Below are 72,089 nucleotides of genomic sequence, written 5' to 3'. Positions count from 1 at the left end.
TATACTTTTTCATGTTATTATTAGTATCTTTTGATAAAAAGTTCATAATTGTCAAAAAAGTCCAATTTGTTAAGCTTCTCTATGATCATGCTTCTTTTAAAATTTAATTTAAGAAATCTTTGCCGATTAATCTCCTTCACCTATTTTGCCCATCCCTCCATCCTTCTCCCCCTTGACAATCACCAGTGTGTTCTCTGTATTTATGAGTCAGTTTCTGTTTGTTTGTTCATTTGTTTTTTTTTTCAGTTATAAAATAAATAAGTCATGGGGGTTAAAAGTCTTATACAGGTAATACAGTCAATAACATTGTAATAAATTGGTATGGAGACAGATGGTAACTACACTTACTGTGATGAGCATTGCATAATGTATAGAATAGTCAAATCACTAAGCTGTATACTTGAAACGAATATAACATTGTATGTCAACTTCAATACAATAGGAAAGAAAAAGAATTTTTCCAATCCCAAAGTCATAAAGATACATGAAGATGTGGTTATTCTATCTTATATTCTAGGAATTATATTATTTTTACTTTTTATGTTTTGGTATGCAGTTTACCTGGTGTGAGGTAAGGGTCAAAATTCATTTTCCACACTGAGAATATCCAATTGATTCAGTATTATTTATTTACTTAAAGATCATCCTTATCTCACTGCACTGCAGTAGAACTTTGGGCATAAACCAAGTGATTGCTTGTGTGTCTGATTTTAGAGTTTCTATTCTGTTTCTTCTGTCTATATATCTGCCCTTGCACCAATTCCACATTGTCTTGATTGCTGCAGCTTCAGTAAATATAGGTATCTGTTCATACAAGTACTCCATATGAAATTTAGAATTACCTTGCCAATTTTCCAACACAAATTACTGATAAGAAGAACTGACTTTTTTTTTTAGAGGATTATTATCTTTGGTACACTGAGTCTTTCAATCTGTTAACATTAATTTAACATTAATTAATTAATATGTTATCTTTAATTTGTTTAATTTTGGCAAAAGTGAGTTTTTTAGGTTTTTCTGAAGTAGATTTTAGTTATTAATTTCTGGATATTTGATATTTCTCTGATTTTATAAGTGATATAATTTCAAAAAATTTTTTTAATTTCAATATTTTATGTTATAATTGTCTGTTTCTTACATATAGAAATCCATTGGATTTTTGGTGGTTGATCTTAAATACAGCCAATTTGCTAAACTTATCAATGATAGTAGTTTACAATGGGTTCTCTTTTTTTTCCCCCTGCAAGAATGCATAGGCAGGGACTGCTAATAAAATGTTAATTCTAATGATTTGCTTGAGATTGCAACTTCAGTATTCAACTTTTCTCATCTTTCTTAACCAGTGGTAAAATGATTGTTTCAATTCTTCTCTCTGTTTCAACTTTCCTCATTTTCCAAACCTCTACTTCATTTGCTAAATTATATGTAAAATTTTTCGGGGGGGGCCTTTTCTGTATTTTCTAACTACTTTATTATTGTTTGTTACTTGCTTTGCTGTATCATAAAGATAATATTTATGGTTTTCATGCAAAGTGTATATGTAACTGCCAACAAAGCAACTACATTTTTAAACAATAGTATGAATTATTTGGTGATCAGGAAGCAATGCTGTAAGAAGTTTTGTCCTAACATTATAATTTGTTGTTTATAGAAAATGTTTTACTGTGTTTCCATTTTGTTTTAGGAAGTTGGTTAGGAGTATTGGTTAAGGTTGGGGTACTGTAACACATTGCAATTTTTCCTGTTTGAGATAATGAAGAAATTTCCTAATTAGTGTTTTTCAAAGAAGTGTCTGATTTTCAGAAATGGATTAATGACACAAAGTAGGAGATGCCAACATTATAAAGTAGCCCTTTATTATGCTGAAATGAAAAATCATAGATAACAAAATGAATCCACATCTTAATTTCAAAAGATCAATAAAATACTCCAATCATAATATATTGAGGAAAGAGGATGAAAGTAATTTATGATATAATAATGTCAGTACAGTATATAGGTGCTTAAGTATAATTATACTAGAAGATATAATATGGTAGTGAATCCCACATCTATGCATATAATCAAGCTAGTAGGAAAGTTGCCAACATCCCAACACCACGAATGTTGCTACTCTAAGTGACATGACTTTCCAAACCAATAAATACCTTTTTAAAAGTTCTGATTAAAACCAAATAGAAATTTTTCTTTAATTTATACTGTATTACATTCCTGGAAAATTCAGGGTAAAATAAAAACATGCAGATTTTTTATGATTTTAATTTTAAAAAAGTAGATTGCAGCTCATGTAATATGCTTTTACCTACATGAATTTTCTTTTGGGACATTTTAAAATTCTGCAAGGTGCAGAATAACCCTTCACTTTCTGGGACTGTTCTGCATTTTACAGGAAAGGTAACATAACTAAATCTCCATCATTGACTTTTAGTGGTGTCTCTCAAGCATCATGCTTGCCAAAATACCTAGTTACAAATTTTCAAAATGCCTAATTAAAAATCACAAGCAGTATAGATTATCAAACAGATAATTCTGGATTATTTAATTTATTGGTATAGTATCAAAGTTTAACCAGAGACCCAAATATCAAATGAGCTCAAGTTTGCAGCCATAAATGACAAAGGGCTAGATGTGGCAATGATTGTTAGGGGTTTAAAACAACATCAGAATCCCACCTTAACTTCCAGGGTTTCTAGGACTAAAGAAGAAAGTACTGAATTCACAGTCCAGATTAGAGATCTATTGGGAGCTGTCCTCTCAGAGGCTAGGCAGCTAAAGAATTAAAAGTGAGCTGTTTCACTGGTTTCTTTTTTACTTTTTTTTTTTTTTTAAGATTATTTATTTATTTATTCTTGAGAGGCACACACACACACACACACAGAGAGAGAGAGAGAGAGAGAGAGAGAGAGAAACAGGCAGAGGGAGAAGCAGGCTCCATTCAGGGAGCCCTATGTGGGACTCAGTCCGGGGACTCCAGGATCATGCCCTGAGTTGAAGGCAGATGCTAAACCGCTGAGCCACCCAGGCATCCCTTTCCACTGGTTTCAAGTGAATTTTCTAAGTGGTCAACACAGAAATAATTTGTGAGCTTATAAACTATATGTCTGATATATTTTATGTTTTTCATTGTTTTTATTATTGGGATAAGACTGCTTAAGACTGCATAGAAGTGTAGGTCTTAAAATAGTTTTTATATTGGCCTCCCCTCTGCAACCCACATTCAATGTGTTGTTAGCCAGGAGACCTGGCCTCACTGACCACTGAGAATTGTCAGCAGTATCCTTCCAGCCTGGCCACTTCTCTGTGACCTGCCTTGCTGAGCAGGTATTCCCCAGGAGGAGGGGGGTGTCTGGCTGAAGTGTATTTGCATTTGGTTTCTGCAAAGCTTTTGTGTCTCCTCTTGCAAGCATTAGCCGTCATCTGAATTTTAATGATGAATTATCTAAATGTGATTTCTACTCTGTGTTTCTGCAGTTCCATGAATTTTAATCTGCTGCAGCTGTCACTTGCAGTCGCGCCATTTTAAACAGACTGTTTCATCTGTGACTCCACATTTTCACCATCGCCAGCAAGAAGCTCTGAGCAGCCTGTGGTCATCATGGATGGTAACAGTCACACATATCAGAGTTTGAAAGGATGAAGCATCTTTAAAGTGAAGGTCTGACTTGTCCGTCCTTGGATAGAAGTAATGCAAGTGTTCATCTCTGGGCCTCACATAGTTGAGGGAAATGAGCATAAAAATTGGTATCACAGGTTGCTTCATCATCAGGAAAAAAACAGGTATAGGAGGGGGAGCCCACTACCATGGGAAGGCAAGAATCAGAAACATCTTATGGACATTTTTTAGAAGCCCTATGTTTCCTTCAAAACTTCCAAAAATTCAAAGACTGAATGGCAGAACTCAGGAGAAAGTCACCACAAAGTCTTTTCAGTGGAAGAATATGTGATAGAAAATGCTATTCAAATATTATCATCATCTTGAATTATGAGTTGTGATTGCCTTAGATGTTCATTTTCTTTATCAAACCATGATGCTGAAGCAACTAAGGGGGGTGTGGAACTGTAGATAGGTAGGCAGAAATTTGTAAGAGTACAGATTGTGGCATATTGTAGCCATTGATTATGCTAAGAAAGTATTGATTACATTGGGAGTGGTCATAATTGTGCAACATTAAAAACATGTTAGAAAAATGTTTCATTGTACCCCATCAATATGTTCAAAGGAAATGCAGGTTCAGGAATACTAAAAAGACTCCATTCTTCACATTTGCTTTGTAATTGAAATGTTTGTTGTATGCCTTCATTTTCCATTTCACTTATTATATGTGTATGTTCCTATATGTTAACTTTTATTGTAGCAAAGCTTATGGGAATAAATGCTCTAGTTGAAAGGAAAGGTAACTCCACAGATCCTAGTATGTCTTGATAATTTTTAGCACTTTAGATACTTTAAAATATTATGAACAGTCTTTGTGTACTGTACTTACTGCTTTTGTAAGGAACATATTTGAGATATTTCATCCTAATCATGCTCTAAATTTTGTTACATGCTTGTTATTCAAAGTTCAATAAAGTTTTGTACAACAGGAAAAAAAAAGCTCTTTCTTTCTTTCTTTCTTTCTTTCTTTCTTTCTTTCTTTCTTTCTTCTTCCTTTCTTTCTTTATAAAGATTTTATTTATTTTCTCATGAGAGACACACTGAGAGAGGCAGAGACACAGGAAGAGGGAGAAGCAGGCTCTCTGTGGGGAGCTCAATGTGGGACTCGATCCCAGGGCCCTGAGATCACGCCCTGAGCTGAAGACAGATGCTCAACTACTGAGGTACCCAGGTGCCCTTCTTTTTTCTTTATATATACATATATACACATATATTAATTTACCAACATCTATTTTGTTGCTACTATGTTATTTAGCAAATGATTTATTCTACTAATTTATTCAATGAGTACTTAGCAAACAGCCACCACATGAGAGCATAATACAGATGGATATATAGATCCTGGGAACAATAATATATAAAGAAATATAAGCAATACGTAGGAATTAATAATGTGCACTTTTACCTGATTTTTTTCACAATGCTGAGAGATAGAGCAGGAAACATCATAGCTACTCACCAGTTAAATGTTGGACTAACAGGTTGGTTTTTGTAGTGAGAGATATGATTGAATGTGCCTAGTGAAAATATTAATTACTAGCCTCATGTTACAAATAAAGAAACTCTAGTTTTTAGGGTATAGATCCTTTGCCTCTTTGGTTAGGTTTATTCCTCCATATCTTATGCTTTTGGCTGCAATTATAAATGGGATTGAGTCCTTAATTTCTCTTTCTTCAGTTTCATGTTAGTGTATAGAAATGCCACTGATTTCTGGGCATTCATTTTGTATCCTGCCACACTGTCGAATTGCTGTATGAGTTCTAGCAATCTTGGGGTGGAGTCTTCTGGGTTTTCTATGTACAATATCATGCCATCTGTGAAGAGGGAGAGTTTGACTTCTTCTTTGCCAATTTGAATGCCTTTTATTTCTTTTTGTTGCCTGATTGCTGAGGTGAGGACTTCTAGGACTATGTTGAACAGCAGTAGTGAGAGTGGAAATCCCTGTCTTGTTCCTGATCTTAGGGGAAAGACTCCCAGTGTTTCCCCATTGAGAATGATATTTGCTGTGGATTTTTCATAGATGGCTTTTAAGATGCTGAGGAATGTTCCCTCTATCCCTACACTCTGAAGAGTTTTGATCAGGAATGGATTCTGTATTTTGTCAAATGCTTTCTCTGCATCTATTGAGAGGATCATATGGTTCTTGTTTTTTCTCTTGTTGATATGACCTATCACATTGATTGCTTTATGAGTGTTGAACCAGCCTTGCATTCCGGGGATAAATCCCACTTGGACATGGTGAATAATCTTCTTAATGTACTATTGGATCCTATTGGCTAGTATCTTGTTGAGAATTTCTGCATCTGTGTTCATCTACAGAACACTTCTGAAAGAAATTGAGGAAGACACAAAGAGATGGAAAAATATTCCATGTTCACAGATTGGAAGAATTAATATTGTGAAAATGTCAATGCTACCCAGGGCAATTTACACATTTAATGCAATCCCTATCAAAATACCATGGACTTTCTTCTGAGAGTTGGAACAAATAATCTTAAGAGTTGCCTGGAATCAGAAAAGACTCTGAATAGCCAGGGGAAAATTGGAAAAGAAAACCAGAGCCAGGGGCATCACAATGCCGGATTTCAGGTTGTACTACAAAACTATGATCAAGACAGTATGGTACTGGCACAAAAACAGACACACAGATCAATGGAACAGAATAGAGAACCCAAAAATGGGCCCTCAACTCTATGGTCAACTAATATTCAACAAAGCAGGAAAGAACATCCACTGGAAAAAGGGAAGTCTCTTCAAGAAATGGTGCTGGGAAAATTGGACAGGCACATGCAGAAGAATGAAACTAGACCACTCTCTTACACCATACACAAAGATAAACTCAAAATGGTTGAAAGATCTAAATGTGAGACCAGAATCCATCAAAATCCTAGAGGAGAACACAGGCAACACCCTTTTTGAACTTGGCCACAGCAACTTCTTGCAAGATACATCTATGAAGGCAAGGGAAACAAAAGCAAAAATGAACTATTGGGACTTCATCAAGATACAAAGCTTCTGCACAGCAAAAGAAACAGTCAACAAAACTAAAAGACAACCTACAGACTGGGAGAAGATATTTGCAAATGACATTTCAGAGAAAGGGCTGGTATCCAAGATCTATAAAGAACTTCTTAAACTCAACACCAAAGAAACAAACAATCCAATCATGAAATGGGCAAAAGACATGAACAGAAATTTCACAGAGGAAGACATAAATATGGCCAACAAGGACATGAGAAAATGCTCTGCATCCCTTGCCATCAGGGAAATACAAATCAAACCACAATGAGGTACCACCTCACACCAATGAGAATGGCTTAAATAAACAAGATGGGAAACAATAAATGTTGGAGAGGATGTGGAGAAAGGGGAACCCTGTTGTACTGTTGGTGGGAATGTGAACTGGTACAGCTTCTCTGGAAAACTGTGTGATGGTTCCTCAAAGAGTTGAAAATAGAGCTACCCTATGACCCAGCAATTGCACTGCTGGGGATTTACCCCAAAGATACAGATGCAGTGAAAAACTGAGACACCTGCACCCCAATGTTTATAGCAGCAATGTCCACAATAGCCAAACTGTGGAAGGAGTCTTGGTGGCCATCGAAAGATGAATGGATAAAGAAGCTGTGGTCTATGTATACAAAGGAATATTACTCAGCCATTAGAAATGACGAATACCCACCCTTTGCTTCAGCATGGTTGCAACTGGAGGGTATTATGCTGAGTGAAGTAAATCAATCAGAGAAGGACAAACATTATATGGTGTCATTCATTCGGGGAATATAAAAAAAATAGTAAAAGGGAATAAATGGGAAAGGAGAGAAAATGAGTGAAAATATCAGTGAGGGTGACAGAACATGAGAGACTCTTAACTCTGGGTAATGAACAAGGGGTAGTGGAAAGGGAGGTGGGCGGGGGGTTGGGGTGACTGGGTGATGGGCACTGAGGGGGGCACTTGACAGGATGAGCACTGGGTGTTATGCTATATGCTGGCAAATTGAACTCCAATAAAAAATATACAAAAAAAAAAAAAAAAGAAACTCAGGGTGAGGGAGTGGTTTATCAAAAGTCATAGCGACTATATGGCAGAGGGAAATATTGAACGCAGATCTTCTAATTCCAAATTCCAAACACTGCTTCATATTTGCCATAAGAGAACTTCAGTCAAAGTGATTTACAAAAACAAGAAATGGGAAATTATCTGCATGCTCCATAAAAGGGAAAACGAGTGTGTGAGTTATGCTATTGGTTGGTGGTGGAAAATGACATAGCCATTAAATATTATGCTACAAAGTAATCCTTTGAGACAGTTCTTATGCCACTAAGTTTTTCTTGTTTTTTTTTATATGTTTCCAAATTTTTGATAATATGCAAGTATTACAGTTATAAGGAGGAAAAAAGAAATTCTAAGGGAAGAAACTTGCTTCCAACTGACATGATCAGGATGTGGAAAAACTCCATGTGAGCAAAAAAACCTCCACATTTGAACGATTGATAAGGAGATTTAGAACAAGATGTACAGGGAAAATGAAAAATATTCTAGGACAGGGGATCTCAGGAGCCTGGAGTTAGCTATGCATGGACTTTACAGGGACCCCAGGATAGTTCCACTTGTTGAAACAAAGGATGTAAGAGTGGAACAGTGCAAAATAAGGCTGATGAGGTAGGTTGGGGCCCATCCCAGAGTTTGGCAGGGGTGTGATCTTCAGTGTTCTGTGCTGTGACTTGGTTTTTATGTAATTAAAAAGGAGGGTCATATTGATAGCACAATTCTTAGGAACTAATTTGCTACGTCTGTTCTGATGATGGTAGAGAAGACAGAAACCTAGTTTTCTTGGAAACTAATAAAATAGTGAGAAATAGTTATGTTCACAAGTAGATGTTAAATCTAGGGCACATAACTTGCCAAAAAACATAGGGCACTTGGCAAGCTCAAGCTAGAGCTATTAAATATTAGGGCCTATTACTGAGTATTTATGGTCTGCGCCATTCTTGAAATGGTGTAATTTGAGTGTCCTCCAACGGTTTATGGCAGGTATTTCTATCCCAATCATGAACACACTAGCAAGTATCAGCAGTATAGAAGTCAGCACTATTTTTGCACTGATGCATTTTCATGCTCCAGTAACATATGTATGCGTGTCAAATGAGCATAGTATAGTATAGATATTATAAATAGATTATTTTTTCAACTTAGTTTTATCTGGAATCTTTTTTCTCTTTTGAAGAATGTTCTACTTCTGTTTTTATTAGTGAAGAAGATAAAACAATTTATTCTAAATATTGCCAGGTTGAATTCCCATTATGGAGTCTGAGCAACCTTTTCTTTGTCCTGTATGTGTCCCATTACTTAATTTTGCCTCTGTTCATTGACGCCTTAACCACCATCCAGTAATATCAGGGTGTATTTTGGACTTCCTTAACTCTAACCTCCTGACATATCCTGCGGTTTAGGTAAGCCCATTGTTATCTCCTCGTGCCAACTGCTTATTGTTCTGGTCCTCTTCCCAGCCCTAGTTTTGCTCAACAACTGGAATCATTCCAGCAGCAAAAAGGGTTTTAGCTTTCCTGATAGACTTAAATCCTCACAATTTACTAACTACTGGACCTTGGGTGAGTTAATTAAATGTTTATGCCTCAGTATCCTCATGTAAGAATTAGAGGAATGATGCTTTACTATAGGATTCATGGGGTATTACATGAAATAACAGGAATCTCCTGCTGAGCATGATGCCCAGTCCAAGCTGATGGCCTAGCCTGACCACTGTTTGACATCTAGTCAGTGCTGTCCTCTATTGCTATGAACTAGTCCTTTAGGTGCTTATGGGGGAACGGGGGAGGGCAAAACGAAATTTCATAAGCATTTTTGAACTTTCAATTCTGCTAAGGTAGTCTAAATACCAGTCTAAAAATGACCTTTTGGGATTATTTATTTTAATTATACCAGTCATTTTTCCCAAGGATGATCAACAGCAGATGCCATGTTGGACAACATCCTCTCAGTGTAGAGTGGGGGAAACTGGGAATGACTTAAAAAAATCCACCATACAGAGAGGTGCCTTCTCTCCTCTCTAATGGCAGGAACCACCCAGCTACAAAACCTATCAGAATTCAAGGGTGGCACATCCCGGCCAGGACATCACCACCTTCCTTCTCAGCTTGTTCTCTAGACTTAGTTTGATGCTAGGAAATTCTTCCATTCACCAGACTCTGGCTCCAATAGCTCATTAAACCTGAAAATTAGATATGAAGCAAAAAATATTTCTATTTCTTTGCCAAAACTTACCTCCAAATTGCCCATATCTTGGTGCAGATTCAGCAGTGGTTAACCTGTAACCACTTCGTATGGCTTCTTATGGATCTTGTATCTTGAAAATAAACGGTACAGTATCATATAATCTGGCAGGATTTATTGCAAAGCATAGTGAGTAAACTATGCTTCTGAACCAGGGAGTTGGTTTATGGTGGGATGAGTTTTCTTCTCTCTTTGATGGTTAGCTGTCATATGGCTGAAGTAGTGGAGCTTCCAATTCTTCAATCATTCCTAACCCCTTTCAGAGTGGGTCAGATGGGGCACCCAAATGGAAGAGGATGTGAGAGCTGAGTTTTAATGGCACAATTATAAGGGCTGACAGGGAGGCAGACACGGCCTCTCAGCAAATTGCAGAGTATTGAAAAGTAGATAGAGGGTGACTACACCCTCACCCCTGACCCACCCCAAATTCATTTCCTTACTTCTTGCTTGACTTCATTTCACACCTCCATCTCCTCTATACACACACACACACACACACACACACACACACACACACACACACATCCAGCTGCCCGTAAAGTGCAGTACAATTTACAAGGGCTTGTTAAGAAATACTGGGATCCCAGAATCCTAGATGTGAAGAAAAGAAGAGCTAACTAACAGATCTAACGGTTCTCAATCTCCTTTTCTACTGGAGGCTGGGAGTGGGGAATAAATCCCTAAATATAGAAACTTTAGTTTCAATTGTCAGATGTAAACATTCAATAGGGTCATACCTGAAGATTGGAACAGAGCCGTAGAGTACTTTAAAAAGCCATGATCCTGGGTGGTCTATTCTATTGGAAGCAGGATTTCTGCCAAACCTTGGATCATCAGAGGACAAGGTTCAGCTCCAAAGACTTGGCATAAACCCAATAACTTAGTTATTCCAATATATTTTAACTGTGTACCCCTACCTTAAAAAGTAGCACTTGTGTGTATTTATTTTTAAATAAATATTTGTATAAATATTTTACCTCACCTCTTAAAATAAAACACCATATATGTGCATCATAAAAGAAAAGCACAAAGGATCAAACTTTTATATTAAAAGTAAATATAAATAGAGGTTGTTGTGCTTCCTTTCTGTGCTTCAAAGGATCACTTTGGAAAATCTGCTCCAGACAAGTGTCCACGGTTCATGGGAGAGTTTGGTCGCCATGGGAATATGAGACTGTTGTTTGGAAGATGAAGTTTAAGCCAAGCATAAAGACTGGGAAAGTACAGCCGGGTGAGAGGACACTCCCGTTTGGGGGGAGGGAGTGGCAAAGGAGCCCCGGGATCACTCCCACAGAATAGATGCTACATTTATGACAGCAAAACTGATTCTGTTTGCTGTGGATTATCATAACTGGAATCTGAATATATTATTCTTCTCAGAAAAGTCTGCTGTAAATACTTTGTCAAGCTAAATATGTAGGCAGAAGACAACCAGAATGCAAGGTGAACAATATTTATATTTATAACATAAACCAATAGGATATACTCACCTTTTCATGGTTGACTCAGATTGAAAAGGTCTCTTAGAGGAAACACTAACCCTATCCTTTTATTTCACCAATTTAGGCTAAGGAGGCAAATACAAACTTGGGAAGTCATAGGAAAGGAATGATCCATCCCTAAATTTAGGAGTTCTTTGGAATTCCAAATCAACTGGACTGAAACTTAACAGAAAGGTTGTCCCAAAGGGAGACCAGGTACTGTGCATATATTTTGTTTTCTCTCATCCAGGGAAGCAACATGGATTTCTAAGAAAATATATTTTATGCACAATACACAAAAAAGATAGTCCTGTTGGAGAGATATATTAGTTAGGGTTTTCCTGAGAATCAAAACTAGTAGGAGATTGATTATGGAGAATTGGCTTGTGTGATTATGGAGGCTAAGAAGTCCCATGTGGCTATCTGTGAGCTGGGAACCTAGGAAAGCCAGTGGTATAATTCAGTCCGAATATGAAGGCCTGAGAGTCAGGGGAACTGATGGTGTAAATCCTGGTCCAAAAGCCCAAGAAGATGAGATGAGATGTCCTACTCAAACATGGAGGCAGGGAAAAAGGGGCAAAATCTTCTTTCTTCCTTCTTTTGTTCTATTGAGAGCTTCAATGGATTGGATGATACCTACCCACACTGGGGAGGGCAACCTACAGATGCCACTGATTCAAATATTAATATCATGAAGCGCACACATATATCTAGAAATGATGTTTAATCCAAGCATCTCGTAGTCAGTCAAGTTGACACAGAAACTTAACTGTGAGGCAGAGCTGGCTCTATGGTAACCTATGCAATCCTACAGAGCTCTGAGCTGGGAAGGGCACTGTGTTTGGCTTAATGCTCTATCATATTGAAATTCTTAATAATTTTTTTGTACACATTTAGTGTTATTGTAACAAAGCAACTTGTACACTTTTAACGTTTAAAACTGACCATCTTTCCTTTCCAGTGAAACAAAAAGAAAATTTAAAAATAAACAGGAACAAAATTTCAATAGAGAATGTCAATTCCAAATAAGATCCTACAGGTTCTGCTGATTCTCCCATCGAGTGGCAGGGCTCAAGTCATCATTAGGAGAGATTTATCTTAAAAGTGTCATCTTAAACTGCAAGGATGCCCGTTAAACCTCACAATTAAACATGCCAAAGGAGAAGCCATGTTGTCAGAATGCCCACTTAACCCACCCAAACATCTCAAACCCACCCTTTACTGACCTTCTATAACCCTATTTTTTAATGTTTTTTTTTCCTTTTTCTTCCTTAAACAAGAGAAAGTAGACAGGTACATGTTGGTAAATGCTAACTTGTCCATATTCACATAGAGACACAGTGTAATCTCTGAGCCCAATATACAGAGAAAGGAGGAAAAAAGCTAGAATTCTATGCACTACTACACAGGGGCCTAGCACCCTCCAGCTTCCAGCAGAGCTAAGGGAGCAGAAGGTTTTTCTTTTTTCCCCACAGAGCACGGTGGTGTTGATTCCATAAGGTTTTTGTTGAGACAGGAAGGAATAAAAATGAATTTGGAACAGAAAGGGGTAGGGATTCTTTTCCCGCTGTATTCTGCCTAAGGTACTTCCCCCCAAAATAAGTTGAGAACAATGGTATAAAGGGAGAGAAAAGAGACTTCAAAAAACAGGGCAAAAGAGCACAAGAGGAGGGGAAAAAAAAGAGATGCAACTTGCTCCCAGGGACTGGAGAAAATTAAAAAAGGAAGGTTGGGATCAGTGTTCCATTAGTCATCTTCTCCTTCATCCTCCTCTCCTTCCTCTCCCTCAACATCTTCATCTTCTTCACCTTCATCCTCATCTCATTCTTCATCAATATCTTCCAATCCTCCTCTCCTTCTCTTCTCCTTCTTCTTTCTTCTCCTCCTCCTCCTCCTTCTTCTTCTTCTTCTTCTTCTTCTTCTTCTTCTTCTTCTTCTTCTTCTTCTTCATCATCATCTTCTTCTCCTTCTCCTTCTTCATCATCCATATCAGGAACCAAGTAGTACTGTAATGGATTTGGCAAAATATCATCTTTGATGACCTCTCCTAACTCATCTGCACCTGCAACAGAATGGTCAGTAAACCAGGTGATTTCAGTGGACTTTGACCATGGATCAGCACTTTCATTCAGATGAAATTCTTTGGAGAGAACTTTATTTTCGAAGTAAGGGTTTTCATCAAAATAAAAATCTATTCTGTAACCTGATTTAATATCTTCAAATTCTGTCACTTCGACTCTTGTCAAATAATGCAGCGCCTCTTCATCCTCCTCCCCAAGCAGTGCAGACACTTGTGGATGGTTGACATATGTTGTTGCCCCAAAATTGGGGATTTTGGCGATCAATTCCGACCTCTTCTGAAAAAATGGTTGGCAGAGTTTGTTATATTTCTGTTCTACTTTCAAAATCTCCTCACTGGCTTGTTCATTAAGTCTGTCTGTTTCATTTTGTACTTCATCAATATGCTCAATTGCTTCTTTGCTGTTCTTTTTGTCCCTTCGGCAAGTGCTGAGAGGTCAGATGTCTCCTCTGGCTTGGGGGCCGGAGGCAGCCTCGGTTTCTTCGTTTGAGGTGCGAGCGAGGACTGGCACTTGGGGGCCAGGCTGTGAGGAAACTTCACGAAGCGGGAGAGGGGCACGTTAGGAAGAAGCTCCGATTACTCCTTAATAATTTTTGAACACGGGGTCCTGCGTCTTCATTTTGCATTGGGCTTCACAAGTTATGTGGCCAGTCCTGCTTCCTAGTCATCTTGCCTCCATATACTGCCTTCTGACCATTCTTTATTGCTCTTTACAGTTCATTTATTTTTTTTTAAATCTTCACTCTCCCCCTTATTATCTGCAAATCCTACACTTATTTTTTGTTTTACATTCAGACAAAGCAGTATCATATGTGGGGTCAATGTGAGCACAGTAATCAAATCAGTAAAAAAAAGTAGTCATATCAGTTTGACTTAATTTTGAACTGACGTGGCCAAAATTGTGAGAATAACAATATGGATAGTAAAAAATTCAGACTTTACCATAATAAACCAAGATGTTGTGGAAACTGACAGGCTATCTGTAACATTTGGTTGTATTTTAGTTGACTTATACTCAGTTTTGAGAGCATGTATTATCTTGAGTCTTAAAAAAAATTAAGTACAGCAGCTTATCAATCCTCTAAGACTGCCTTGATATAGCTTGCTACCAAATTAAGTGTCAAGAGTTTTGTTAGAAAATTAGGTCCTTTGTTTCTAGAACACAGGTAAGGTGAATGAGGAGAGAGCAAGTGGGATTGCCAAAAGCAAGAAGAAAACCAGATTTTTTGTACTGCTTGCCTTTAACACAGTAATTTTCTCTAATTGTGGTGTTACTGAGTCTCTGGAGGAAAAGAGAAACAGAGAATATGTCAAGCTGTGTAACTCTTCTCAAATAAATAGCCAGTGCTATCAATCTCCCCATTCGAGATGAACAGCTAGTGAATACTAATGGCTGTGAGACCCACATCATTGATCTTCATCAGGCGAGTCTATTATCCTTTGTGAAGTTCTCAGGACTAGCCAGGACACTGCCTCCCCTTGCAACCCACCCCTTCCTCTCTCTCTCTTGCCTGGAACTTTTATTTTAACTTTTAAGTCATTCTTCAAGGCAGTGACTTTGGTGGCAAAAGTCTAAATGTGGTAGGGAAATGGGATGGAAACCTGAGGACTTACTGCCTCCAGAAACAGTGTCCCGTGCTTCACTTTTTGACAAAGTTTGAGCTAAAAACATACCAGATACTGCAAGTTTCTTTTTTTTTTAAGCTTTGCTGATTTCATTTATTTTTTTAATAAATTAATTTTTTATTGGTGTTCAATTTATCAACATACAGAATAACACCCAGTGCTCATCCCGTCAAGTGTCCCCCTCAGTCTTACCCTGGCCCAGTATCTCAGTTTAATATGGTCCTCACACAATAATGTTTGGAAAAGTAGCTTTAGCAATCAATACCTTTTATTATCCCAATCTTGAAAAAGAATGATTAAAAAAAACTACAGGTGAATTTTATGTAAAAGTGTGAAATGAGTTTCCTCTTCTCTGGTTCTAGCTGCAGATTTCTTCTCTAGAAAATGAATTGACTTTGGAATGGCAGCAGATTTTCATCCTGGCAAGGCTGAGCAAATTTCAGAGGGTGGCAGGGACTGGGGTCATTGGGAGAGACATCACCTTTCTGCCTCAACTCTGTCCTGCTTTAAGCTCTTCTGCTTGAAACTGATGATCCATGTAAGTGCCTGTTTGCTGTGTAAACATGACATTCTGCAAGTTTTTCAACCAGCTTGCTGCCCCAAGGCTATCCCATAGGGGAACTTTGGAGCCACTAGTAAGGTATGCTCAATTTTTTACTAATCTAAGTTTCAGTTTAACCTCTATAAATCTAGGATTCAAAATCCCTATCTTATATTTTCTGTGAAGACTGAATAGGGAAAATTCATGGAAGCGTCTACTACAAGTCTGAGACTGGTCGGATTCTCTCTGTTTTCTTTGCAATAAAATGACAATTATAAGACCAGGCACTGCAAGTCTGTGAAACCTGTGGATCTGACAGGCTGTCGATGTGTCATTAGGGGTGGATTTCCTATATAATCTGCAATGATCCCTTCATGATCCTAAAGGTATTATCAAATTTTATAAAAATATTGCCTAAATTCAGCATAGAATTCCTTCTCCACACAAAATATACTGTATATAATCACGTGTGTGTGTGTGTGTGTGTGTATGGTGTTCCCACATCTCTCTTATCATTGTGAACAGGAGTCACAGAACAACATTCCTTCTGCAGCTACAAGTGTGATGTCCCTGAAGATCCTTCAGTAGAAGGATTCAAGGCTCAAGAGCTTATATATCTTATGAGGAAAATGGCATTTGGAGGACCTGCTTTATGTTAAGGCATAGTAACATATGCGGGAAACTACAAGGACTTTTAAAAGTAGTTTGATACCCATTAAAGTGATGATATCACACTGAGAGGCTAGACATTGGCATTTTGCATAGCTGAGAATTACAGAGCTGGATATGTGAAATTAAATGCATTATCATCTCTTGTTCACTAAAACTTTTACCTCGAAATTGGGTTTATTTTCCTTAATAGATTTATGGAATGATTTATTTTACCTAGAATACTAATGGAACATTTCATTGTGTGCCCACGGTCTTCAGGGCTTTCTAACTTCTGTCCCCAACCCGTTGATATCTCCTTTCTTGGTTCCGCCTGTCTTACCCACTCAAGTCTAGCGCTGAAGGGCTTTTTTGTTTTTTTTTTTTTTCAGTGAAGTATAGTTGACACTCAGTCTATATTAGTTTCAGATGTACAACATAGTGATTCAATAATTCTATCCATTACACGATGCTCACCACGAGTTTAATCACCATCTGTCACCTAAAACACGACGACAATATCGTTGACTATATTCCCTGTGCTATACTTTCCATCCTCGTGACTTATTTGTTTAACTGGAAGTATGGGCCTCTTACTCCCCTTCACCTATTTGTCCCATCTCTCTCACTCACCTCCCCTCTGGCAACCACCACTTTGTTTCTGTGCATTTAGGAGTCTGTTTCTCTTTTCGTTGTTGTCGTTCATTTGTTCATTTGTATATAGTCAGGCAGAGAAAGACAAATGCCATGTGATTTCACTTCTCTGGGAAATCCAGGGCTGAAATTCTTGATACTACACCTAAAGCAGCCCTGCAAGTTCCCCCACCCTTTCCATGCCCTGCACTGTGTCTGCTCTTAGCCTTTTCCAGATCCTGTGTCTTCTCTGCCACTACTTCCTGACCAGATATTTTCATAAATTCAAACAACCATTCCCATGATTCTGGGAGAAGTTGTGTATGGAAGTGCATCTGTATTTACGAGGTTCTGCACAAAAGGTGCCTGCAGTCAGCATGGTCTATGGCAGCGCTGGGTGGGGATGACTGTCCTGTGCTCTGTGGCTCTGTGTGCAGTGCTCTTTCCCTTCTCCCCTCCTCCCTCTAGAGGGTGTCCATCACCTCCACTGTCAGCAGTTTCCTGGTGCTGTTCCTTTGACATTTAATCACCACACACTACTTTCCCCCACTGTTCATCTATAGCTTCTGTCGTTGTTGGTTTCCAGTTCTGGATTTAAAGTTTATTAAGCTCACATCTCATTAGAAGTTGCATCAGCAAATGCTTCCCTATGTAGTCAAACAGGCTGCATTTCAAACTCAACTTGCTTTTAATGATTGAGCTGAAAAATCTGGGAAAACACCATTCCCAACTTTTTGGCTGTATGCAGTATTTACGAACTAATTATATTGTCTTTCATTTTGTTGAGGGTCACAGAGACAAAAGCCATTAAGATACATTGGATCTGATATAACTTCTTTGCTCAAGACAGCAAGATTAATTAACATTACTTAATTAATGTATGGATTCCAATAAAATTGTGCCCCCTTCTTTTCTGTTTCTGTCACCCTTCTCACCACATTTTAGGCTCATGTTTTATTCATTTAATTTTTTTTTTTTATTATTTATGATAGTCACAGAGAGAGAGAGAGAGAGAGAGGCAGAGACACAGGCAGAGGGAGAAGCAGGCTCCATGCACCGGGAGCCCGACGTGGGATTCGATCCCGGGTCTCCAGGATCGCGCCCTGGGCCAAAGGCAGGCGCCAAACCGCTGCGCCACCCAGGGATCCCTATTCATTTAATTTTTATTTCTATTCCCATAGCCTACTCCCCACCCAGCCACCATGGCAAACTATTCTAAAGTGGGTGTTCGGTGAGATTCAGGTTGTTTTGCATCATTCTTGTAAATTATGTATAATTGTTTATGCATATAAATCTTAAACTAATGAAAATAGCAAATTGATGTCAAAAGATTGATCTGATTCTCAATTCCCCCATCAGCATTCCTTTTTCCAGATCCAGCTATACTAGGAAGCATACAGCTGATCTGCTTCTTCCAGGTGCTGTGTAATGCTCCATCACTCCCAAACTGTACTTGTTGGCTCCGGCACTTGGGCACACAGTCTACCTCTACCTGCCAGCACCAATCCAGGGTTTCTAACACCTTAGACTGTCTTGTTCTCCACTGTCAGTCTGTAAAACCCTTAAGATATTTTCAAAGGAAAGTTAATTTTAGTTCACTTAAGATTTTAGAGTCCTCAAGGTCAAAACAGTGAACAGAACATTGGATTTTTAAAGATGAGCGAAAACAAGCAAGTCAGAGTACAGCCACGTAACCCTGACGATCACTTTTTATAGAGATCAGTCCTTACAGTGAGTTCACCAGTCCTTAACTGTGTCTGAATCCCATCCAGCCTCATGCAAAGAAAAGTTCTAAGCTATATTTGCTTTCTGCTTCTTTTTTTTTTTTCCACTGAACTGCTTCTGGTGGGGTCTATGGCTGCCTTAGGAAGCTTCTTACTCTCCTGATCATCACTAGCATGTTTTTGTTTTACTTCTGTGCTCCCAGGCCTGTTCTGAGCAATGAGAGGTGAGGCTGGTCTTGCAAACCTTCTTTCCAGTGGGGACACTTGCATAAGTAAAAGGAACACTATGCACAGTGAGGCTGGGTTCTTCTAAGCAGGACAGGACAGGGGTGGGGAGGGGCACTCTATTATTGAAAGGCTGAAAAAAAAAAAAAAAAAAAGAAAGAAAGAAAGGCTGATTTGAGCCCAGGCTTTACATATTGAATGACTTGGCTTGCAGTACCTTCCAGACCAAAATGCACACAGAGGAAAGAAAGTTCAGAGGTTGGGACAAAGTCGATCAGAGAAAAACTTCCGGCAGAGTCGGGGTATCCCTCCTATTACACCACACAAGCACTTGCCAACTCACCTGTCTTATGTACACTTGGCACTTCCATCCTCCTTCCTTCCTGGATCCTGTAGCTGGGGGAAGCCAGGTCTTGCTGATACTGCGCTCCTCAGAGGAAGTGAGAACAAGCCAGAGGAAGCCTTCCAGGAGATGCTCAGCTGTGGGTTCCCGTGGACTTGGGCCTGGGAATGAGTGTGTTTGTGCTTGTTTCTGCGTGTCCACATACCCAGTGGCTCTGCGTAGAACTGGGGGCAGGTTGGCTGAGGCATCCGGGGTGGCGCACAGTCCAGGGTGAAGCTGACGGCTTAGCAGATAATTTAATCTATCTCCAGCTGGACTTTCAGAAGAGTCACATATCTCTTCATTTCTTAGAATCTTATTCTCAAAACCCTATTCTTTTCTCATCCCACAACTGGGACATGTTCCTAAAACAATGGATTCCCAATACATTATTCCTATCTGATTAATCAAGCTTCAAGTTTATCTAGATTTGTCATACCTTGGAAATACCCTCTATGGAAATACCCTCTATACTGATTAATCTCTGTCTTCCCAGACAGAAATTACTTTCCTGTCAAACTGCTCAAACAGTACCTTCTTTTTTAAAAAAGTGGTTTCCAGATGCCTGCGTGGCTCAGCGGTTGAGCGTCTGCCCTTGGCTCAGGTCATGATTCTGGGGTCCCAGATCAAGTCCCACATCCCACTCCCTGCGAGGAGCCTGCTTCTCCTTCTGCCTGTGTCTCTGCCTCTCTCTCTGTCTCTCATGAATAAATAAATAAAATCTTTAAAAAAATTTTAAAAGTGATTTCTTTATATCAAGAAAGGTCTTTGAATCAGCCCTCTTATTTTTGATGTGAATTTAGAGACCCCAAGCTTTATTGATTCTCTCTATACCTATGACTATAGATTTACTCGCATATTTGCTGGTCTTCAATCCGTTGGAGGGTGTGTGTAAGGCAGTAAATTCCTTGGCTCACTGGCTCACTTGAAAAGCACAAAGTGTATGTGTTGGGGGGTGGGGAGACCTAGGTGGCTCAGTTGGTTAATCATACACTCTTGATTGCAACTCATGATCTCAGGGTCCTGGGATCAAGCCCTGCCAAGCTCCACGTGGGGCTCCACAGGGATGGCAGAGTCTGCTTGCTCCTCTCCCTCCCTTGTTTGTGCTCTCTTCCTCTCTCTGAAATAAATAAAATCTTTAAAAAGCTACAAAGGGGGGATCCCTGGGTGGCACAGCGGTTTGGCGCCTGCCTTTGGCCCAGGGCGCGATCCTGGAGACCCGGGATCGAATCCCATGTCGGGCTCCCGGTGCATGGAGCCTGCTTCTCCCTCTGCCTGTGTCTCTGCCTCTCTCTCTCTGACTATCATAAATAAATAAAAAAATTAAAAAAAAAAAGCTACAAAGGGGATCATGTATACTGGGTAGTTGGAATGGTGTAATGGTGGCAACTGAAGTATTTTCTTTGTCTTTTTCCATCTGGCAGCAGCTAAGGGGTGACTTTTTGTTTTACTCTGCAAATCTTACCATATATTTTTGGAACATCCCAAGAAGGGTCCAAATACATGTACTTGGACAACAGGCAACATCCACTGCTCCTTTTCCTTTCCCTTTGGTGATGTGGTCTGACAACCTGGGAGGATGCCTCCCTTCTCACAGCCTTGCAGGGGTGCTTGCTGTACCTTTGTGCCCTCTCCTGTGGGGGCCTCTGACCTTGGATTATGCTGGAGACTCAGTGGCTGGTGGCCCTGGGAAAACGCCTCCCTCCTGACATGAAAACACACCATCTGTGCCATACCACCACCAAGAACCAAAAGGAAAGCTGTGTATAGTCCCAAAGTACCACTGAGATTTGAGTGCCAACACTATGATTTCAGGTTCTCTTTGCAGCTCTTCTTTTCAGAGAGCTCAAATGGATGTCTGTGGAGATTGGCCTAAGGGTCAACCTTTGGGCAGACATCACGTTGCTGTTCTCAATTTGTCTGCTTTCAAACATCTATGTGCGCATATGTCCACTGCTTCCATCAGAGGTTCTTTCTCCCCTCTGGGCCACAGTGCTTGTGCCACATACACAGCGGTTATCCATACACATCCTGGAGAACCGCATTTAGTTTCAACCATGGGTCTGTCACTTACTGCATGGCTGTGGATGAATTCCACAGCCATTCTGCATCTTAGTCTCCCTACCTGCAAAGTGTGGATAATAACAGTGCTTATCTTATAAGGCTGCCTCAAGTTTTAAATTGCTTATCCATAAACACAGAATTTAGAACAGTGCCTGATTTATAGTAAGTTCTCAGTGGATGTTAGCCACTCCCTCCTAGAGTTCTAGAAGGAACCCGTTTGTATTATACAATCATCATAATAGAACTGGGATTGAAAAATACAAATCCCGGAAGATTTGACTAGGAGAAATTTAGCAAAAAGCTAAATCAATTGAAGAAGCACTTTGTAAAGACCTCTGTTAATTTTGGAATTGCAGAAACTGAAAAAAGGGAGAATTACATTTTTCTTGATCAGCAAGTAATATCAAAAGTATAGCAGCAAATGCTATAGAATAAGAACCATATTACTATGGTGATGATTTTTAAATTTCAGTGAAGTAAAAAATGGTACTATTGAATCACCACATACTTGTGAATTCTTGAGCTCCACTTCTGCTATTCTTTCTGTGCTCTATGATGCACTATGATGAATTATACAAGATGGGACACCAAGAGATATGAATTGAGGTTACTTAAGGGTTCTGCCATTAGATCAATGCACTTTGTACCTCTGAGCTTTCATTTGTCTTGCAAAAGTTGGTAATAATAACATGACAGCTGCTACGCAGACCTCATAGGAAGGTTGTACAGGTCAAGTAAGGACATGTATATGACTATGTTTCTTTTTTATATACATGCAGATTTTATTTACTTATTCATGAGAGACACAGGGAGAGAAGCAGGGACACAGGCAGAGGGAGAAGCAGGCTCCCTGCAGGGAGCATGATGTGGGACTTGATCCCAGGACTCCAGGATCACAACCTGAGCCAAAGGCAGACACTCAACCACTGAACCACTTAGATGCCAAATGACTATCCTTTATCTTTTCTTTTCTATTCTTTTCTTTTCAATTTGTTTTATCTTTAATACATACATTTAATAATTTTATTATTTTTTTACGTTTTTAAATTTATTTTCAATTTGCCAAATTACAATATAACACCCAGTGCTCATCTCATCAAGTGCCCCCCTCATTGTCTGTCACCCAGTTACCCTCAACCCCCCGCCCATCTTCCCTTCCACAACCCTTTGTTTCTTTCCCAGAGTTAGGAGTCTCTCGTGGTTTGTCTCTGTCTCTATTTTTTCCCACTCAGTTTGCCTCCTTTCCCTTATAATACCTTTCACTATTTCTTATATTCCATGTATGAATGAAACCATATGATGATTGTCCTTCTTCAATTGACTTACTTCACTCAGCATAATACCTTCCAGTTCCATCCACGTCAAAGCAAATGGTGGGAATTTGTCCTTTCTAATGGCTAATATTCCAGTGTATATATAGACCACATCTTCTTTATCCATTCATCTGTAGAAGGACATCGTGGCTTCTTCCACCATTTGGCTATTATAGACATTGCTGCTATGAACACTGGGGTGAAGGTGTACAAGCATTTCACATCTGTATCCTTGGGGTAAATCCCCAGGAGTGCAACTGCTGGGTCATAGGGTAGCTCTATTTTTAACTCTTTGAGGAACCTCCATAGTTTTCCAGAGTGGCTGCACCAGTTCACATTCCCACCAACAGTGCAAGAGGGTTCCCTTTTCTCCACATCCTCTCCAACATTTGTTGTTTCCTGTCTTATTGATTTTCAGCATTCTCACTGGTGTGAGGTGGTGTCTCATTGTGGTTTTGATGTGTATTTCCCTGATGGCAAGTGATGCAGAGCATTTTCTCATGTGCTTGTTGGCCATGTGTATATGTCTTCTTTGGAGAAATTTCTGTTCATGTCTTTTGGCCATTTCATGATTGGATTTTTTTCTTTCTTGAAGTTTGGTAAGTTCTTTATAGATCTTGGATACTAGCCTTTTCTCTGATGTGTCATTTGCAAATATGTTCTCCCATTCTGTAGGTTGTCTTTTTGTCGACTATTTCTTTTGCTGTTCAGAAGCTTTTTATCCTGATTAAGTCCCAATAGTTCATTTTGCTTTTGTTTCCCTTGCCTTCATAGATGTATCTTGCAAGAAATTACTATGGCCAAGTTCAGAAAGGTGGTTGCCTGTGATCTCCTCTAGGATTTTGATGGATTCTAGTCTCACATTTAGATCTTTCAAACATTTTGTGTTTATCTTTGTGTATGGCATAAGAGAATGGTCTAGTTTCATTCTTCTGCACACAGCTGTCCAAATTTCCCAGCACTATTTGTTGAAGAGACTGCCTGTTTTCCCGTGGATATTCTTTCTTGCTTTGTCAAAGATGAGTTGACCATAGAGCTGAGGGCCCATTTCTGGGTTACCTATTCTGTTCCACTGATCTATGTGTCTGTTTTTGTGTCAGTGTCATGCAGTCTTGATGATCACAGCTTTGTAACACAGCTTGAAATACGGCATTGTGATGCCCTGGCGTTGGTTTTCTTTTTCAATATTTCCCTGGCTATTTGGGGTCTTTTCTAATTCCATACAAATCTTAAGATGATTTGTTCCAACTCTTCTGAAGAAAGTTCATGGTATTTTCATAGGGATTGTATTGAATGTGTACATTGCCCTGGGTAGCACTGACATTTTCAAAATATTTATTCTTCCAATCCATGGGCATGGGATGCTTTTCCATCTCTTTGTGCCTTCCTCAATTTCCTTCAGAAGAGTTCTGTAATTTTTAGGGTATAGATCCTTTACTTCTTTGGATAAGTTTATTCCTAGGTCTCTTATGGGTTTGGGTGCAATTCTAAATGGGATTGATTCTTTAATTCCCCTTTCTTCAGTCTCATTGTTGGTGTATAGAAATGCCACTGATTTCTGTTCATTGATTTTGTATCCTACCACATTGCTGACTTCCTGTATGTGTTCTTGCAATCTTGGGGTGGAGTCTTTTGGGTTTTCTATATACAGTGTCATGTCATCTGCGAATAGGGAGAATTGGACTTCTTCTTTGCCAATTTGAATGCCTTTTATTTCTTTCTGTTGTCTGATTACTGAGGCTAGGACTTCTAGGAAAATAGCAGTGGTGAGAATGGACATACCTGTCGTGTTCCTGATCTTAGGGGAAAGGCTCCCAGTATTTCCTCATTGAGAATAATATTCACTGTGGGCTTCTCATGAATGGCTTTTAAGGTGTTGAGGAATGTTCCCTCTATCCCTACACTCTGAAGAGTTTTAACCAGGAATGGATGCCATATTTTGTCAAATGCTTTCTCTGCATCCATTGAGAGTATCATATGGTTCTTGTTTTTTCTCTTATTGATGTGATCTATCACATTGATTGTTTTACAAGTGTTGAACCACCCTTGCATCTCAGGGATAAATCCCACTTGGTCACGGTGAATAGTCTTAATGTACTGTTGGGTCCTATAGGATAGTAACTGGTGAGAACTTTTGTGTCTATGTTCATCAGGGATATTGGTCTATAATTCTTCTTTATTGGTGGGGTCTTTATCTGTTTTTGGAATCAAGGTAATGCTGGCCTCATAAAACGAATTTGGAAGTATTTCCTTTTTATTCTTCAAAACAGCTTTAATAGAATAGGTACTATTTCTTCTTTAAACATTTGATAGAATTTCCCAGTGAAGCCATCTGGTCCTGGACTTTTGGGAGGTTTTTGATGACTGTTTCAACTATCTCGCTGGTTACTGGCCTGTTCAGATTTTCTATTTCTTCCTGCTCCAGTTTTGGTAATTTGTGGTTTTCCAAAAATGCATCCATTTCTTCTAGATTGCCTATTTTTTTGGCATATAGCTGCTCATAATACGTTTTTAAAATCGTTTGTATTTCCTTGGTATTGGTTGTGATCACTCCTCTTTCATTTGTGATTTTATTAATTTGAGTCTTTTTTCTTTTTAATAAGTCTGGCTAGGGTTTAACTATCTTATTAATTCTTTCAAAGAACCAACACCTGGTTTTGTTGATCTGTTCTACAGTTCTTCTGGTCCTTATTTCATTGAGTTCTGCTCTAATCTTCATCATGTCTCTTCACCTGCTTGGTTTAGGGTTTATTGGCTGTTCCTTCTCCAATTCCTTTAGGTGTGAGGTAAGCTTGTGTATTTGAGATTTTTCCCAGTTGTTTGGAGGGGGACTTGTATTGCAATGTATTTCCCTCCTAGGACTGCTTTTCCTGTATTCCAAAGATTTTGAATGGTTGTATCTTCATTTTCATTAGTTTCCATGAATCTTTTTAATTCTTCTCTAATTTCCTGGTTGACCCATTCATCTTTTAGTAGGATGCTCTTTAACCTCCATATGTTTGAGTTTCTTCCAAATTTCTTCTTGTGATTGAGTTCTAGTTTCAAAGTATTTTGGTCTGAAAATATGCAGGGGATAATCCTAATCTTTTGATATCAGTTGAGAGCTGATTTGTGACCCAGTATGTGGTCTATTCTGGAGAAAGTTCCATGTGCACTTGAGAAGAATATGTATTCAGTTGCATTCAGATGGAATGTTATATATATATCTGTCGAGTCTATTTGGTCCAGTGTGTCATTTAAGGCCCTTGCTTCTTTGGTGATGCTCTGTTTAGAATATCTGTCATTTGTTGAAAGTGCCATGTTGAAGTCTCCCACTATTAGTGTATTATCTAAGTATCTCTTTACTTTGTTTACTAGTTGATTGATATACCTGGCAGCTCCCACATTAGAGGCATAAATATTCATGATTGTTAGGTCTTCTTGTTGGATAGACCCTTTAAGTATGATATAATGTCTTTCTTCATCTTTTACTACAGTCTTTGGTATAAACTCTAATTTACCTGATATGAGGATTGCTACCCCAGCTTTCTTTTGATGATCATTTGAATGGTAAATGGTTCTCCAACCTTTCATTTTCACGCTGGAGGTGTCCTTAGGTCTAAAATGAGTCTCTTGTAGATAGCATATAGATGGGTCTTGCTTTTTTATCCAGTCCGATATCCTGCATCTTTTGGTGGGATCATTTAACCCATTCACTTTCAGAGTAACCATTGAAAGATATGAACTTAGTGTCATCATTTTACCTATGTAGTCTATTTCTGTGGATTGTTTCTCTGGGCTTCCTCTTTCTTTTACAGGGTCCCCTTTAATATTTCTTGCAGAGCCAGTTTGGTGGTCACATATTCCTTTCAGTTTTTGCCTATCTTGGAAGCTCTTTATCTCTCCTTCTATTCTGAATGACAGTCTTGCTGGATAAAGTATTCTTGGCTGCATGTTTTTCTCATTTGGTACCCTGAATATATCCTGCCAACCCTTTCTGGCCTGCCAGGTCTCTGTGGAGAGGTCTGCTGTTAATCAGATATTTCTCCCCATATAAGTTAAGAATCTTTTGTCCTGAGCTGCTTTAAGAATTTTCTCTTTGATGGGGACGCCTGGGTGGCTCAGTTATTGAGCATCTGCTTTTGGCTCAGGGTGTGATTCTGGGATCCAGGATCGAATCCCACATTGGTCTTCCTGCATGGAGCCTGCTTCTCCCTCTGCCTGTGTCTCTGTCTCTCTCTGTGTATCTGTCACAAATAAATAAATAAAATCTTTTAAAAAGGAATTTTCTCTTTGAAATTTGCAAATTCCACTATTAAATGTTGAGGTGTTGAGCAGTTTTTATTGATTTTGGGGGGGGTCATCTCTATCTCTTGGATCTGAATGCCTGTTTCCTTCCCCAGATTAGGGATGATTTGTTTATATATACTTTGTGGACCTGTCTCTCTCTCAGGCTCTTCTGGAACCCCAATTATACATAAATTCTTCTTTCCCAGGCTAACATTTATTTCCCTAAGCCTTTCCTCATGGTCTCTTACTTGTTTTTCTCTTTTTTCCTCCAGCTTCCTTCCTTTCCATCAACTTGTCTTCTATGCCAATCACTCTCTTTTCCACTTCATTAACCCTAGCAGTTAGGACATTCATATTGGATTGCATCTCATTTAATCTATTTTTAATTTCAGCCCGATTAGATCTCAGTTCTGCAGTAATGAAGTCTCTAGAGTCCTTTATGCTTTTTTTTCCAGAGCCACCAGTAACTTTATAATTGTGCTTCTGAATTGAATTTCTGACATCGCATTTAAATCCAAATTCTGTAACTCTGTGGCAGAGAATATTGCTTCAAGTTTTTTCTTTTGTGGTGACTTCTTCCTTCTAGTCATTTTGTCCAGTGCAGAGTAGCTGTATGAGTAAGTTGAATCAAAAATATCAACCACAACTAAATAAAATACACCCTAGATGATTCCAAAGAGGTCAGAGACCAGAAAATAAAAGAAAAAGAATAACAGAACAAAATGACCACTAAAGTGAAAAACATTTTTAAGCAAAGTAGTAAAAATAAAAAATAAATAACAAAGAAGAAGATTTAAAAAAAAAAAAAAGAAAAGGAAAGAAAAAAGGGGGGATGATGGTGGTGAGGAAGTGTTAGTAGAGAGAGAATGTAGTCTCCCTGAGGGGACCTAGAGGGTGATCCTCCTGGTTCTGAGTGTATTAAGTTCTGTATGTTAGAAGATACTCAATCCCAAATTTATATAAACCAGTAATACTTATATAAAGACCCAACATCGACCACAAAAACATAAACAAGATAAAAGAGGGGGACAGAATGGGATGGAAGAGAAAATATAATCTCACAGAATGAACCAACATGGTATTCCACTTGGTTCTGGGTGTATTTTGGTCGTGTGTTAGAAGATACTAATTTCCACCACTGTAAGACACAATGAGACAGAAACAAAACAAAGCAAAGCAAAACAAAACAAAAAACCAAATACCCGTACCTCATATATTTACCAAAATTAAATCGAATATGTTGAAGGGAATCCAAAAGTGAAAAATATATCTAAGACATGTAATTGTAGAAATAAGAAAACCAAAAAGGAAAAAAGTTAAAAAGGAAGAGTTGGTAAAATATTTTAGTAAAGGTGGGAAAAGAGAAAAAATATTGGAAATTTTTAGCCTGGTATAAAAATGAGTCATTATGAAAAAAGGGGGGGGGGACCCTCTAGTTCTATATACTATTTTCCCTCAGTCCTGAAGCTTTCCAGTGCTGCTTGTTCAGTAAATTTGCCTTTCCCTTGTTTTACCAGCAGTTCTTCTGGGGGAGGGGTCTGCTGCACTGATTCTCAGGTGTCTGTGCCTGGGTGGAGATGCCCCACCCTCCCCACCTGGTGCCGAGCTCAGTGTGAATTGTTTATCCTGCGAGGTCTTTGTTCCCTAGTGGCCCCACCTCTCCCAGGCACAGGATGAAACAAAGAGGAAAAAAAATGGTAGTGGCCAGATTTCCAGCTCTGGAATCAGCTCCCTGTGAGTAGCTAACTACAGTTTCCAGTCTGCACTGGCCTAGATACTCCTGGGGCCTGCCTCTCCCAAAGGAAACAGAGGATAGCCACCTCTCTCCATTGCCAGGATCTAGGGTAAAGGGAACTCTGGGGCCGACCTGCATAACTGACTGGCTTCTCCCAAATGCTCCAAGGGCTGTGGCGCCCCAGCCCTTTACTGAGATTAGTCCACAGTTTGTGATGAGATTTCTCTCATGCACCCCAGTCTTATAGTAACTCTGGGAATCTTGAAGCTTCACTGCCCTTCCTGTGATTCTGCCCAATTTCCCTGAAAACTCAGGCATGGATTTTTAAAGTTCTCCCTTGTCCAGGGCTGGGCTATTGTGTCCTGGAGGCTTTCGCTGCTCTGCTTTAGTCCTCCTAGTTGCTGTTCCCCTCTCCCACTTTATTTCTTTTTTATTTTTTTTGCCTTCCTACCTTGTTAGAAGTGAAAACTTTTCTCTCTGTAGCATTATAGCTGTTTTCTCTTTAAATTTCAGGTTGAATTCATAGGTGTTCAGGGAGTTTTTAAAGTTATCTAAGTAAGTTTGTGGGGCCAGGTGAGTTAAGGACCCCTACTCTTCCGCCATCTTGCCAGTCTCCCATGACCTTAGTTTTTTAAACATGAGGTTTTTATTTTTTTTTTTTAAGAAGAATTGTCTTCAGATCATACTTCTATCTCACTACTTCTTCATTAGAAAGTTTTATAATCCCCCTTTTAAAAATATAAGTCAAATCTGTAATCCCTATCCAGCCTCCAAGACCTTCAATAAGGAGACCCTTATTATCTCTCTGACCATGCAGTCTCAGTCAATCCACTCATCCTATTGTTCCCTCTTATTCAGCTGAATTATACCCTATAAATGCTTACCATGAAGCACACTACTCTGCAGTCATTCTTTACCTTCTTTACAAAGTTCTTTTCCATAATTGATCAGCATGAACATTGGCCATTTGTAGTGTTTTGCATTAATGTCTCACTACAAGAACATATTTTTATTCCCCACACCTTGTACACGAGGAAACTGAGGCTCAGAGGAGCCCAAGCCAGCGCAGTTGGTTATAAAGACAGCTGAGGGCTAACCTTATCCTCTCTGGAGAACACACTCAGAATCATCACCTTTTATTGTCTGTGGAAACTTTTCCTGAATACAACTTCTTTTTGTCTATGTATCTCCGTGTTTGCTGACCATCTATCCTCTGCCAGGTGGAAGGGAGGTCATCCAGAACACACTCTGGTGCATGCTGGAGAGTCCTCTGATGTGTGAGATGAGAGTTCCTTGTATTTCAAGGTAGTCCATTGAATTATGGGCCTGCTATAATCACAGAAAAGAGTTTCATCCTGTAGAACACACCCTTTTCTTGGTTAAAAAGCCCTAAATCTGTCTTCCTTAATAATAGTGAATCCACTTCACCACTCCTTTCTATGGTAAGCTCTTTAAATAGCTGAAAGCTCTCATAAATTTTCTCATTAAATATGCTCTTATATTTTGAATGCCAATTTTGAGCCAGATACTCTATTAAATAATAACAAGAAAGATAATGGCTGACATTTATTGAATATGTCCTGTGTGCCCGGCATCTGCTATGGCTTTTCACGTATTAACTTGTTAAATCCTCAGCACACCCCATCTGGACCTAACCACCAGATGTCTTTTGTTATCAATGTCACTCATGCATCAACTGGCCTGACCATGAACATGATACCCAGATAAGAGGAGAGAATCAGTAAAGAATGGGGCCCAGGCTCCATGAGTACTGGACTCTTATGGCTATTGCCACCAACTGAGATTTCACTGACCTTCCTAAAGGGCACATCCCACACATCTTCTAATGAAACGCAGACCCATACTGCTCTCTGGCCAATGCTCTCCTTTGTCAGCCACTGTGCACAGAGTGCTTTCCACAAATTTTCTTAGTGCTTAAATTTTACAAATGGAAAAAAGAGACTCTGGAAAATTAAGAGTCCAAGGTGATACAGAGCTGCACAGATCTAGGATTCCAAGGCTGACCCTCCAGTTGCTCTCAGGAGCCCGTCCTTTGCCCATCCTGCATGGCTGAGCTGTCTGGCTTAATAATGATGAATCCAGTGTAAACCTTCTGCCTTTTTCTCACTGCTTCATGGATTTGCCATTTCCATATACTCTTAAAGACAGGTTTCTGCTCCTTGCAGATATTTTTCTGTACTAGCACGGAAAAATTTCTATTAGCCACAATAAGCACAGTGGTAGGCAGGAAACAAGGATACAATAAATTTCTGTTGATTGGAGTTAAGGAAATAGCACTGCTCTCTGCTTTCTTTTGTTTTATATGCAGGAAATGTCACTGTCCCAATCTCTAGCTCAATAGTGTATACTCAGAAAGACAAAGTAAAATTTTAAAATTACCCTATTAGTGTGGGTCAGTTTCTCTAGAACAGTCTCTTTTTTGCTGCATTAATAACTTGCTAGTGTTTTAGAAGACACAGAGGTGCTAATGAGGCACTAATCACCCCCCACACACCCTTTTAAGCAACTAATTATGACTAACAGCTATGAAGCTATATCAGCTTTAAAATCTAATTAATTCAACCTATGAAGAAAAATGATTAATGAATATAGTCTGTACATAACTTAATAAGAAAAGGTCATGGTGGCTATCGAGAGTAAGATGTTGAAAATGTTGCAAATTGCAGAATGGTTTTAGCTCAATCTGTTATTTGAAATAAAAAGAGATGTCTTCATATCTCGTTTTCAGAGGCAATCGGGAGATTCAGCCAGCACTCTACTCCCAAGGCCAAGGGAATCTTTGAAAATGTAAGCATTTCTCTCCTTGGAACAGCCAAGGATTTCTTTCTCTCTGTAGGGTTGGTATCTCATTTGCAAGTTTTAAGAGAGCTTTGCGAGCTTGAAGGGTTTGGGACTCCGGGGCAGGAATGAACCAGGAGCTCACGTTTGTCCCCCTCGGTGCTGCCATCTAGATTCTGTGCCTGCTTAATGTCCTTTGCAATGACTGATTGCATAACTGCCCTTTGGCTACATATTAACTATTTTTTGACTTCACGATTTCTCTCGGTTTCCACTGCATGCTCACCATTAAGTTTCCACACTGTTTTTGAATGATAACATAGCAGCAGAATACAAAAGTTAATAGGAAATTATCCTTTTCTAAAAGAATTGAATGAATGTGGTATTTTTACTTTAAGCTTTGGATTTTGTAATAGCTTTCCCATCACACTGGTCTTGAAAGATAACTCACACAGCTAATAGGCAGACGTGCCCAGGGCTCACAACACAGAGCACGCTTCCATTCCTGCTACCTCTGTCAAGTTTGTGGCTGTGTAAATGCCACTGGCTTGCCACCAACCTCTAATGTAGAGCCCTTCTCCCACAGGAGCGACCCCCACGGAGGAGGTTGCATGCATGTTGAGTACACAGAGGTGTTCCCACTGGGTGCCCCAGCTCCTCCTGGACCCCCACTGCCCTGCAGGGCACCTTATCTGTGGCTGGCGGTCCCAACATGCTGAAGCTGTGCACTGGGTGGCTGCTGCTCAAATGGAGAATGTGTTGTTGATTACTTTCTACCGGCTCAACAGATATGTCCAGGGAACAAATTTTAGGCCACTTATGTGATACCCAAGCCAAGAAGTTGTCATTAAAAAACATTTCCTCCATAACCTTGGAATTTATTAATCCATATTCTCAAATTCTATGTGTGCCATATTTGGAATTATCTGCTTCACCCCTTCAGCATCTGATGCCTCTGTTATATCAATAATTATTCTCTGCTACTGCTTTACTCCCTTTCTAGGTCAGCCTGAAAGATTCTGGCAATGATTTACATGTCAGTGATTGCTACATCCTATGTTTGCTACATGTTCAAACAGGAGATGGCCAGCTTTTATATAACTATTATCTTTATAGTAGTTAAACATAAAACATGCAGGTGTATTTTACTGTGTGCTTATTTATACACATGTGTGCAATCACAGCACACTGCCTCTACCAAAGTATAAGAACCTTACCTTTTACCTGCAGGTTCAATATTTAGCTATTGGGAGATTGCTAAATTTTTGAGGGTGGATAATATGCTTAACCCTATAAGTTATAGCACTGTCACATTGTTAGCACTATATAATGATCTCAAGTGAATCCTTTAACTATCAAAATAAAAAGAATTCCATTATTGCTCATACAATGTGTTTAAGGGCATGAATTAGAGCCGAACTTCTCAGGCCTGAGTCCTGGTTCTGCCTGTATTAGCTGCATGACATTGAGCAAGTTATGAGCTCTTTTTGCCTCTGTTTTCTCTTTTATAAAATTGGGAGAGTAGGAGTACATATATAATAACCTTGTAAAGATTAAATGACTTAATACTTGCAAAGCACTGAACACATTGCCTGCCAAGAATAAGAGCTTAAAAATGTGAGTTCTTGGGTTATTAATTCTCACATGATTTATACTGATTGTTTTAAGGTGACTCTTTTTGTTTATTTGTTTTTTTGGAAATTATGACTGGACACCCCAGAAGAAAAGAAAGAGAACAAGAAAACATGAAACATTGAACAGAAGGCCATGAAGCAAAGCAAGATACCAGTATCAGTATCATAAATTGAGTACTCTGGTCTAAAACATCAGATGAGGGATCCCTGGGTGGTGCAGCGGTTTAGCGCCTGCCTTTGGCCCAGGGCGTGATCCTGGAGACCCAGGATCGAGTCCCACGTCAGGCTCCTGGTGCATGGAGCCTGCTTCTCCCTCTGCCTGTGTCTCTGCCTCTCTCTCTCTCTCTGTGTGTGTGACTATTATAAATAAATAAAAATTAAAACATCAGATGAGTTAAGGGCTTTTTCCAAAATGTTCCTGATTTCAAATATTCTTTCTGGTCATTCTTATAATTCATATATTTGAAATGATGTTCCTTGTAGCCACATCCATAGAAAACTCCAACTCCAAATGAGAGCTATGGTCAGGAGCAGGAAATTACATTTAGGCATACAGTAATGAGGATGCTGAAGCAGATCCACAAATCTTAAAGGAGTTTGACCACCACCAACAGGGCACACAGGCAGCTGGGGTCAATCCTACCACCCTACAAAGTCCTCCTTTCTTTTCTTTCTACTGGGACAATCATTTGCTAAGAAATAAGGCTGCAAGTCACAAGTCACTCTCACCTTATTAGTCAAAAGCTGGGTGCTCATGGGCCAGACAGACCCTGACAAGCAGACCTTGACTACTGAAGCTTCTGTTATATATTAGAAATGATGTCATTGTTTTTCAACCAATCTTCCTATTAACAGGTGTCATGAAAAAAAAAAAAAAGTTAAACATTTTAAAAACTGAAAACATGGGTCTTTTTCTATCTCACACTTTACCAGGCAAGGAATGGCTGCTTTTTGCTTCATATAATGTATTTTCTGCATCAAAGCCATTAATCCACAATCCCAAAAGTCTGAAAAATCTATCCTGACACAAGAAGCCTAAAATAATCAACTTCTTTTGGAGCAAAATCAGTGGAGTACAGTCTAATGAATATTTTATATCTTAGTTTCATCCATGTACTGGTATAAACCTTTAATCCTCAATCTTCCCTCTCATTTAGGGAGGGCTTGTGGAAAGTTTTCAAAATCAGGATTATATGGCCTAATGCTAAAAGCGGTCGATGCTCTCAAAGCATTTGGCTATTTGCACTGCAAGAGAACTGGGTTGCTTAAGCACACAGTAAGTGCCAGATCCTGGTGATGCAAGCTATGTTTTATTGGGCAGTTAAGTAGAAGATTGGTTCTCACTTTTCCTGGAGACTCCACCTGCAGTTGTTTTAAAAAGCTTTCCCTTCAGAAATTAGGGAAAATGAGTGGGAAATATCAGAGAGGGTGACAGAACATGAGAAACTCCTAACTCTGGGAAATGAACAAGGGGGAGTGGAAGGGGAAGTGGGTGGGGGGATGGGGTGACTGGGTGATGGGCACTGAGGGGGCACTTGATGGGATGAGCACTGGGTGTTGTACTATATGTTGACAAATCAAACTCCAATAAAAAAATATACAAAAAACCCCCCACTTTCCCTTCAGAGAATTAATGTGGTCACTTATAATATTTCAGCATCTACAATTTCATCCTTCTAGATTAAAGCAGTGTTTGCAGAGGCTCATAGGCATGCTCTGTATCAATAGGTAGTTGGATGTATCTATAGCAACTCTCAAACTTAACACTTTTGCCCTTCCCCTCAATAAGGAGAGCTAATTTCACAGTACTAACTTAAAATGTTTTTGGCTCCTTTGTTTGGAATAATTCATAGCACAACATCTGGACGACTCATCAATGCTTTGCGGCTTCAAATAACTTTCCAGTCTAAATTGCTGTAGATGTATCAGCATTTCTTTTGATTATTAATATGATGGACAAGTTTCATATTGTTTAGTGCCAATGCAAAGTAATTGTGACAAATGAAATTTGTTCTCAATGTGTCTAATGTTGCAAGAGTGAGGAACTCTCTCCTCTTGAGAGCTTTATTTCCCCTTTTGGTGAACTTGGCAGTATAAACATTTTGGTCTCCTTGATTATAGCATCTGGGTGAAATTACCAGGTTCTGCACTGAGCCATTTGAGGATTTCTTTTAAAGGCTTTCTTATTTGGATGATTGTTCCTATATATTTTTATTTTTATTATTATTGTGCAACCATAAAAATGAGTTTGTGGTTGAATTCAGTTCAGTAGAAGAGCAATAGACACTAAATGCATCAACTCTGATATAATTTGATAAGCAAATCAATCTTCCATGAAGAAATGAGCTCTGCGTTTTGGAGGCTGGTGTCTATCAGGAAATAATCCACACAGCTTATCAAAACATGACTTTTACAGCATTTCCAGATGTTAAAAAATTATTTTGTACATGACATATTTGCCAAAACCTTCAACACTTCAGGTTTGTTTAAAACAATATAAAACAAGACCATTAAAATTGGAACATCATATGGGGAAGTGAAGCAAAATAATGAGGAAAACAAAGTGTTTCAATTGTAGTTACTAAATAGGAACTTTGTATGAGCAAAAAGCTTCAGGCCTTCAGATTTTTTTTTCAACAAAGGCAAGTAGAAAATATGGCAAATTATGTAACTCAAGTATCAGAAAGGAAGAAACATGGTTTTCCTTGAGAGAGACAAATATCTCTTTCTCAAGGGGCTCCACATAGCCACTGAGAATTTAAATCTTGACAAATAATAATCAAAAGCTGGAGGTGTTTCAGAAGAAGCTAATTAAGACAAGTTGGCAGAGAATATAGGTATGAACTTGAAAGTAAATACATATATTTTGTTGCTAATCTTCTTTATGAATTAAGTGGTTCGGGTTGTCAGTTATAATATCATCATCTAATTATGGCATACTTATTGCATAGTCATTATAGTAAATATGTAAATAGAATGGCAATTGCAGCTATAATCTCATGTCATAAATGTAGTTATGAATTTGTAGAGTGACTAGAATAATTCATGGTAAAGAATGTAGTTCAGATTTATAGATGGTGATTATGACTAAAATGGAAAAAAAATCTAAACTTTCATTAATCCATTTCCTTTCACATACAAATACAATAAATCATAATTGAGCTTCTATAGCATGACCACTGGTGGATTTAGAGTGATTAACAACTCTAGCTTTATGTAAAAGAATCACCACAAAATCATTACTCCGGCCCTGCTGGACGGTCTCCCACCCTTCCTCAGTTGCTGGTGTCCTAGGAAGCTGGCCCCTACGTTGAGTTTGGCCTGTAAGGAACACTGTTCAAGGATAAAATCATGGGGATAAAGGCACAGCATAGGAAGTATAGTCAATAGCACTGTAACGTGTTGTATGGTGACAGATGGTAGCTACACTTGTGGTGAGCATAGCATGTCACAGAGTTGTTGAATCATGATGTTATACATTTGAGACTGATGTAACATGGTGTGTCAATTATACTTCAATTAATATTAATTGATTAATTAAAAAATTTAAAAATTCTACTATGGCTAAGTGTTCATGCTGTTTGGCTAGATAGCAATAATAATAGTGAAAACATGGACAGTTTCAATCACAAAAATGGTCCTGATTATTTGTCTTTCATTCTGCCTCTCCCCTCCTGTCGCTCTTGGCCTCCTTTAAGGCTTCTTCAGGTTTGTGTAAGAGAAAGTAAGAACTGCAAGGCCAAGTTGTGGGAAGAAGCCATTTCCAGAACCTTCCAAATCTCCCTCACTATCTCCAGTCATGCTTCCCCTCTCAGTGTTTCCCTCACTGCTGTCTTCCAACCTTGCAGTTTTACTTCTTTTCACTGAGTAGACTCTTCTGCATCGCGGTTCTTGTCTTTGTGTTCACAAAAGCATTCCTGCCTGGTGTTGCTAGTCTCTGGCTCCCACTTTCACTTTCAGTTGATTCTTCCCCCTCTGTTCAGGTCCTGCCATCTGTGCCTGAGTTGCCAGAAACCCAAGTGCAGCAAACTAATCTGGACCTTTCAACCTGTTGTCTACTTAAACTCTCTCAGGCTCAGTTTCTTCATGTGTGAGACAGGAATGATAATAGTACATACGTCAAAGGATTTGATAAAGTATAAAGGAAACAGAGTACAAAGTGCTTTGCAGAGTGTCTGACATGTTACTTGTTATTTTTCTTATTTCTTGATTCTTTTATAATCTCAGTCACTATACAATAATTACGATTAAGGAAACAAACTTAAAAAACCCACAAATTTTCAGAGATGAGTTTCAATATCAAGTTTAATGCCTAATGTCAATCAGGATGCAGGCAAAAAAAAAACATATGGTTAATTCAAATTGGATAATTTTAGAATTTAATAAAGGATCATTTACAAAAATGGTCAGGTACAGTGAAATAAGAGGTAGAGCAATCCCCTGGAGCTGGCAAGATCCAAGAGCTGTTATCGAAGATCCCAAATAAGGAAGGGGAGGGAACAGGTGGAAAAGGAAGGAGATACGTATATAGACATTGTCTTTATCCATTCATCTATCAATGGACACCATTGCTTCCATATTTTGACTGTTGTAAATAATGCTACAATAAACATAGGGGAGCATATATATTTTTAATTTTGGGGAGTAGGGTGTAAATTCCCAGTAGTGGAATTGCTGGATTATACAGAGATCTATTTTGAATTTTTTGAGGACTCTCCCTATTGTTTTCCACAGTGGCTTTACTAATTTACATTTCCACCAGCAAAGTATGAAGGTTCGTTTTTTCTCTATATTCTTACCAACACTTGTTATCTTTTGTCTTTTTTATTCTAGCAATTCTGCCAGGTATAAAATCACATTTCATTGTAGTTTTGATTTGATTTGATGAAGAATGATATTGAGCATCTTTTTATGTATCTCTTTGTATGCTTTCTTTGGAAAAATATCTATTAGAATCCTTCACCCATTTTTAATCAGATTTTTTGTTTTTGGTGTGTGTTGTATAAGTTATTTATATTTTTTTGGATATTAACTTCTTATCAGATATATCATTTGCAAAAATCTTCTCATATTCAGTAGGTTGCCTTTTTGTTTTGTTGTTGGCATCTATCAGTGTACAAAATCTTTTTATTTTGGTGTAGTCTCAATAGTTTATTTTTGCTTTTGTTTCCCTTACTGATGAAATATATCTAGAAAAATGTTGCTAAGATTGATGTCCAAAAGATACTGCTTATACTTTATTCTTGGAGTTTTATGGTTTCAGGTCTCACATTTAGGTCTTTAATCTACGTTGAGCTATTTTTGTGTATGTTGTAAGAAAGTAGTCTAGTTTCATTCTTTTGCAAGTAGCTGTCCAGTTTTCCTAGCACCATTTATTGAAAATACTGTTTCCCCCATTGAATAATCTTGCCTCCTTTGTTATAGATTAAGTGATCATACAAGTATGGATTTGTTTTGGGGCTCTCTATTCTCATCTATTGATCTATGTGTCTGTATTTGTGTCAGGACAACACTGCTTTAATTATCATAGCTTTGCAATATATCTTGAAATCTGGGATTGTGACACCATCAGCTTTGTTCCTCTTTCTCAACATTTCTTTGGCTACTCAGAATCTTTTGTGGTTCCACACAAATTTTAGGAACATTTGTCCTAGTCTACCCTTAGTAGAATTTAAATGAGAAGAAGTTCTGGTGGCAGGAGGCATCTTTCCAAATGAAATATACACCAACTCAAGTAACTGAATCATCACTTCCAAATTGCATCAGAATGTCATGGGGAGAGCAACTACCATTGGGGCTGCATTTTGTCCAGTTTTGAACTAGATTGTCTGGTAGTTGAGCCGGCTACTGAGGAAAAAGTTTTAAAAGTATTTCGTAGTTGATGCTTGACATTTTCGAATCAAGAAAGTTTTTATTGTTTTGCTTTAACAAAACTTGAACATTAATGTTATTGCTAACTCTCTTGACTTCCACCATTTGCTGTTATGACAGTTTTCTTATTAAGTAAAATTGGCACATAATAAGCCTTTACACAATGTGCCAGGTATTTTTGTTAAAACCATCTGGCAACCCTGGTGCATACCCTAATTGGAGTTGCGCCAGTTATTGATGATGACAGGAGGTATAGCCCACTCATCTCTTCAAGTTTTTTTCCTCCTTATTTGATCATTTCTATTCGTTTCTGTTTCCCTGTATAGCAGAAGCCTTCTGGGTTGTTTCATTCTATATCACCACCTCCTCTACCTTCTCCTTAGATATATATTACTCAAGTGTTTGTGCCTACTACCCCACTAACATTTTCCTTATCAGTATCACCAGTAATTTACATTATGCCCCATCCATGGGTTACATTCCAGTGTTCATATGACTCAATCTATTAACCATTTGACCAATGAGACCACTATTTAATTAAACCTTCCAGAACACCATACCTTCTCAATTTCCCTCCTGAGTTACTAACTGCTCCTCTAGATCTCTTTTAGTGGATTCCCCTCTTTGCAACTCAAAATGATGGAATACCTCCAAGTTCAGTTCTTGAGTTTGTCCTCACTGCCCAGTCCCATATTTTAAGATGTCTTCTCACACCTGCCAGAATGACTAAAATTAACAACACAGGAAATAATACATGTTGGTGAGGATGTGAAATAAAAGGAATCCTCTTACACTGCTGGTGGGAAAGCAAACTGGTGTAGTCATTCTAGAAAATGGTATGCAGTTTCCTAAAAAAGTTGAAAAATAAAGCTCCCCTATGGTCCAGAAATTGTACTCCTAGGTGTTTACTTAAGGGATGCAAAGATACTGATTTGAAGGGAGACATACACCCCGGTATTTATGGCAGCATTATCAACAATAGCCAAATCATGGAAACAATCCAAGTGTCCATTGACTGATGAATAGAATATTACATTGGAATATACAATGGAATATTACTCATGATACACAGACACAGACACATACACATATACAACGGAATACCACTCAGTCATAAAAGAGAATGAAATCTTGCCATTTGCAATGACATGGATGGAACTAGAATATATTATGGTAAGTGAAACAAGTCAATTAGAGAAAGACAAATACCTTATGATTTCACTCATATGTGGAATTTAAGAAATGAAGCAGATGAATATAGGAAGAGAAAAAGAGACAAATCATAAAACAGACTCTTAACTATAGAGAACAAGCTGAGGGTTGCTAGAGGGAAGTAGACAGAGGGATGTGTTAAATGAGTGATGGGTATTAAGGAGGGCACTTGTGATGAGGGCTGGGTGTTATATGTAAACAATTAATCACTAAAATCTGATCCTGAAACTAATATTACACTATATGTTAACAGTCTGGAATTTGAAAAAGGAATTGGGAAAAAAGTCATCCCTAGACTCAGGGCCCCCAAATTCATGTCCCCATCTCCAACTTCTGCCCTGACCACCAGACTCACACATCCAGCTATCCACTCTGCCTTTTCCACTTAGAAATTGAATAGGCCTCTTAAATTCTACATGTTCTAAACCCAAACTCTTGATCTATCCCACAAATTGTTCCTTTCTCAGGCTTCCTCTTCTCAGTAAATGATACCAAAAACCTAAGTTTCTATCTTAATTCTTTTCTTTCATACCTTCATCTGATCCATTAACAAATTCTGATAGCTCTACCTTCTAAATGCATCTTGAGTACTGTCAATTCCCCTCAAAGCTACTACTGTCATATGCATTAACTGTTGTCCCTTGCTTGGATTACCACACCAATAATATGGATGATTTCCTCCTTTGACTACAGCTTCTTCTCCAATTAGCAGCCAGGTAATGCCACTTCTTTGCTAAAAATCACTCAGTAGCTTCTATCATACTGGGTAACAATGTCGAAATCTTTATTATGCTTTAAAGTATCCTTCAGTGTTCTATTCCTGCCTACTTTTCCTACCTCATTTTTGGCCACTGCCCCCTTATTCCATTCCCAACACATTGCCCTTTTTACCAGTAATTGAAAGTTTTAAGCTTATTTCTAACTCTTGGTCTTCTCTCTTACTGCTTTTTCTGCCTGAACATCTCTTTATTTGACAGTTTCATGGCTGCCTCTCACATTTTATTCAAGTCTCTCCTCAAATTTAACTTCTCTGGCTGTCTTATCAAAAATACAGTTTATTCTTTTGGTAAACCTGTTCTTTGTAATCTCCTCACGTGCTTAATTATATTTTCATAGCACTTGTAATTATCCAATATTATGTTACACGTTTGTTAGTTTATCACCTCTTTCATACTAATATATACTTTTATGAGGGCAAGGGCTTTGCTGCTTTCGTAGTTATGCCCCTATTACTGATACCTATCCATGGTGGATGCTCAATAAATATTTGTTGAATCAGTATTTCTCTATTGCTGACTGTCACCCTCCTTGAATCATCAAGTGCAGTGAGAATATAAAGAAAAGGTGTGTGTATATGGATATGTATGTATACATGTGGGCTTATCTGTGGATATGTCTGTGATACAGCAGAACCATAAACTGAAAAGACCTGAAATTACACCCTGATGTCATTGAGTACACCTTCTACCCATATATTGGTTTCTAAATTCCTTTCTCCACCTAAAGAACCAAAAATCCTTAAAGAAATTACTGAATCCTAATCTGGAGAAGAAAAAGTATAATATGAACCTGGAATATCTTGATATACTAAAAAACAATAAGTACTCCAAAACTAACATGGGTGTTTCAAAAAACATAGGGCCATGTTGAAGAGAGTTCCACTGACCAAATTTGAAGAAATTAGAGCATCAAAAAGAAGAAATATCATTATTTATTGAAACACATGTTCAAAGTGTCAATGAGGTTTGAGAGTGACATAGATAGAATATCTTATATTTTTATATCTTTTATATCCTTTTTTTGTACCAGAATCTAATAAAATTTCAGGCATTTTATTTTTAATTTTTATTTTTTAAAGATTTTATTTATTCATGAGAGAAACACACACAGAGAGAGGCAGAGACACAGGCAGAGGGAGAGCCCAAAGTGGGATTCGATCCTGGGACTCCAGGATCACACCCTGAGCTGAAGGCAGACACTTATTTTTGTTTTTAATAATAAATTTATTTTTTATTGGTGTTCAATTTGCCAACATACAGAATAACACCCAGTGCTCATCCCGTTAAGTGCCCCCCTCAGTGCCCGTTACCCATTCACCCCCACTCCCCACTCTCCTCCCCTTCCACCACCCCTAGTTCCTTTCCCAGTTAGGAGTCTTTATGTTCTGTCTCCCTTTCTGACATTTCCCACCCATTTCCTCTCCCTTCCCTTCTATTCCCTTTCATTATTATTTATATTCCCCAAATGAATGAGAACATATAATGTTTGTCTGAAGGCAGACACTTAAATGCCGAGTCACCCAGGCGTCTCTCAGGCATTTTATTTGATTGTTCATTAAAATGAGGAAATAGACTAAAAAGCAGAAAATGTTTTCTACATAAGGGCTTGATAATATACTTGCTGGAGAGGATCTCCTCTTCACTCCTCAGTGTGGAGGCCGAGAAAATTAAGGCCATTCCACTTTAAGTTCAGCGTTAGCACAAGTACAGCCACCCAAGCCCCTGTGAATAAGAGCTGAAATTGACATTACTTCAGTTACAGGAAAAAAACCAGCTTACAGCTTAACGTCCTAGCAAGCCCCATATCAGAATGAGAACAGAGCCCAAGCCAGTGGCAGGAAGCCCCATATTAGAATAAGAACAGAGCTCAACGCCCAGGCAGAAAGTCCCATATCAGGATGAGAACAGAGTTCAATGCCCTTGAAAGCCCCATATCAGAATGTAAACAGAACTTGAGAAATTCCTCCCCCCCTTCTGGAGGTCCCCTAGACCAGCCCATAAAACTAAGCTGAAACCCACCTCCGGGTCCAAGTCCCTGCTCCGTTGTGTCGGGCACACTTGGACCCAAGCTCGAGCTTGTATATAACCCCTCGTGTGTTTGCATCAGTTTCGGCTCCTTGGTGGTTTCTCGGATACGTAATCTTGGGCACAGCACTCAGCAGAACATTTCAAACTTGGGGATATGAAGAGTGGTTGGCATGATGTAGATTAGTAGTTCTGGTGGGAAAACAGTGCCAGTTGTGAAGCAGCATATTGTCAGCTACAGGGAATTTCCATGGGCTCCAAGAAGGTGAAATTTGTTCTGGGAGCCAGCCAGACATACAGTGAAGCTTGAGGGGTTAGGGCCATAGTTTTCCCACTCACTACCATTGCCAGGACTCATGCCCGCCTCCACTCAACACTGCCCAGTTGATGATGCTGAAAACATGGAGTTTGTAATGGTGTACCATTTATCATTTACCATATAAGACTGGTACAAATTTGCCTAGCATGTTGGGGTAAAATACATTTCCCTAGATGTGCTGCTACCCTTCAGAATCCAAAATTACAAGGAGAGAGGAGAGCTCAAGCAAGTGGTTAAGGGACTATGAGGTGCAGTTCCAGGCAACAATGGGTGCCCATTATGTGCCAGAAGCAACTGAGTGAATGTAAAGTGATGGTAATCTGCTCCTTTCTTCCTTCTCTGTAATTCAAAGAACACACTCCTAGGGCCAGACAAATGCATTATGCATCTTCTTAAAATGAGCCACCAAAAATAACTCAGTGAGTAACCAAACAAAGAAAGTAAAGATTATTAAGAATTCTTTTTTTTTCTTTCTACATAACTGCAATTTTTTAAAAAGGGAAAAAAAATTAAAATTGGCAGCTTTTTTTCTCACTGCTAATTAAAAATGGTTATTTTAATGGCATGGAACAATATTTAGAAATAGGATGAAGGAACATGACAGAACTTAATGAGTACCCACACATCTTTGTAATGTAGTCTAAGCCCCACATGAATGTTTTAAAAGGCATTTAGTGGGCAAAACTCAAAATTGCCCTGATCTGTACTTCACCATGCATTAAAATCATAATGAAGTGGAATTCGCAGAATGTAGGTTGCTCTCATTAATGAATATTTTGGTAAACACAATCTTTTTTTTATATCGTTTACTTTTATTTCATCTTTTCGTTTCCTTTTATAGTGTGGTAATCATTGTGAAAAACATTAGTGTGCTTAGAGTAAGTATGATCTAGTGACTATGAATTGCTTCTCCGACAGTTCAGGATCTTGTAATGCCCCACGGTTACCACTGTTCCTCTTCTCTCTGTGCAGTAATTATGCATGAGTGTGTGACTGTGGAAGGTGGAGGACATAAAACCAAATGACTATTAAACTTCGGACAAGTCCATGACTGGTTTTCTTGGCATTTATCTCTTTTTACAGGTGAGCCAGATAATAAAATCATTTTTGCTGAACCGCTGCTTTCTATTCTTGTGAGTGTTTACTCACTGGTCCTGTTCATCGTACCCTGTCCGGGGCACTGTACCATTTACCTGTCACAAACATCTTCACAACCCCATGTATTTCTCCTTATTTATTCTTCATGCTGTGAGAGACTTAGCCAAACATATGAGACATCCACTCAGTCTGAATCCCTGGTTTCAAGAACAATTTGCTCTACATGGAAATCAGTTCAACCGGATTGCAGGAAAAATTCTTATTTAATCCCACTTATTATGTGATATGTCAAATCTTAACAGGAAAATTAATCGATTTTTTTCGAGATCCTGTTTATCGGTTATTAATAACGAGTCATGAGTATTCCTTAGTCATGGTGTAGATTTACAAACAGAGCCATAATTTTGTCGTGCTTTAGATCTGAGGTCCCCTTTAGAGGGAAAGCTGCACTGTCTGGACATTTCCAAGGATGGCAATCACTAAGGCAAGTAGAGTGCTCCAAATCTGCAGATGGCCACTCCCTGATGATAAGCTTTGGTTTTGTTCTTCAGTTTGATGAGGCTGTCAGAATGTCCTGGTGAATAAGACTTCTATATAGTAATGGTATCATAGGTTCTGCTAGCACTGATGGGTCTAATCTAGAGAGAGAACTTCCTCTTGTTCTTCAAAGATCTCCTTATACAGTGCTTACTGTGATGTGCTTGTGCCTAGATTGCCTATGCATGAGCGGGATTTTGTTGCTTGTGCTTTGGGTGTCATGTCCAAAAAATCATTGCCAAGACCCATGTCAAGCAGCTTTTCACCTATGTTTTCATCTAGAGTTTCATGGGTTCAGGTCTAACATTTAAGTCTTTAATCCATTTTGAGTTGATTTTGTAAGTGATGTGAGACACAGGGTCTACTTTCATTCTTGCCTGTATGAATGTCCAATCCTGACTGCCATTTAATGAAGACTGTCTTTTCTCCATTGAGTGTTCTTGGCTCTCTTGTCAAATATTAGTTGACTATAATGTATGTATGGGTTTACTTCTGGGCTCCTGATTTTGTTCCATTGATCTATGTATCTGCTATTATGCCAATACCACACTGTTTTGATTACCACAGTTTTTTAATGTAGTGAGAAATCAAGATGTGTGATGTGTCCCAATGTTTTATTCTTTATGAGGATTGCTTTGGTTATTTGGGGTCTTTCATGGTTCCAAATGAATTTTAGAATAAGTTTTTTCTATTTCTGTAAAAAAAAAATGCATCGGAGTCTTGATAGCGATTGCATTAAATCTATAGATGGCTTTGGGTAGTATGGGCATTTTGACAGTAGTCATTCTTCCAACCCATTAATGTATAATATCTTTCCATTTATTTGTGTTATTCTTCAATTTCTTTCATCAACATCTTATAGTTTTCAACGTAGAGATCTTTCACTTCCTAGATTAGACTTATTCCCAAGTATGTTCTTGTTATTGATCCTATTTTAATGAGATAGTTTTCTCTTTTAGTAACTCTTAGTGTGTAGAATCATAACTAATTTTTATATATTAATTGGATGGTACTAATTTATATGTTAATTTGATCCTGCAACTTTATTTAATTGATTAAATAGAGTTTTTGGTGGAATCTTTCGGATTTTCCATTTATAAAATCATACTATCTGCAAAAAGACACTGTTTTATGTCTTCCTTTCCTATTTGGATACCTTTAATTTCTTTTTATTTCTACCTCCCCCACCAATTTCTCCAGGTAGGACTTTTAGTACTTTGTTGATTAGGAGTGACAAAAGGGAGCATTCTTATCTTGGTCCTGATCTTAAAGGAAAAGTCTGCAGTTTTTCAGCATTGAGTATGATATTAAGTGTGGGTTTGCTCTACATGATCTTTATTATGCTGAGATATTTTCTTTGTATACTTTTGAGAGTTTTTAATAATAATTGGATGTTGAATTTTGCCCAATGCTTTTTCTACATCTATTGATATGATCCTATAAATGTTACATTCTATTTATGTGATATACCGCATTTATTGATTTGCATGTATCAAACCATCCTTGCATCCCAGAAATGAATCCCACTTTATCATGGTGTTTGATTTTAATTTACAACAGAATGCACATTGTTCTCAAATTTAGTTGCTAGTATTTTACTGATAATTTTTGCATCTATATTCATTTGGGATATTGGTCTGTAATTTCCTTGTGGTGTCCTTATCTGACTTTGGTGTCAGTGTAATTCAGGCCTCATAAAATGAATTTGGGGGTATTCTCTTCATTTCCTTTTTGGAAGAGTTTGAGAAGGATTGGCATTAATTATTTTTTAAAAGTTTAGTAGAATTCACCAGTGAAACAATCTGGTCCTGAGGTTTTCTACATTGGGAGGTTCTTGAACTGATTCAATCCACTCTTCTTATTATTGTTCTATTCAAATTTTCTATATTTTTATGATTCAATCTTGGTAGTTGTATGTCTGTATGAATTTATCTACTTCTTGGGCAGCCTCGGTGGCGCAAGGGTTTAGCACTGCCTGAAGCCCAGGGTGTGATCCTAGAGACCCAGGATCGAGTCCTTAGTCGGGCTCCCTGCATGGAGCCTGCTTCTCCCTCTGCCTGTATCTCTGTCTCTCTCTCTCTCTCTCTCTCTATCTGAATAAATAAATAAATAAATCTTTTTAAAAAAAGGAGTTTATCTACTTCTTGAGATTGCCCAATTTGTTTGAGTACAATTGGTCATATTAGTCTCTTATGATCCTTTCTGGGCTATTGTAATAACTAGTCTGTCATTTATCATTTTATTTTGGTAGGTCTTCCTTCTGTTTTTTTTTCTGCTTGGTTATTCTAGTGAAAGGTGTATTAATTTTGTTTGTCTTATCAAAGAATCAACTCAATTTTGTTCATCTTTTTTATTTTTTCCTTTGTTTTTTAAATATATATTTCTGCTCTAATCTTAATTATTCCCTTACTTCTGTTAACTTTGAGCTAGCTTTGTTCTTCCTTGTTTTATTTCCTTGAGGTATAAAGAAAGTTTATTTATTTGAGATCTTTTCGGTTTCTTAATGTAGGTGTTTATCATTATAAACTTCCCCTTTAGAACTGCTTTTGCTGTTTCTAACTTTTAAGATGTTGTGTTTCCATTTTGTTTGTTTCAAGATACATTTTTATTTTCCTTTTGATTTTTTTATTCTTCCATTGATTGTTCAGGAATTTATTGTTTAATTTTCATATATTGTGACTTTTCTAGTTTTCCTGCTATTATCAGTTTCTAATTTCAGACTATAGTGGTCAGAAAAGACACCTAAAACCAATTCAATCTTCTAAAATTTGCTAAGAATTACTTTGTGGCCTATCATGTGCTTTATCTTAAGAGCATTCCATGTGTGCTTGAGAAGAATGTGTCTGTTGCTGTTGTAAGAGGGATCATTCTTTAATGTCTACGAGGTCCATCTGGTCTACTGCTTTGTTCATATCCACTGTTTCCTTGTTGATTCTCTGTTTGAATGATCATCCTTGGTTGATTGTCAAGTACAGTTATTGTTGCACTGGTGTTCATTTCTTCTTTTATTTAAGTTGGTATCTTCCTTATATATTTAGATGTTCCAATGTGTTGGGTGCATAAATATTTACAACTATTGTATCTTCTTTGTTTTTAATTTTTGTGTATTCTTGATGGATTGACCCTTTTATTATCATTCAATGACTTTATTTTTTTATTTTTTATTTTTTTTACCATTTTTAGCTTAGTCTATTTTGTCTGAAAAAAAAATATGGCTATCCTTCTTCCTCTTGGTTTACCATTTGCTTAAAACTATTTTCTATCCCTTTACTCTCAGTGTATGTGTGCCTTTAAAGCTATAGTGATTCTCTTACAGGCAGCATATCATTGGATTTTGATTTCTATCCGTTCAGCCATTCTATATGTTGTAACTGGAGGTCTTAATCCATTTATGCTTAAATATTGATAGATAAGCTATTACCATTTTGCTCATTGTATTCTGACTGATTTGCAGATCCTTTTTTCCTTGCTTCTTATTTTGCTCTTCCCTTTTGTGCTTTGATGACTTTTTTTGTAATGGAATGCTTTCTCCTTTGTGTTTACATAACATCTTGTATTTATAACATGCTATTTTAAGTTGATAACAACATAGCTTTGTTGCATACAAAGCATACAAAACTTTATACTTTTATTTATTTTTTATTTATATACATTTTAAAGATTTTATTTATTTATTCATTAAAGACAAGGAGAGAGAGGCAGAGACATTGGTGGAGGGAGAAGCAGGCGCCCTGCCCAAGACTCCAGATCATGACCTGAGCCACAGGCCAATGCTCAACCACTGAGCCACTAAGGTACCCTAAAAACTTTATACTTTTAGGGATCCCTGGGTGGTTCAGCAGTTTAGCGCCTGCCTTCAGCCCAGGGCATGATCCTAGAGTCCTGGGATCAAGTCCCACATTGGACTCCCTGCATGGAGCCTGCCTCTCCCTCTGTCTGTGTCTCTGCCTCTCTCTCTCTGTCTCTCATGAATAAATAAATAAAATCTTTAAAAAAAAACTTTATACTTTTAGTTCTTATACCCTAAATTTTAGGTTATTGATATCACATTTTTTAAACATTTTTATATTATGCATTCAAAAATGATTATATTTATGGTTATTTTAATATATTCGTATTTTAACTTTTAAACTAGAATTGTAAGTGAATTATACATCATGATTACAACATTAGAGAATTTGACTTTGACCACATATTTATCATTACCAATAAAATTTACACTACATTCATATATTTTTAGTATATTAACCAGCATCCTTTTATTTACACTTGAAGAACTCCATTTAATATTTCTTGTGAGTTAAGTCTAGTGGTTTGAAACTCCCTCAGTTTTTGTTTGTTCAGGAAAGTCTTTAGCTTTCCCTCATTTATAAAAGATAGCTTTTCTGGGTATGGTGTTCTTAGATGATAGTTTTTCTTTTAGTATTTTGAATATATCATCCCATTCTCGCTTAGTCTACAAAGTTTCTGTGGAGAAATTTGCTGGTAGTCATCTGGGTGTTCCCTTGTATGTGATGTGCTGTTTTTCTTTTATGGCTTGGCTCTGTAACCAGGCTGAGCTACTGGGCTGCACAACTGCCAAGTGCTCTGGATAGGTTTTCCACTTGGGCAGGACTGGGGGCTGCAATAAGCAACAGATGGTGCTATAAATTAGCTTCCCTGCCCCAGAGAGTGCAGCAAAATAGGTTATAAAGCCAGCAAGGCTCATTGTTTGAGGTCACAAATCAGAAGTTCATACTGAGGTCCCTGGCCAGATGGAACCCCTGGTGTGGTTCTGCAGGTAGGCAGAGCAACTGGCTGGGACTTCTACTTGGGTGTTATTGCAGGGAGGAACTTTATCTGCCAAGGTCCTAGTGGCAGTTTCTTTAAGGTCTTCTTTCCTCTATTCTAGTCTGATTTTCACTGGTCAAGGCCTGCAGATTTCCCAGCAATCACTGTGGGGTGATACCTGAATGGGCCTCCTGGGAAGCAACGCACAATGCTGGGGGAGCTGTATGTACACTTTGGCCTCTCTTTGTCCTCCCGGAGAAACTTTAGGCCCCACGGACCCTTTTTTATGTGTTGTTCTAATCTTGGAGATGAACAAAGAGGGCATAGTGCAGCTGTTCCTCTTAACCTTCTAGTGTGGTCCTTCTCAATGTCTGTGATCCATGTCAGTGCTTCAGACTCACCCCTCATTCTGAGACTTTCAGTGTTCTTCTTACTTGTCTATGGAAAGTTGCCAATTGGTTTGTGAGGGAAACCGAAGTCAGGAATGACTTACATTGCCATCTTGAAGATATTACTCTCAGCAATGTTTTCTCATGAAAACACTTGGTTCAATTTTGATTTTGCTTAACACTTAGTCTGAAAAATAACCAGGAAAGGAAGAGAGGGTATGCAGCTTGGAATTCGACAGAATTTCTGAGTGATTTCTTGGTGGGCATTGCAAGGATTAAGTGAAATAACACATCAATATTAGCTTGTCAGAACAGAAGCACCAGGGGAGAAGGGACTTTGAGTTACCTCTCTACCTTAGTACCTAGAACAGGTGCATTTTAAGGAAATGCATAGAGTAGGAACTCATTAAATGCTTCTTCTGCACTTATTATGTGCCACCCACTATGTATGTATGTATGTATGTATGTATGTATGTATGTATGTATTTATCTTTCCTAATCAAAAGGATTCATCTCTATTTTATCTGACAGTTTCATGGATGAATTGATTTATAAGCACAGGAATAAGACAAGGCCATTTATTCTGTACTATAATAACCACTGATTTGGTATTTTTATATGGATAAGCCTATCAAAGCAGGCATTTATTGTTTTGTTTTATTTCATTTCATTTTACTTAATTCTATTTGTTAGTTATAAGTCCCCCCCCCCCCCGCCAAAAAAAAGAAGCTAGTGAATTTTCCTTATCACAGGCTATTAGACACAACACAGAACAGCAAATTACTGCTTTACCATCATAACATAAATGCCCCTGTGTTTCCTTAAAACCATGTCACTTCAGTGACTTACTAAGTAATAAGAAGATTCAGTACAACTATTTCTTCATATTCTTTTGGGAACAACAAATGATCTAGATGTGCCCTCATCATGCATACATACAGATCCAATTTGACAATTTAATCATGAGTGATCAGGCCTTAGAGAAATAAGAAGGCAGAGGAAGGCAGAGGCATAGGAAACTAGTGAATAAAATGATATTACATTAAAATTTCATAATTAGCAAAGTAACTGCCAAGTGGACAAAAACGTCCTTGCTTGCAGATTGCCTCAGTCCCATCCAAGGGGCACAACAGGAGTACCAAAATACTTGGAGTGCTAGGTCAGGGGCTCTGAACAATGCTGACAACACATTGAGAAGTTCCCACCACTTGCCTTTGCCATTTCTAGGTTTCTGCCATGGTACTCTTTCCATATTTCCAAAATCATCAAAGAAAAGTTTGATTTCTTATGTCACAAAATATCATATATTTGTTACATTTATTCCCTTTTCCAGAAGTTGGAAAGATAATTTAGTTTGGGAGTTTTAAAAACTTTTGCTTCTGGGACCTCTTGACATCTTTGATGAAGCTGTCATCCCTAGGGAGCACACAGCTGGTGACATCCTGCATTGCACTGGTACATGCTTGGTGAGCATTCTTGAATGCCTGATGCTCATCTAAGGACCCCTCAGCCAGTCTTAACGCTTTCAATACGCTGTGACAAAATGTAGTTTATCATTGGTAAAGAATCCATAAAATCAATCACCTGCATATTAAAAATTTAATAATTTACTTGATCAGTTTAAGCTGAGATTCACTCTTTTCTTAGAATGAATAAGGCCACTGAGAAATATTTAAATAGTAAGGCTTCATTTTTAATATTGGCAATTTATCACTGATACCATAGTTGTTAATGTTAGTTTTGAATAAAAACAATGCAGTTGATTATAGTATTTTTTTTTTTTTTAGCCTTGCTCCAGTTTGCTTGCTCTAATGCTAAAAACACTCAGGAAGTATAGAGTCAGAATTAAGCTTTGGTTAATACCTTGCACATAATACAATGAACCACCATTTAATGAGAGTTTATCTGTGATTTAATAGTTTCCTTGACTTATTTCACATTATCCTTACAACAGCCCTGTGAGCTAAGAACCATAAATGTAAGCTGCATTGAGCACAGATTTCTGTTGGTTTCATTGGCATGTATTCCTCATGCCAATCTGACTGCCTGGCTCATATGGAATATCTGATATATTTCTGCTGAGTAAATGAACCATCCCAATGAAAGCAAGGCTTAGAGAGTTTAAACCATTAAAAGTCCATCAACGATTAAGCACTAAAACTAAGTCCAAATCCAGATGTAAGTCCTTAACTACCAGACAATGCTTCCTCCTATTAACTGGAAAAGTAGAACAATGACCTCACCTTTTGCCTCTGTAGTGCTCCCATTCCCTGGGCCTTTCATGTTTTTGTGTCTTTTGGTCACCAAAGTGATTAGGTCAGCTGTGGTCACCTGAGATGATGGAGCTGGGGGTCGGGGGGAAGCAGTAGTCAACAGATGGGGTGGCACACACGGGTGGAAGCAAGTCAGGGAAGATGACTGAAGCTTCATGAGAAGATAAGAAGCTGACTTAACAATACAGATAATAGCAGATAATAAACAATAAAATGTTCCCTTGCTTTCTCTAGCCTTTAAATCTTAGCATTCCCTCATCTTTGACTCTTCCTATATGACTACACCCACTGCCTGGTTTCCAATCCCTCCTACATGCCAACACTCCTAGATCCATGTCTCCAGATCTCTCCCTGGAGGCACACACTTATATTTCTGTGTAGAAGGGTACTAGAAATATTTATTTGAATGATCTATAGTCATGGCAGCTCACCCTGTCCCCTGTCAAATTTATCACATCAGGTCTTTTTACGCTTTGTCCTCCAAGCTTATCCCCATCCTACACTCACTAATTTGATTTGTGCCAAATATATCCATCTATGCTTCCAAGATAAAGCCTCAAAGTCAACCGTTATCAATCCTCCACTCATCCCAATAGTGGCCACATTCTGATTATGTCATCTTCTAAAATTGCCCCCACCTCTGCATCACCAGGGCCACTGAGTAATTCAGGCTGTCTGCATCTCCTGTAGATCCACTGCTTACTCCTAAGGACACATCTGTCACTAAAATCCCGTATCCTTGCCCAACATCCACGTACCATTTGCCTCAAATTATCTGACCATGTTACTTATGATAGTTGAAATGACCTTGCTGGGCTGGCTCCATGTTTCCTGAAGGACAGACCCTGAGTTCCATCTCACTTTCAGGAATCCTCACAAAGGCCCCAGTACATCCCAGTAGTCTTAAAGCCTACACCTAGGCACCATGGACCCTGACCCAGGATTGCTCTGGACTGTAGGTGTGAAATGCTCTGGGATTATTCTTACTTTCACCATTCTTTCTGCAAAATTCCACTCAAATGTCATCTTCTCAGTGAAGCTTTTATATACATTTCTAAGACCTAAGTGTTCTTTCCACTGTTTCCCAAAAGTTCTTCTAACACATTTTAAAATTATTAATGTTATTAGAAATATCTATGAGTCAGCTTTTTTTTTAACCTTTTTGTCTTTCTTTTGGTCATGTTCCTTGATGTGCTTAAACATTTTGTATTGATGTTGGACATTTTATCAATTTATTAGTTGCAGAGGCTCTGATGAGGTTATTTTCCACCAGAGGGGATCCCTTCTTTTATCTGGAAGGCAGAGACATTAGGGATAGATAATCTTATTCTAAGCAGAAACTAATCTGACTGGACCTGGGTTATAGTTTTGTGAAGCCACATCTACCTCTAGTTCATCTGTAACCTGTCCAGAGATTCCCTTGTGATCCTGAGGTGTCTACTAGCACCTCTTCTCTTTGATGGGATCCCTCCAAGTCCACTGAAATAGGAAAAAACTTCATTCCACTCATCAGCTTATTTTTAAAATCCTCTTGCCCAGGACACCTGGGTGGCACAGTGGTTGAATGTCTGCCTAAGGCTCAGGTCATGATCCCGGGGTCCTGGGATCAAGTCCTGCTCCCCACGTGGAGCCTGCTTCTCCCTCTGCCTATGTCTCTGCCTCTGTGTGTGTCTCTTATGAATAAATAAATAGAATCTAAATAAATAAATAAATTCCTCTTGCCCTTTGCAATTCCAGATTTTAGCACATGTCCCAAGGAGCATTAACTAAGGGCAGAGTCACTTCCCAGGACCTCCTTTATCACTTGGGTTTGGATCCCCAACTTTTCCTTGGCTTAGTAATCTCCAATTTTCAAATCTCAAATTTGCATCTCTCCTGCATCATGAATTTACCAGAAATTCCCCTGGTTTCTTTTCCTCCTCACAATGGCCATGTGCCCAGCCCTCTGCTGCATTCTTAGCCTCCTAACTCCTACTAAGATTTGGAAATGCCCCCAGAGAAGAAAAAAGCAGTGCAGAACTTTGGCTCACCTTTCTGAGATCCCCTCTCACAGAAACTTGGCCACTGAATCCCTGGTCATGTCAGTTAGTAACCAATACTTTGCAATAATGTTTTTTTTTTCTTTTTTGGTATTTTATCCAGTTTTTCTTAGTTGTTCTTAGTAGAAGTGCTGGTCTCTGTAACTGCCTCATCACAGCCAAAAATGGAATCTAAAATCAATTGTTTTAAAGCTATCCTATTTCAGATCAGAACATGCTATATTTTTGTAAATTACTTTTGAAAGAATCCACTACTACCTGGTTTTATAGACTGAAGTTCTCTCTTCATAAATTCATAACGGGGAACTGCTAAGAAATGAATGGTCACAACAATGTAGTTTTTCATGCTGTATTATATTTTATATTAATCTGGAAGTCTTTTGTGATTTCACACCATGTTAAATTTCCCAGAAGGCACAGAAACAAGCCAAGCAAATAAGCCTACTGAAGCCCAGTTTGTATGCTTAAATCTGTTGTATCACAGGGCCGTAAGTAGAGTCATGCCTAGCAAAATTTTATAGCAGACACATACTTTTATATTAGCATTGGAAATAAAATTCAAACAGTATAAAACTGTGATATGGTTGTATTATTAGGGATTCAACTTTAAAATGTATCAATCAACTGAGACCAAAGTCTAATTATTCAGTCTTAAAGCTGTGCTCATTATGCTGCCTTAAAGGAAATGGTATCTGGTTTTCTGGGATAAAATTCAGAAGACCTGGATTTCTGACCTCATTATTTGGCTCTAAGTGAGTAGAATTTTCCCTAGGTCCATTTTCTTCTTTATAAAATGGGCCAGTATTATTTATATGACTCTCGTCATATGGTTGTTTAGAGAAGAAAATTAGGTCAGACATATAAAAGTGCTGTGAAAGGTTAAATGCATCTATAATTATGTGTTATCATTAGTTTTTAAAAGTTTTGAGGGATTAGCAGGACCTAAATAGGGGAATTCAGACAAACTCACACCTGGGCATCTGACTCAGGAAATGGCTTTTCAGAAAAAAAGTAAGCTGGGGCTCAAAACAAAATGAGGTTCCCAAGTTCAGTCTTAAAGTAGTGTAGGTGGTCAAGTACATGTTCTGATTTTGCAGTAGTCAGGATCATTTCTGCTCCCAACCATGGTCCTCTTCCCTCTCTTCTCACTTCCAACCTCCCCAAACACATGCATTCAGTCACATGTGCACACATATCCACATACAACACACTGGCACTCATCTCTTGCCCTACTCTAAGACTGGGGCCAACCTCAGGTGTGTGAAGGTCAGAAAGAGGCAAAAACACCTGGATAGGATTGCTTCAGCCCTGTCTGTAAGGTCATAAGGGAATAAATACCAGCCACTCTTTACTGGACGCTTCCTCTGGGCCAGGTTCTCTGTTGAGCACTTTTTACAAACATCACTTTATCTTCATAGTCATGATCTTCTATACCACAGGTGATGGGATGAATCGTGTTCCCTTAAAATTCACATGTTGAAACCCTCACCCCCAGGACCTTAGAACTTGACGGTATTTGGAGACAGGGTCTTTAAAGTGGTAATTAAATGAAAATGAGGTCATGAGAGTGGGCCCTAATCCAATATGACTGTGTCCTTATAAGAAGAGGAGATCAGGACATAGACACACACAGAAGGAAGTCCATACAAAGACACTGGAAAACAGTGGTCTTCCTCATGCCAGATAGAGAGGCCTCAGAAGAAACCAAGCCCACTGACACTTTGATCCTGGACTTCTAGCCTCCACAACTGTGAGGAAATAAACTTCTGTCCTTCAAGCCCTCCAATTTGTGGTACTTTGTTATGGCAGTCCTTGCAAACTAATACACCATAGTTCCTAACAGAGTATGTGGCTCAAATCTGAGCAGGAGAAAGAGACCTTTGCCATTGTCTTTTTAACTCTTTTCTGGTACTACACATACATACTGGAAAATATTTCTTCATTTTATTGTCAGTTTTGAATATCTATTTAAATTTTGTATCCAGAAGAAACTATTTTTTATCCCACTATTTTAATGCATGCTTTGTAAACTAACTTGGGTTTTATTGGTAGTCTTCCTTTTAATTTGGTCCTCTAACTTTGAAATCAGTGGAGAGGGTTCACAAGGGAATCTTCTCAGTCTTCCTCTAATCATTACCATGAAAAGTGGGCTAGAATTTAAGACTTGTTTTATTTTGATCTACTTAGTTTTCCCCAGTAAAAATTCAACAGCAATCACAGTGATGGGAAGTGATAATATTGAGTAACCATTCATCGTGTCAAGAACTTAAAATATATGACTTTATTTTTAAATAAAACACATTTTAGAACAGTTTTAGATTTACAGAAAAATCACATAACAGCAAAGAAAGTTTCCGTATATCCCACACCCACTTTTCCATTATTAAATTTTACATTACCATAGACATTTATTACAATGAAGAAACTGATAATCATACAGTATTATTAGCTAAAATCCATGTTTTTTTTTTTTAATTGCTAGTTTTTCTCCAAGGTCCTTTTTTGGTTTTAGGATCACATCCAGGATTCATTTATTCATCATGTCTCCTTAGGCTCCTCCAGGCTGTGACACTTGCTCAGATTCTCTTTGTTTTTGATTACTTGACAGGAGTGGTTTTAAGTGTTGGTCAGGTGTTTGGTCATGAGAGTCATGACCAAGAAAATCCTTCCATTGGAATTTGATGTTTTTCTCATGATTAGAATGGGGTTATGAGTCTCTGGGAGGAAGACCACAGGGGTAGAGTGTCATTTTCATCATATCATGTCAAGAGCACATACTATCAGTTCGGCTTATCACGGTTGATGTTGGCCTTGACACCCTGGCTCAGGTGTGTCTGTCAGGTTTCTCCACTGTAGGGTTACTGCCAACCCCCCACCTTCCATACTGTCTTCTTTGGCAGAGAGTCACTATGTGCAGTCTACACATAAGGAGTATTACCTTTTTGGTTTTGGTTTTGTATGCATCCTTACCTTCTGCCATCCTGAGATGCTCCAGGCTCTTCTTGAGTATTTTCTGCTCCACTTCTAGAATCTACCATTGCTCCAAATGAGCTCTGGTTCCTTTTATTGGAAAAAAGTACTAACACTAATATTTGAGCTCTATCTATGCTGCTACCACTGGGAGCTCATTGTTTCTAAGCCCTCTCAATCGTCAGAGGAAAGAAATAGACTTGTATATACTAATGCCTGTGTGTACGCATGCATGCAACTATTTCCAGAGGTAACCATCTCTATGTATATATTAAGCTAAACATAAATTCATAAAGTTGTTTCCAGCTCCAATCCACTACCACATGGATCATTCTAACCCCCTCTTCATGTTATTTATAAATAACATCAGCCATCCATTTACTTAATTGTTCAATTCCAGAATACATGCATAGCAGTATCGGAATTGTTAACCTGTGTCTGTGGGGAAAACTTTACCATCTGGAGGATGGTGCTTATGCACAGTTCCCATGGCCTTTGGTCTTATATATTATGCCCCTCTCCAAAGCTCCACAGGTCAGCACCTCTCTTCCCTCCCTTCAGTGAAGTTGTCACATCAGTAAATCAGACCGCTTTATCACACTCTGAATTCCTTCCTGGCACCCTATAATTTCATTTCCATCTTCACAGTAAATCTCTGAAGTAGGAATTTTAATTATCCTCATTTTGCAGATGAGGAAATTGGAGCACAGAAACCTGCTCAAGGTTTCACAGCTAGTAATTAGCCTGGAGGTTAAATTTCAGGTCAGGTTTGTATTTCTAATTTGAAGATTAATATTCTCCTAAAAAAGGTAAGCACATCACTTGTGTTAAAAAGCAAACCCATATACATGTGAATTAACGAAGAGAAGGCTGGACGTGAAGATACAGGGTTGTGGGTGGTGGGTCATTTGTGTCATGTCTCAGAGTGTATGGCTTCCCAATATTTCTATATCAAGTGAAGACCTGAGATGGTGCCTTTCTCTGATGTGTCAGGGTTCTCCACGGAAACAGAACTAACAGAACGTACATATATATGCATATATGTGAGATTTGTTTTATTACATATAACGAATTGGCTTACACACCGGTGGTGTCTGGGAAGTCCAAGATCTGTGTGTACTGGCAGGCTGCAGACCCAGGAGACCTGATGGTACAGATGAAGCCCAAAGGCAGTCTGGTAGAAAATTCCATCTTGCTCAGGGAAGCAGGTTTTTTGTTCTATTCAGGTCTTCAACCGACTGAATGAGACCCACTCACATTATGGAAGACAATCTGCCTTACCCAAAGTTCACCAATTTAAATGTTAATCTAATCCATAAACACTCTCCAAGTTGACACATAAAATTAACTATCGTACTTGAGATGGTGAGTACAAAGCCTGTACTCGCTCTTAAAATTGGGGGAAAATTAGGAAAAAGAATACTTTTTATGAACTATGAGCATATAGGTCCTCTTTGAGTAGCATTAAAGCACCTTTAATCACAGGTACTTTGGAGGACCTCACAAAGGTGTAGGCCAGTGTCTGCTGGATGCACATGTGAAGGAATAAAGCACTTTTCAAAAAAAAAAAAATCTGAGCAACTTTCTTGTCATGCCTAAGCAGCTGTGGCTTCTATTCTTAGCAGACAAGGGGATAATTTACTAAACAAAATATATTGAAGCATGAAAGCATCCATGCCTGACAAGGTGAAACATTATTGTGATGACAACTTTATTGCTTTTTATACCTCACCCTGAAATGAGTTTCCCAGGGACAAGGGGTGGTGTCTTCCGTTCACCACCTGCCATGTGCCCTCTCTATCATGCCAGTGATAATTGAGAGCTACTATAAGACCATGGATGACATAACCTGAATATGATTTATTCATTTGGAGATTGGTGAAAATGTTATTCAAATTTCTTAAGATCTGGGGTGAGGCTGGCAACCTGGTTTGTTCAGAGGCACTGTGGGCCCCAGTGTATTAAGATAGTGGTTTCTGAATGATATTACTAGAGACAGCTATGACCAAATACCTTTTTGTGGTATTTGGTCATATTTCTGGCTCCATCCTGGATGGAGCCAGAAACAGGCTGAGCTAAAAGTGTGACTGTTGTGATTCAGAATCTCCAGGGCCTTTTTCCTCCTCCTGGGAGAGACACATGGCTTGGAATTGAGAGTGGACTTTATTCTTACTTTTCTTTTATATTAATACAATTTCCAAACATGCACAAAAGTAGAGGATAATTTAATGAACATACCCATCACCCACTTCAACAATTCATTTTGCCAACTGCGTTTCATTTATAACTCTCACAGACCTTGCCTTCCCTACCTTCCCCCTGAAGTGTTTTAAAGCAGATCCCAGACATAATACCACTTTATTTATAAATACTGCAGTCTGCTTCTTTATTTTAAAACACAACCATAATGACATTTTCACACTCAACAAAACTTAAAATAATTCCTTAGTATTATTATATATCTAGTCTCTGTACAAATCTCCAATTTTCTCAAAAATGTCTTTTTTAGAGTTGGCCTGCTTGAATGAGGGCCCCAAAGATTTCTACATGACATTAGTTAACATGTTTCTTGTGTCTTGTTTCTTTTTATATTACTTCCTTTCCCTTCTTCCTATTCCCTAGGCCACATATTTGGTGATGGGAAGCAAATGATTTAAACAAAGTAGAACTGACCCCACTCTGAATTGGTGAGGGCGTCTTCAACATGTTGTAACGCGTGCTTAGTGATTAGATCTAGAGGCTTGATTAGAATAAAGCACTCTTGTTTTCGGCAAGAATACATCTTGGGTACCATGGTGTGCTTCCTATTGCATCACGACAAGGAACAAGGGACTCGAAACCCCATTGTGTTACCTTCACAGATACAGTCTGAGCAGTGGGTTCAAGAGCTGTCAGCCTAATCACGCAGTCTAATGTTGTGATTCAACTTCTCACTGAGTGGTGGTCCGTCACCTGTATCTCATTAGGCACTGCCAAGTGGTGCCTTTCTAATGCCATTTCTCCTTCTTTACTTAATAATTAGAATTTTTCTTGGAAGAATTTTGCACTTTCAACTATATGCATACTTGAAATATGTTTCTATGCAACAATGTAGAATTTTTGATTCTTGATTCTTTTCCTTTATGTACCAGTTTTCAAAAATAATGAACTAAAACCTTACAAATTCCAACAATGGTCAAATATCAATGATTCTGTATCTAGATCATTATGAAGCATGAGTTTTTATGGATTTTATATTTTAATCAATTGCAAACTTTTTTTTCCCCCAGTGTTCAGATCAGCTCACCTTGAATGTTGGATACTTCTTCAAGCTGAGTTCCTGGCATAATCCCCATGGCTGTCGCTAGCCCTTTTGATTTCTGTCCACACAAAATGTACTGGGCTTATCTTGAATATTCCTTCCTTAGACTTGGAACATGGCTTCTTTTAGAGGGAAATGGTACTCACAGGCCACATTTGCACGCGTTTGCTAAATGCTACTAGATTATCATTGTATCTACTTGGCCTTTATAGTGAACAGAACTAGAAAATGTGTCTTTGTTTTATAATAACAAGAATAATAAATCAACTCCATAGAAATATTTCAAATTCAAATTTAAGAGAGTTTTTATGTTATTGATTTGTATTTATATCTCTTTTATACTAAAAATCTTTGTTCTTAATTGAATTAACTCAATTGCTTACTTGTTCACTAACATTTATTTGCACAATTAAATATTTTCTCACATGTGTGAATTTCAAAATAACAACATCAATACTATTAATAACTATTATTACTAAAAGTGTTTGAAATTTCTCCATGTGCATTTTATCCTTAGAATATATTATCATAAAATCACTGAATTTTAGGATTGCTGATAATATTTCTTTCCTATGTGGTTAGGTTACTAATCTGAAACACAGTAAAGGTCACTTGCTTCATTAATTTTCAAATTTTAACTTTATTTAGGTTTTGGACTGAGGTGGGGGTGGCAGAAGGCATGCACAACCCCCTCCCTTCTCCCAAAATGACAGTCCTTGTGTCATCAGCAGCCTCTGTCTCTCAGGGGAGTCTCCTGGGCATAGGCACTTGCTTGGGTGCTGGCTAGGAATAGCACTATGCTTCTCATCTTTGCTCTCTCAAGGATGCCCTGGCAGGATCAGGGTGAGGCCCCTTTGTGCAGTCCACTGCTTTCCTATACTGCTTGCAAACAGTCCATCTGTAAACCTACTACAGATTATATTTGAAACTGAATAGTTAGGTCGATCCTAAGTTTACTTTCAAATCCAGGTCATCTGGAAACCTAAACCTTTTTACATAATTGTAAATTTAGCATGTTGTCTGCCTTAGAGTCCACCAACATGCCATCATTCTCCCAAATGTTCTCTAATTTTCCAGCACTTGGACAACTTCAACTGAGGTCAATTTTCAGTTTCTACTCCAGCCTAGACATGCTCTATAGACCAGTTCATAACTCAAAGGACCTCAGTATCCCCCTAATTTTATGCTTTCTGCCTCTTCACTAAGACCAAGTTCATAATATGGTCAATATTGCCCTTGGGTCTCCTCCTTACCGGTGAGGATTGCTCATCTGGGTGGAGATTTGCTGGCCTGGAGCAGGAAGGAGCATGAAAGAAAAAGTGTTCATCTTCCTCCTCCCCTCTCAACTTTCTGTGTAAAAAGCTGAGCTTGTTCTGTTCTGTTGCTCCAAAACAAAGTTATAAACTCAACCAAGTTCCAGGGCTGCAGTTATGTCTCAGTGGCCCATTTGAAGAGGTGGCATTCCTCTTCATCCATACCCGAGGTTCCTTTCAGATTCTTCTCTGGCTACTGCAGTTCACAGATGCCTAAGGACATTTCTGCCTCCATGCTGCTGTTGAGTGGACACTTTGTGGGCACTTGAATTGGCTTTGCAAATGCCTTATCTGTCTGGACGGAAAGGTAGGACATCAAGGGGCTGGGTGCTATACAGAGGTTGCTATAAAAGCCATTTTATTTCCAAAAATTTGGAATCTCTCAAATATATTTGCCAAATATAGAAACTTTGAGTGATAAATAGTTCTTTAAATGTTCAAACTTTGCAAGATTCGTATCACTGGAGAATAACCTTGCTAGCCGAGTAGTCACCAGTTTACACTAAGATTGCTTCACTTGGCCATAAGTAAGAGACATTTATCATTTGTTATCTTTAGACCCTCTCCCTTCTATCTCAACTCTAGAAATATATTTCACCAAAGAGCTGTCCAGGTAAATGGATGATGTTTCTCCCTGTTAAATTTATGGCTCAATTACAATCAATCTTACACTATCAGCTTTCAGTGCCTGTATATAATTAATATAAACAAAGTAGTGAACCATCATTTCTTATGCCACCTTGTTTCATACTGAAAACAAATGAAATCAATGCCTGCTTTATAAATAATTGGCTTCAGCATATGATCTTAGATTGTCCAGGTAGGAATAATGGGAAAGAGAATTATTCCTTTGGGTATAATTTATTCCAGTTTTGTCGGTTTATAAGTGACATTCACCTTGGTTAAGTCAACAGTTCAGATCATTGTTTTCTTTGTACCCCCACCATTCCTGGCATACTAATTGGGTAGGGGGAATCAAACCTGCAGAAATGAGCTTCTAAAGCTTCCTTCCACCTGCAGTTTGGAAACAGGTGAGCTGTGCCATTTCAGGATGTCCAGCACAAAGTGGCTCTCTGATTGTATATAGTTACACGTCACTCATAAACCACTGTGGATGAGCATTTATGTCTTGCCACATATCTATCATGATAGATTGTTAAGGCAAAGCCTTGTTAATGATTTGCCTTTTTTTAAATGATTTGCCTTTTAAACAAAAAAAAAATGCTATGCATTAAACCAATTGAACACATTTCTCTTATTATAACAAGGCCATTCAATTAAAACGAAATGGTTCACACAGAGTGACTTCCTGGCATTTGGATATTTAGAATTCTAGATCCATATGTGCAGCTGTTTACCACTTATGGGCTATGGGATTTTAGGGTCTGAAAAAGATATTGGACCCTAATTTCTCCACTGAAAACTTTATTAAGCATTCTTTTGTTTGGCCAGTTAGACATCTGTGTTTCCAGATTACTGTATTAGGCATTTTAAAATCCTAGCGACACATTTAGCTGCTTTGAAGACATTTCAATATGTGCCCAAAGGATTATCACAGATCTATAGAGGGTATTATTATGTATATCAATTTGCTTGCCCTGCAAAAGACTGAGCCTTACAACAAATCTTTATAAAAAAAACAGCAGAATTTGTGTGTTTTGGCAATGGTGTGGATTGTTTGATAATAGGTGTCACCTTGGCACTTTACTCTGAGAGTTCTCAAAATGTATTTCCTCCTGAATTTAAATTGCTGCTATATGCAGTGTGACTATATTTATGCTGCTTTAAAGAACAGCAGAGTATTTAATGGAATAAAATTAAACAATTTAGAGTTAACTTAAATATATAAAAATGAAAGTCAAATGAAAATCCAGCATCAAATTGTAACACATACAATAATGTATTCACTTCCTTGATCTGAAAAGCATCTATATGAATTTAGAAAACAGTGCGCATCTTAGTTCAGAAAGTTTGGGTGAAAAGCATGAACAAGTAGTTTAAATGCAGATAGGCAATAAACACGTGAAACATGTCAGCCCTGTTGGAAACCAGGAAAAGGCTGATTCGACAATGAGGATCAGTTGTTATCTTCTGAGATCTCACCATGGGGGGCAGTGTGGGGATTCACACCAGATTCAGTCACACACACACACACACACACACACACACACACACCCGCCAACCCCAGAGCGTGATTTCTCAGCCTGTGGTTAGGGCTCTACACAGTGAACGGACGTTTCCTCAATCCATTAATTAAACAAGATCACAGAGTGTATGTATGTAAAGTGTTCTTATATCACAATGTTTCTGAGAGGAGAAATAAAAGGAAACCAAATCTGTCGTGATGGGACACTGGTTAGAAAAATGAGGGTACAGTCATCTAACAGCACTGCCATCATGTCAGATAACTTCACAGTAAACCCCTTTGTGTAGACATCTCCATTCCAAGCATTTTCACCGCAAATATTTTTGCCACGAAACTGGTTTTATTTCTGCACTGGTGTAGTACTACCATTTTTATATGATATAAATCTTAGCCCTTATAATGGTCTATACAGTGGTGCAGATTTTTGAACCCAAATTTCCCACTAACCTTTGAAATATCCAGCAACAGATATGTGAATGCCAAGAATGAACAGCAGTATAAAAGACTTTCACAGCACAGTCTAAAGCTCAGTTACAAATAAACATCCTAGTATTTGGAAGCCAAGACCTCCCTTAAGGAAGAAAGAAATTCTACTGAAAGAGAACCCTTATTGTGATGAGCCCTGAGTAATGCATAGAATTGTTGAATCATTATATGGTACACCTGAAACAAACATAACAGCGTATGTAAACTACATGTGAAATAAAATTAAAAACTTAATTAAAAAACAAAAAGTGGGAAAAAAAAGTGGGATGCTGAATGAGAAGAATCAACAAGCATAAAGAAAGAAGAGGGCAGCCTTGGTGGCTCAGCGGTTAGCACCGCCTTCAGCCCAGGGCCTGATCCTGGAGTTCCAGATCAAGTCCCGTGCCTGGCTGCCTGCAAGGAGCCTGTTTCTCCCTCTGCCTGTGTCTCTGCCTCTCTCTCTCTCTCTCCCTCTCTCTGTGTCTCTCTCATGAATAAATAAATAAAATCTTTTTAAAAAATGAAAGAAAGGAAAAGAAAAGAAGTATAAAACTATAATGAAAGCATGTGCTTAGGTACAACCCGCAAAATGAAATCAGTTACTTGAGCAGCATTGCCACAAACCTGCACACATTATAAATGTATTCAAATATCTTGTAATTTGCAATAAAGTCTTGTAAATTTTGTTATTCATTTTTCATGTTTTAAATGAATGGCTCTCTTATTTTTCATGATTTTACCTTTTACAGTAAAATTACCTTACAGCCAATTAGTCATGGGGCAAGAATATTTGCAGCAAAAATGCTGGTAGTGACAGTGCTTTGGGGCAAAGATGCTTTTGGTGAGAGAACCTAGTGCCATCTAACAGGGTGATAGCTACTAAAATGAACTTACAGAAATTTATTTATTGACATGAAAAGAGGTTGATAGCATATTTTACAGGGAAAAATAAGTTCTAAAATAGCTCTTCAGTACAAACTATTTTTAAATAAATTGTAACATCAAAAATATTAAAAAGCCTGAACACGCATATAGCATGTCAGGGGCAGGCTGAAGGATGGGCTTCTTTTGTTCCATTTGTCTTACTGGTTCTCTCTCTCTCTCTCTCTGTTTCCTTTCTTTAGTAAACAAATAGAACTTTTGCAATAAAAAAAATGAAAGTTGCAGATTTTAAAAGTAGAATGTATGCATCCAAATAAGCATTATCTCTTATTGTCACCTTGGGAAACTATTAAAATCTAATTATTTGGTATAAAACTACTTTGTGCCTCTTCAATAGATTCCTGTTCTGTACTGAAAAAGGATCAGCTTTCATCTATCTTGCTAAGATGGTATCTTAGTATACTTATTTCTGTGTTTTCTTATAAGAAGACCTCACCCCTGGAGTAACCTGTGTACATATCTGTCCTTAAAGATGCAAAGATTTTAAAACATCTGTGTAAGTTGAAATGATGAAAGCCTCAGTAAGATTCCTTTTAAGAAGATCTGCATAGATTTTCAACATCAGATATTGTTTTTCTCATAAATGTAAGTAAGTGTACAACTCTTATGATTTTTTAAAATAAACATGTTAAGAAAGAGCCCTAGGGTATGGGATGTTGAACCAAGGTTCAAAACCAATTACAAATAAATTGAAAGGAAGAGGTTTATTATTCACATGTCTTAATGCAAGTATACACTGTTTATATGGGGGCCACACTGGGAGGTCAAGGCAGGGAAAGGCAGACCCTGGGGTGTATGCTTTTACTAGGGTCCAAAAGTGGAATGTTTTGGGGTTTCTGGGCCATATTGATGAAAACCCCAAAAGAATGGGATTTGATAAGCCCCAGGAGGTCTTATCTAAGGGGCAACCAGAGGGAAGGTCCTGGAAGGCAGGGGAAACTTGGACACAGAACCGCTAAAGAAGTCCTATTGGGAACTTACCTTTACTTGTGACTGAGGCTGTTGTCTAGGATACGAGCTTGCACGAGGGGCTAGTGTCACTGTCACATCCCTACAGTTCCCCAGACCACACAGTATGGATGCCAAGGCAGCAACACCATGGAGGAGCCGAGCTAAACTGACCACAACTGATACATTTTGAAGAATGCTGCTCATTGTTTAAATTTTTAAAAATGAATCATAGAGATTGTGTGTGTGTGGCAGGGGGAGGGATAGTGATGTTGCAGAACCCAGCTTCCCTGTTTCCTCACAGACATGAAGAATTAAACAGCCAGCTATGGACCAAAACAGTTCTGGAAGACCTCTAGGGTCCACTTTGGGAGTTTTAGCAACACCACAGAACAAATTACTGAGAATCATTGCGCAAGAATAAAAGGAAGACAACTTCATGTTTTGCCTACATCATCTCATCCCACAGCCTGGCATTGTTCAGCACCAGGGAGAAACTTCCCAGCTAGAAAGAGTCCCTCTCAACAGGATAAGAAGAGCAGGGTGAGCCATGAACTTGTCTAGCCTCTCAGGCGCTGTGTGAAGGTCTCCCTTTTGGTTTTACCTCACTTGGAATGCAAAGTGGGGATATATTGAGTTGCCTAGGAGAAAGGAAGAAAAGCAGAGCCTATTATTAGCAGACATGCAGTGGGAGCAATTGTGGTTTATAGAGACCTGTTCTGCAGACAGACTCAGCAGATTTTGTCACTGACACGGAGCCAATGGTCAGCACAGCCACTATAGATGCCCTGTAGATCTCACTAGCTTTTGCCCTGCAGATATTCACATTTGCTGACACCAGACACCTGAGCGCTTCCCCACTTCCTGCTCCCTCCATCCCTGCTGGATCTTGCGACCTTCAGCAGTAGCTGTCCAAGTCCTCTGTGGTGGTGCAAGTATAGGCCCTCCCCACCCTCACCAGAGCCTGTGAGCAACACTTACAGCCTATTTGGGCTTTTGCAGCTGCATGAGAGTAAGACACCAGTGTAGCCCGAGCAGCTGGTCACCACCAATGTGCCTCTGCTTGGACTAGACTCTACGGCTGTGTACTGGTACTCGGACAGCTTAACATCCGTCATTGGCTCTAATGGGGTGCACAAGCATGAGAGACCAATGTGCAGCTGCTGGAGAGCATGCTGACAGCCAGGGCCCCTGCTACTGCTAGTGAGCCCCAATTAGGCCCTGTCTTCTGTCACTGGCCACCACTGTGCCCATCTATATCTAGCTCCTCTAGATGTGCACCTGCATGCCCCAACCCCACAGCGTCACTGGCTTCCACTGCAGTGTGCATGCCTGGATGGGAAGTGTACAGCCATACAACAGCATACCAACAGCCAGAGCCCTACCAGCTGTTCATAGGCTTGGTCACACACGGCCTGCTGTCATTGGCTGGCACCACTGTGTCAACCTATACTTCATGCTTCCAGCTATTCACCTGTATACCCCACACTTGACCCTCATCACCAGCTCCAGTGCCATGTGCAGGTCCAGGGGAAGAGCATGCAGTCATGGGAGAACACATCAATACCCAGGGCCCTATACTACCCAGGAGACTATAGCTGGCCCAGAAGCCATCACTATAAGGATGTCTGCAACTGGACTCTGCCATTACATAGGCACCTGCAGCAGGTCCCTACAGCAAAGTGTGTGCATACAGCTAGCTCTGACCACTGCATACCCTGGTCTCTAACAGCTGACTTGTAGGTCCTGCTTACGACCCCAAAAGCCCATGCAGCCACCCTAGACTTCCCACAGCACTCACCAAGAATTACACAGTTGTTGATACAATAGACCCCAGTGGCCTGAGCGGAAGAGATATCATGCCCCCCGCACACCTACTGACACCACATGCCCCCACACTTGGCACCCCATGACACTAAACCTAGGGTTACAGCATGATCCAGCATGCCCTTACTCACAGGTGAAAGGCTTCTTTTTACTTAAATCAGTCCACAAAGTCTGAAGAGACTACTTCTTCAAATGTACAGAAACATATGCAAAGCAATAGGTATCACAGAGAATCAGGGAAGCATGTATCCACCAAGGAAATAGAGCAAACTTCTAGTAATTTGTCTCAAAGAAATGGAGTTCCAGTATTCCCTCACAAAGAACTTAAAGTGTTCTTCAGATGCTCAGGGATCTACCAGAGAACACATATGATTTAACAACATGACAAAAGAAGACAAAAATGAGAAGTTTAACAAAGATACAGACAACATTAAGAAAAAAACAAACAATATTGGAGCTGAAGAATACAATGGCTGAAATGAAGAACTCAATAGCTTCAACAGCAGACATGAACAAGCAGAGAGAGAATCAATTAGATGAAAGATTAATTGAAATTATACAATCAGAGGGGCAAAAAGAATGAAAAAAGAATAAAGAAAGTCTATGGGAATTATGAGACACAGTAAAAGAAATAATGTATGCATCATTGGAGCCCCAGAAAGAGAAGAGAGGAGGAAAGTTGGTAGAAAGCTTATTTAAAAAAATAATAATTAAAAACTTCCCAAATGTGGGGAGAAATTTGGATATCAAAGCTCATGAAGCTAATAGGTCATCCCAAAATATCAATCCAGAATGATATTCTCTAAGAACATTATCAAAAATTGTCTAAAACCAAAGGCAAAGAAAAATTTTTTTTAAAGCAGCAAGAGAGAGCAGCCTGATTGGCTCAGCGGTTTAGCACTGCCTTCAGCCTAGGGTGTCATCTTGGAGACCCAGGATCAAGTCCCATGTCAGATTCCCTGAGCCTGCTTTCTCCCTCTGCCTGTGCTTCTCTCTCTCTCTCTCTCTCTGTGTCTCTCATGAATAAATAAATAGAATCTTTAAAAAAAAAAAAAACAGCAGCAAGAGAATAAAAAATCTCATATAAGAGAAAACCCAAAAGAATATTTGCAGATTTCTCAGCAGAAACCTTGCAGACCAGGAGAGAATAAAATGATGTCTTCAAAATGATAAAAAAAGAAACTGCCAACCAAGAATACTCAGCAAAATTGGTCTTCATAATATGATATTAATGTGATGCAAATGTGATGTAAAGGCTTTCCCTAATAAAATATGAGGGAATTCATCACAAACCTAAAATGTCTTACAAGAAATAATGAAAAGAGTTCTTCAAGTTGAAACAAAAGGATACTAGTTAGATGAAAACACATGAAAATATACAATACAATAGTAAAGGTAAGGATATAATCATAATCAGAATACACTAACACTAATTTTACAGTGTGTTAACTTCTTAACTCTATATAATGGTTAAAGACAAAATAGTAAAAATAGCTCTAGCTTCAACAATTTCTTGAAACATTCACAGCATAAAAAGATGTAAAATGGTTACACAAAAACATAAGAGGTGGAGAGAGAAAAAGGAGAAAGGTTTTATGTGAGATCAAAGTTACATTTATCCATCCACAAGCCAAAATCTACAAGATACACAAAAAGATAAACAGAAGAGAATCAAAACATACCAATGCAAAAAAATCATCAATTTATAAGAGAAAGCAGCAAGAAAGGAATAAAAGAAAAATGGAACTGTAAAACTGTCAGAAAACAATAAGTAAGATATCATTAGTAAGTCTTTAACATCAATAATTAAATAATAAATGGATCAATTTTCTAAGTATTATTATTATTTTTGAAAGATTTTGTTTATTTATTTGAGAGAGAGTGAGCACAAATAGGCAGGTGAGCAGAGGAGCAGAGGGAAGGGTGAAGAAGACTCCACACTGAGCAGGGAACCCAATGCAGGGCTCAATCCCAGGACCCTGAGATCATGACCTAAGCTTAAGGCAAAGGCTTAACCAACTGAGCCACACAGGTGCCCCTCAATTTTCTGATTAAAAACCATAGAGTGCACAAAAAAACAAAACCATAAGACCTAACTATATCCTGCCTATCAGACTCACTTCAGCTTTAAGGGCACAGTCTCAAAGTGAAAGGATGGCAAAAGGTATTCTGTGCAAGTAAAAGGCAAAAGAGAGCAGGCATAGCTTCTATATTTGTATCATATAAAATAGACTCTACAACAAAATAATAATAAGAGACAATGATGGCCATTATTTAATAATAAGGTGGTCAGTTTTTCAGGAAGCTATAACAATATATACGCATCTAACATCAGAGCATCTAACTATATTGGGCAAATACTAGCAGATCTAAAGGGACGAATACACAACAATAAAATAATAGCAGGGGACTTCAACATCCAACCTTCAACAACTGATAGATAATCCATACAGACAATTGGCAGGGATACATTAAACTTGAGCCGTATTTTAAACCAAATAAAACCAACAGACATTTGCAGAACATTCTCTTCAACAGCAGCAGAATACAGATTCTTTACAATACATTCTCCAGGATACATCACATAACAGCTCAGAAAACAAGCCTTAACAAGTTTAAGAATGTCGAATCCCTATTAGGTACTTATTTCTGACCACAGTGGTATGAAGCTAGAAGTTAATAACAGATGGGAAATACACAAAAAAGTGGCAGCTAAATAACATGGTCCTGAATAATGGGTCAAAGAAAAATCCAAAGGGAAACCAAGAAACAAATGAAAATGGAGGCACAACATATCAAAATCTATATATGCCACATAAGTAGTTCTAAGAGAGACATTTATAGCGATAAATGCCTATATTAAGAAATAAGGAAAAAAAAAGAAATAAGGAAGACCTAAATAAACCACCTCAAAAACCTTAAAAAAAGAGGGAGAGAGCCAACTAAAGACTAGACTTAGCTAATGGAAGGAAATAGCAAGGTCAGAGCAGGAATAAATGAAACAGAGGTCAAGAAAGCAATATAAAATATCAATAAAACTAAGAACTAGAATTTTGAAAAAAATAAACAAAATTGACAAGTCTTTAGTGAGACTAGTTCAGAAAAAAGAGAGAAGACTCAATAAAATAAAATCAAAATGAAACAGGAGTTATTATAACTAATACCACATATATATAAAGAATTTTGAGACGTTACAATTATATATCAACAGACTGGATAACCTAAGGAGGAAAATGGATAGATTTATATGAACATACAACCTAAAGAGTTTGAATCAGGAAGAAATAGAAGACCTGAACAGACCCATAAAAAATAATGAGATTGAATCAATAATCAAAATCCTCCCAACAATGAAAAGTCCAGGACCAGAAAGTTTCATTGGTGAATTCTACTAGACATTTAAAGAATTAACACCAATTCTTCTTAAACCCTTCCAAAAATATGAAGAGGAAAGAACACTCTCAAACTCACTTTATAAAGACAGCATTGCCATGATATCAAAACCAGATTAGAACACTACACGTAAAGAAAATCATAGACCAATATCCCTAATAAATACAGATGCAAAAATTCTCCACAAAATATGGGAAAACCAAATTCAATAGCACATTAAAAGATTCATATACCATGATTAGGTGGAATTTAACCCTGGTATGCAAATATGTTTCAACATATGCAAATCATTGATTGTGACACACACTCATAGACAGACAAATAAAAGTTGTATTGTCTTCAATGGAAGTGTTGAAGGCCTTCCTTAT

The 72,089-nt window shown here is 38.4% G+C and overlaps 1 pseudogene; it reads right to left on the bottom strand.

The window, feature by feature from the left end:
- Nucleotides 1-13,177: 13,177 nt before the first annotated feature.
- Nucleotides 13,178-67,619, bottom strand: LOC121491741 (annotated as a pseudogene).
- Nucleotides 67,620-72,089: the final 4,470 nt, after the last annotated feature.

Source organism: Vulpes lagopus, chromosome 5, assembly GCF_018345385.1.
Source record: "Vulpes lagopus strain Blue_001 chromosome 5, ASM1834538v1, whole genome shotgun sequence".
Lineage (NCBI taxonomy): Eukaryota > Metazoa > Chordata > Mammalia > Carnivora > Canidae > Vulpes > Vulpes lagopus.
Note: the sequence above shows the minus strand (reverse complement) of the source record. Positions and strands in the feature narration are given on the sequence as shown.